Here is a 71,731-nt window from a genome sequence, read left to right on the forward strand (position 1 = left end):
TGGGGACGCCAGGGTGGCTGTCAGTTAAGCGTCTGCCTTCCGCTCAGGTCAGGATCCTGGGATCCTGGGATCGAGCCCTGCATGGGGCTCCCTGCTGGGTGGGGAGCCTGCTTCTCTCTCCCTCTGCCTGCCGTTCCCCCTGCTTGTGTGCGCTCTATCAGATAAATAAAATCTTTAAAAGAAAAAAAAAAGAAAAAAGAAAACCTTTGGATGGACTTGAGAATGTGTGGGCATCACCCACCAGGAAAATAATCCTTATTCTCCAGTGTGTCTCCAGCCAGGTAAGTACCTCCTGGCCTAGGCCTGGTCTTTTATCTCACAGGTCGTGACGTATGGCTCAACACACTTGCCTCTACCTCCTAAAAAGCAACTGCAGAATAGGTTTTCTAGGCTTGCTCCTTGACAGTGATCTGAAACGGTTGTATTTAACTCCTGCACGTTTTTTGAGGTGATTGGTGCAGTGCTTGTTTGTAACAATTCACCAAGCAGAGCAAGGGCTGAGTACCTCTCCTATAAGTGACACGTCTGTGGCCAAGAGACATTCAAGTTGTCATCCTGATGGGGCCTTGGTTAGAAAGGTCATCTCAGGGATGCCCGAGACATGCTCAAGGAAACACATTCCCAGCAGGTGCCCAGGTTGTTACCACGAGGCTTCTAGAAAGGGATCTGACAAGACCCTGGTCTTCAGGGAAGTCCCAGCTTTGCCTCTGTAGAGCTGTGTGACCTTGGACAAGTCCCTTCCTCCTACGGGAACGTTGCAGTGGATCTAAGTACCTCCTTCCGGGTCAGTCTATGCTATGGCGCTGATCAAGTGATCTGGAAAACATTCGCCTTTAAACGTTTATGGATCTTCGATGACACACGCGTGCGGTACCAGAGGCAAGGGACTCAAGGGTCCCCGCGCGCGGGCACCTACCGCCCGCTCCACGAATCTCGCGAGACCTCTCCCCTTCGCTTCGCGGCGTCATCCTCTCGGCGGCCGTGGCGGCGAAGGCGACGGCGCGTTAAGATACTCACAGGGGCGGCCCGTATCCCTCCGCCGCCGGCGCGGTCCGGCCCTCCCTCCCCTAGCCCGCCAATCCCCGCGCCTCCCGACCTGCCCGTCGGCCTGGGCCCACCCCGCGCTCCGGCGGTCCCACCCCGGCGGCGCCGCCCGCCCGTCCGCCCGCGCGTCCCTCCGTCCACCTGCAGCAGGCAGTCCCTCTGGCTGTCCGACGGAGCGGCGCCGGCAGAGCCCGAGGCCTGGGCTCTTGCTCCCCGGCGGAGGGATCCGCGGCGGCTGAGGAGGCGGCGCTGAGATTAGGTGGAAGAGGCAGCTACGGCGGCGGCGGCGGTAGCGGCGGCGGCGGCTCGGACGGCAGCGCATAAAGGGGCCGCCGCCGGGTGATGCGGTGACCGCTGCGGCAGGCTCAGGAGCCAAGTGGGCCCCGGCCCTCAGTCCGTCCTGCCGGACCCGCGCTCCCGAACTCCCCATCTTCTCCGGCCGACCCGCGATCACCGAGGCGGCCTCGCGCCCCCTCGCCCCTTCCCCGTCCCTCCCCTGTCCCCGTCCCCGCCCCGGGGGCCACCGCCACCCGCCTCCCACGATGGCTCTGAAGAGAATCCACAAGGTAAGCGGCCGGAGGTCGGCTGAGGGCTCCGGTTGCTGGGCGGGCCAGCTGAGCAGGCTGCGGCCTGCACTTCCCGCCGTCGCCTCAGCCTGGCTCGCGGCCTCTTCGGACCCGGCTGCCGGCGGCGATGGCCGTGCCGGGCGCCCTTCACACCCCACTCCCAGTGATGGCGCCCGTGGAGGCCCCGGCGCGCAGCCCGCGCTTAGGCCGGGGGTGCGCTAGCCCGCTCGGCGTTCCTCCCTGGCCTCCTTTCTAGGCCCCGCGTGGTATGGAGTCCCAGGGCCTCTGCCCGGCTTGGGACTGCTGCGCTAGAGGGCCATTGTCCGGCCATGCCGGGAGGGGGAGCCGGGGCTGGGGCGTCGAGCTGCCCCATTGACAGAGGTCGAAAGGGCTCCTCGCCCCATGTCTGCCCGTGTCCCCCTACCCCCTCCCGCCCACACCCGCCCACCTGCCCTGGTTCCCTCCACAGAACCGCCTGAGCTTGGAGCCCATGTCTTAGGCAGACGGAGGAAGCCTTTTTGTCCGATCCACAAGTATTTCTTGAGTTCACTTATCCCTTGGCGGCCGCACACTTCGGTCCACTCTACTCGTCCAGAAACTCAAGAGTAGGAAGTTCAGAAGGAAAACAAAACCAAACAGGACTCAAGTCTTGAGGAAGGAGGGAAGTGGAAAGAGAAGCGTTTTGTTCTTTGAGGTTGCCAAATGTAGTCAGAAACTACACTTTTACAAATGGATCTAATAGAAAAGCTGTTAAATTTTCAAGGGTAGAGGTAGAAACCTGAACGTTGAAAACCACTGAAGGAATTACACAGAGTTTCCTTTTACAGTTTCTCCATACAGTGGATTTTAACGCTTAAATTACGTGATATGTTCAGGGAGATCCTTTTAATTTAGAAGGAATTTTGCTCGATTTTTCCATTCGAAAGGATGTCTTTGCCCTTTAAGATGAAGGGTTATTTCGTTATTTGTATGAAGGTTTTCCTTATACTGCTTCTGTATTATGCTTGACTTAAAATTTAGGGTCCCCCCCAATATTGTAACACTCCTGGTGCCTCTTACTATCATGTCTTTTTCTTAAAAGTGGGGAAGTAGTACTGGTGATTTTTGTTTGGTGTCTTACTTGACTACTTGGAGAAGCTCTGTTAAATCTCTAGCCACTTACAAGTAGATCCTGGGATTATCCATAGGGAGGAATGGGATGGAGATGCAAGGGGAAGAGAACTAATATTCACCTTGCCCTAAACTCAGGGAAAATGGGGACTGTGGGACAATTAAAACACCTCAGTTTGCAGTCGATCTTCATTTCACTCCTGATCAGAGACCTTTAATGTGGAATTAATCGCAGTGGTTACTGTAAATTAGGTTAGATCCTTACCAACTTGTTTGGACTTACTTGATGTCTAACAAATGAAGAAGGGCAGACTTCAGACAGAGTAAATCTTGTATTAAAATGAAGCAGGTTATTTGTTAAAAGGAGCTTGAAACTTCACCGAAGATTTCTTAAAGAACTATTTAAGGGGCGGGAGCGCAGTGAGGAATCATCATCCAAATAAAAATATATATGTATTTTTAAGACTTTTAGTAGTTTACTCGGTTCTTATACAGGCTAATTGGGAAGTTACCAATTTGAGATTATAACTGTAGAAGACTGTGCTTTTTTTTTTTTTACTCCGCCTCTCCCCATGTTATTTTATTTTTTTTTTAAAAGATTATTTATTTATTTGAGAGAACGAGAATGAGAGAGAGAGAGAGAGAGAGAGTACATGAGAGGGGGGAGGGTCAGAGGGAGAAGCAGACTCCCCGCTGAGCAGGGAGCCCGATGCGGGACTCGATCCTGGGACTCCAGGATCATGACCTGAGCCGAAGGCAGTCGCTTAACCAACTGAGCCACCCAGGCACCCCCACATGTTCTTATTTTAAAACCTGAAGAAGAGTAAGTACAGATCAAGAAGTATACCCTTTAATCTCTACATTAATTGATATGTGTTACATTTTTTAGGAGAAGAAGGTAACTCAAAACACGTATTTTAATCTTCTAATATACTTGCTCCAGTAATGTGGTTTCTTTTGAGTTACTACATATTCTGTAGACCTTCTCTAAAATATCTTCTTATAAAGCTTTTAATAGGGAAAATCAAGTTTAGGCAATGATACTTTGAACTTTTAAAACTCAGTGTTAGCCTTTTTCCTCCTGGTTTATAACCTAGAGCCCTCCGCAAAGTATGGCTCAACTTCTGAGACTGCCAGGGATTAGAAAAATAAAATATATTTTTAGTATACTTGTCAGTAAGATTGTGAAAACAAAATGGATATTTTTCCCCCAATTTTTTGTGTAATACCAATTTTAAGTTGAATGCAGACTTAATTAGGTATGGATAAGACTAGTTCTTCCTAATCCCCCAAAAAACTTAGTTGGCTTATATAATTGATCTTGGTCTTGAACCTTCCCAGTTATTCTCTGAAAAAATAGTTCTACTTAAATACTCTGTTAACTTTAGATTCATGAACTGCTGCATCTTGGTTCTAATAAAATTTTGCTGAGACCAAATAAATTTGACATGTGGCATTTTTAGGAATTCAATATCTTGTTTCTTTGACAGGGAAATAGTGTTCTGTGAATTTGACAGTCCTTTAAATGCATTGTCTTTTTGGCAAAAGCTTTTGATGGACTTTATTTTGATACACACTTTAAAGCCTCCTGACCTATGCTTTAACAGAGTGTACCAGAGAAGGTCATTATGAATATCCAGTATAGTTCTGTTCAGGGATTGGGACCTCTGGGCTTGTTTGTATCTACACCAAATGGTCCTAGCCTGCTGTGTTTTGAGGTTTTCTGCTGACTTTATAGGTTCAGCTTTGATTTTGATGCTTTGAGTGTCTGCCTCTTGCAGCACCACCCCCAGCCCTTTTCCAGTTGGCTGCATCTCATCTGTTGTGGGCTGGGAAACCAGATCACGGAGCTTATTAAAATTATGTCTAAAATAAGATCCAGTAGGCTCTGAGTGACGAGAGCTTCATGTGTTCTGTGAACTGTGTGGTCTCTTTGACTGATCAGAGACCTTTTTTACTTCTTGTTTTTCTTCTTTTGTTATACAGATGCAGGAGGCTTTGGGGTACTCTTAGAGTGCCATAATATTGAAACGGTTAATTTCTTTATTCTGTGGAAGGGTAAAAGACTGAATGTCTTGCTTCATTGAGGAGTTGAAGACAGACCAAAGTTAGGATACTAAAAGCTATTTTCTTAACAGTAATAGTGCCTTGTATATTTTAGTGGTATCCTGTTATTTATAATTAACATTTGATATATATGGCTTTAATGCTGGGATAGTCACTTGATTTATTCTGTTTCTGTGATAAAGATTTTTATAGCTAGCTTCTTCTAAGACCCCTCAAAAGATACCCCCCCTAAGGGGGGGGGGAACCCAACACCTCAGTAGAATAAAGATTTCAAACTCTAATAGCTCTAAAGACCAAGCAGGTAACCAAAGTGAGCAAAGAGAATTGGGCAGAACTAGAAATTACATACGCTATCAGAAGAGGGCAGCTGCTACCCTACTCTCTCCAAATGTTGCTATTACCAGGATCTGTGGGCCCAGTGTTCCCAGATCTTTCCTTTTTCCCCCTTTAAAAGGAAACCCACAAATCCAGATTTTTGGCAACCAATTCAAATTAAAAACAATAACAATTCTGGTAGGTTGGTAAGCACCAGTTTAATTTGTGAATTAAAAGATTGAGGTTCAGTAAGTAATCAGGAGTGTAAGGATTAAAAAAAAAAGGAGTGTAAGGATTAAATCATTTAAACCATACTTGGTATCTTTTTTAAAGTTTCAAAAGTTTATTGCTTTATGTAGATGGGCAAGATTAAGTATTTTTCTTGTAAACTTAACTTCCTTGCTGAGGTTTTACTTGGTTATGTGTGAGGTCAGAGGGGAAGCCAATTTAGTAGATGCATTGATCTCAAAGTAAAAGTTTGTATCTTACTCTTCATTATGCTTTGTTTCATGTTGTGACTCATCTTTCTGTATACTACATAACTTTGATAATGTTTTAAGATTTGGAGATTACAAAAGGATGATTCTTACCATTGTAACACTGTAATAGTACTAAATATAAAAAATAATTATTTTAGGGGTGCATGATGGCTCAGCTGGTTAAGTGTCTTTTAGCTCAGGTCATGATCCCTGGGTCCTGGGATTGAACCCAGGGGGGAGTCTCCTTGTCCCTCTCCCTCTTCCCTTCCCCCTGCTCATGCTCTCTCTCTCAAATAAATAAAATCTTTTTAAAAAGTATTATTTTAAAATACTGTACTGTAAGTGTTATGGTAAAGTGAATTCCTGTAAAAATGGCAAAACAAATTATCAAATTGTTCTGTGGAGTACTGTGAACTTTAATAAATGGTTGACTGAAAATGGCTGTTTGAACTAGATCTATCTTAGAAGGCAGAGATATCTTCTTACTCCAAAAGATAAGGTTCTTAGACTCTCTGGAAAGATTTTTTTTTTTTTCCATTAAGAAATGATTCTTTGCTTTACCTAAGTTCATTGGATTGAGAAACTTTCTTTGGCTCTTCCAGGTTGCTATTTAAATGTTAATTTAAACAGCCATCCATTGAAGGATAACTGTTAATCTAGGTTTGCTTTAAACTCTGTGTGTATACTGTACTGCTGACTGACAAGGAGGAAGTTTTGACAAAGTCCAATTCTGGATATTTTAGTCCAGAGAGAGGGCTGCTAAAATATCCTAGGCAGTTCCCAGGATAGGAATACCTGACTCATGCCTGATGCTGCCAGGAACCTCTGCAGCCTCATCCCAGAAATGCAGTAGCATACTTGTTTTTCTGTAGAAATAAAGTTTTGGTGGTTAGATTCCCAGGCTAACCTTCAAAATCATATTTAACTGTGACATAGGAAAATAAAGTACCATTTGTTCTTCTGTCTCAGAGTCAAGTGAGAGTTCAATTAATAGAATCATAAAATATTAGAACTGCAACACATCTCAGAGCTACTGTCTGAAAAGGCCATGTGACTTTCTAGGGCTGGATCAAGAACCTGGGTTTCTTTTTTTTTTTTTTTTTAAGATTTTATTTATTTATTTGAGAGAGAGAGAGTGAGAGATAGCACGAGAGGGAAGAGGGTCAGCGGGAGAAGCAGACTCCCTGCTGAGCAGGGAGCCCGATGCGGAACTCGATCCCGGGACTCCAGGATCATGACCTGAGCCGAAGGCAGTCGCTTAACCAACTGAGCCACCCAGGTGCCCAAGAACCTGGGTTTCTTGACTATGTCCATTGTCTTTTCTGTCAGACAGTGTACCTTTATGTAGCTGTTAGATACGTAAATCCAAGGATGCAGTCTTTTTCTTTTGTTCAAACAATTGGGTATTCAGACTGTGCCTTGGAACCAGAAGATCTTTTCCTCAACATCTCTTTTTATTATTGAAGAGGTGTGTATGAACTCCCTTAAAACTATACAAAGTTTGGATGTTCTGTCCTCCATATATCTTCCATCAGAGTTAAATGGGTTTTTTAATCTCTGCAAGATTAAGAATCACTTTTTTTTTTAAAGATTTTCTTTATTTGACAGAGACACAGAGAGAGAGGCAACACAAGCAAGGGGAGTGGGAGAGGGAGAAGCAGACCTCTTGAGGAGCAGGGAGCCCAATGGGGGGCTCAATACCAGGACCCTGGGATCATGACCTGAGCCGAAGGCAGACGCTTAATGACTGAGCCACCCAGGTGCCCTGAGAATCACTGTCTTATGTCCTTAAACACTCTGTTTTAATGTGAGTTGATGGCCCAGTTACCTATTCTACAGAGAAAATAGAAATCTTCTATGTGAATTCTTCCACATTTCCTTTGAGGCCTTTAAGAACAAAAACTAAACTCTATAGCTACCATCTTTATAGTAATCACTCAGTTTCAGAATTACTGAATCTTCTGAACAACCCTGTGAGAATTCTGTTCTCCCCAGGTTAGATGGGAAAACAGACACTTGGAGAAGTAAATGAATTTGCCTATGATTATATGATATGGTAAGAAGAGCCAAGATTCAGATTCATGCAGTCTTGACTGTAGCCAGCCATTACTCCGGATGTACCTTAGTCATGACTGTTTTTCCTTGCCTCTGCAGAAGCTATACTTTTCCCTTTGTCAAGCTAACTTATGCTTTTCTATTCTTCCTGCCAGGTCCTTGCTCTTGAGTATTTTTCTCCGCTCTCCTAGTTCCAGTCTCTTTTAAGTCCCCTCAGTATCCAAGCTTATTCAAGATTACCGCATCCTAAAAAAAAAAAAAAACCAACAACAAAAAACTTTTAACTTCCCTAGTCCACTATAGCTGATTCCTTCCTCTTCTTTATCCCTCCCATCTCTGGCATTTCAGTGCCAAAATTCTTAAAAGAATAGTCTATTCACTGTTCTGGGACTGCTTAGTAAGACATTTACTTAATTGCCAGATTCAGTGGACACTTCCTCAGTTTTTATTTGATTTTTATAACAGTCACGTTGTTATCACTCATTTCCCTGAGCTTCTGAAGATAAACTGCTGTCTCCTTCATATGCAGTGTTTCCCAACTTTATTAAAATGCTTTTCAAACTAATACTATTGATGGATACAAATAAGAGTTTGTGAAACAGTGTACACTTGGATTAAGATTGACAGGTCCTGGGTAAATTAATTAAAATATGTGATCAAAATATAATATCAGAAGCACAAAATTTGGTAAATTAAGAAAATATATTAAAATGAAACATTGTCATTTTGTTGTGAAGGAGCAAACTAAAAATTGTATTTTTTTTTAAGGGTTTTATTTATTTATTTGACAGAGACAAAGCGAGAGAGGGAACACAAGCAGGGCAGGGGGGAGTGGGAGAGGGAGAAGCAGGCTCCCCGCTGAGCAGGGAGCCCGATGCGGGGCTCGATCCCAGGACCCTGGGATCATGACCTGAGCTGAAGGCAGACGCTTAACGACTGAGCCACCCAGGTGCCCCATAAAAATGGTGATTTTCTTAAATGATAAAAGAGATCTTCATCAAGGACTGCATTAAATGTGTTACTGTATATTGTTTTCATTACGGTATAATATGAAAATTTGTTTCAAACAGGTGCACCGAAGCAAAAGAATACAAATATATATTTGGCAGTATTTGTGCAGTTAGGCTATTATCAACATTAATTGTCTCCTGGGTAGATGTAGACGGGTCACCTAATTAAAAAAGATATGCTTTGCTCATGTTTATTTCAAAATAATTTTATTTGGGAGACTTAAGAATCAAAAGACTTTTTCTTTTTTTAATAAAGAACTTTTTTTTTTTAAGATTTTATTTGACAGAGAGATAGAGCCAGAGAGCACAAGTTGGGGTTGGTTTGGGGGGGATGGCAGAGGGAGAGGGAGAAGCAGGCTCCCTGCTTGGCAGGGAGCCTGACTCAGGGCTCGATCCCTGGTTCCCCAGGATCATGACCTGAGCTGAAGGCAGACACTTAACCGACTGAGCCACCCAGGCACCCTCAAAGGACTTTGTCATTTTAAACTTCCATATTTTAGGGACGCCTGGGTGGCTCAGTCGGTTAAGCACCTGTGTTCGGTTCAGGTCATGAACCCAGGGTCCTAGAATCGAGTCCCATATTGGGCTCCTTGCTCAGGGGGAGTGAACTGCTTCTCCCTCTGCCTGTTGCTCCCCCTGCTTGTTTTCTTCTCTCTGACAAATAAATAAAATAAAATAAAACAATTTTCTTTTTTTTTTTAGGGGCACCTGGGTGGTGCAGTCGGTTAAGCATCTGACTCTTGGCTCAGGTCATGATCTCAGTGGTGGTGGGATCAAGCCCTTCATCAGGCTCTGTGCTCAGAGTAGAGTCTGCCTGAGTGTCTCTCTACTTCCCCCTCTGTCGTCCCCCCTCCCCTTTGTGTTCTCTCTCTCTCTCTCTGGAATAAATAAAATCTTTAAAAAAGAACTTTCATATTCTAGTTATAAACCTATGAGGAATGGGTTAGTATAGTAGGAATACTTAGTATATAGTAAGCTTTGATTAAATCTCAAATGTATATTAAATTAGGACAAGAAAATAGATCAGTGGAGTCAAATAGACGATAATACCCGTGATTAAATGCTGTTTATGCATCACAACACAGATGGACATCTTTTGCTTTGTGTTCTAATGTCTTGAGGCAAATTATTGCCTTAAATCTGTAGAAATATGTAGTATTTCTTAAAAGCATGTATTAAAAGTGGATAAAATTTAGGACAAAAAATATTGCCACCTTTATTCCTGTAATACATATTAGTGTTTCATGAGAAATACTGCTGTAATTCAAACAGTTCTAATTGATCCTTTTCAGAATCATTTTCCTTTAGTGTTTGTGCTTTTCCTTATACAGAGAATGTCTTCTCACCCCACCCCCTCCTCTGAATTCTTTATTCATCCTTGCAGACCTAAGAGAAATGGCTTTTCTGTGTAGCATGCCCCAGGCATGCAGGCAGTAGAGTTCCACTGTAGAACTATTTCTTAGTATGTAGACATGATTGATTATTCTCCTTCTCTGGACTGAGCTCTCCTGGGCAAAGTCCTTGTCTTACTCATTATATTCCCAGTATCTGATGCATAGTAGGCATTCAGTTTTTGTCAGCAACATTCAGTGAATGCTGACAGCAAGTGATACGGTAGAAAAAAAAGTAGGATTTTGGAGTAACATGCCTATTGAGTCATGTGCTAGCGTCCTTGTCTATAGAATGAAGGTAGTGTCACCCTGAAAACCTGTGGGGGATGAGTAGAAAGGAAATATGGACTATATAAAAGGTAGTTTTTAGTATTAGTTGTTAACATGATGTCTCATCGACCCTAAATACTTTAATGTATATTTCTTAGAAACAAGGACATTCTGCCACATTATCACAATATAGCGTTCAAAATTAGGACATTTCCATTTAGATCTTACTGCCATATAAGTCCTCAGACCCCATTCAGGTTTGCCACTTGTTTTATAGGAAAGGATCCAATCCAGAGTTACTTGTTCCACTTTGTTATCTCTCTGTGGTCTCTTTTAATTCCTTAGTCTTTTCTTGGCTTCATAACTGACACTTTTCAAACATTAGAGTCCAGTTGTTTGCAGTGTCCCTCAGTTTGGGTTTTTTTCGTTATGATCAGATTTAGGTCATGGGTCTTTGGCAGGAATGTGACAGAAGCGATGTTGTGTCGCTCTCTTTCCATCCTATCAAGTGGTGTGTGATTTTGGTTGGATTCTTTTTGTTGCATCCTGTCAAGTGGTATGCAATTTCAATTTGACCCATTACTGAGAATTTTCACTTCCATCACTTGGTTAAGGTAATGTCTACCAGTGTTCTCTACTATAGAGTTAATTCTTTTTCTCTTTGTAATGAATAAGTAATTTGTTGGGAGGTACTTTGAGAATATGTACTTATCCTACTTGTATTATTTATATATTGCTATAGAAGAAAGTACCCCCAAACTTAAACATTTACTATCACACAGCTTCTGAAGATCAGAAATCTGAGAATGGCTTATATCTAGATGATTCTGGCCCAGAGTCATTTTTGAGGTTGCAGCCAAGCTGTTGCCTAAGGCTGCAGTTCTCTGAAGGCTGGAGGATCCCCTCTAAGCTCACTTCCATGGTTGTTGGCAGATCTCAGTCCCTTGTGGGTTATTGGACTAAGGGATTCATTTCCTTCCCACATGGGTCTTTCCATAGAGCTGCCTGAGTATGCTTAAGACATGGCTTCCTTTAGAGAGAGTGCAAGAATGAGCATCCACAGTATCTTTTATAACCTAATCTCAGAAGTGACGTACTATCACTTTTGCCATATTCTGTTGGTTTCAGAGACCACTCCTGGTACAAAGTGGGAGAGATGACTAAAGGGTATGAGTACGAGGAGTCAAGGATCATGGGGAGCTATTTTGGAGTCTGGGTACCACACCGTTATGCAAAAGTTTTAACTTACTCATTTTTAAATGTCTGTTTGTATGGACTCATGATTTCCTATGTTATTCAGGTAGATTATAATAATTTATTATTTATTTTAATGCTCAAGTTTTCATTTCTTTTTTTTTTTTTTCCCCCTCATCATTCTTTGAGTACTTTGTTTTGGTACCACAAGATATCTCTGGCTTTTTCTTTTTTACCCTGCTCTAGCCTTGTAATTATCTATTTTTCCAAGGATTCCTAGTTCTGTTTACTGGAAAATGGTATTTAGAAATCAAGATCTGGATGCTAGGTGTGCTCATTGCTCTTGGAATCTCACTGCTTTCAGGGTTTCTCAGTGTAATCAGTAGATGTAGTTAGGGAATATGTGTATGTATATACAGATACATACATACAGTACACACATTTCCATGTATACTTACTTTTCTCTTTATATATAAAAAAACCCATGAGATCACACTGGTACTTCTAATTCCCGTCTATTATCATAGAGTTCGCTCTATATTTCTTCCTTTCAGTATTCCTTTTTTTTTTTTTTAAGATTTATTTGGGGTGGGGAGGGGCAGAGGGAGAGAGAGGATGTCAAGCAGAATCCCCACTGTGGAGCCTGATGTGGGCTCGATCCCACAACCCTAAGATCATGATGTGAGCTGAAATCAAGAATCAGACACTAAACAGACTGAGCCATCCAGGCACCCCCCCCCTTTTGATATTCCTAATTCTTTTCTGACAGTGAGAAACCTGGCTTCTGTTATTCTTTATATATTTACTCATTTGATCAATTTCCCAGTGTATAATCAACCTCCCACCGCTATAGTGCACCTGCATAGATACCATTCTTGTTCTCCCTTCCCTGGGGATGCCCTTAATTGTCCTGACTTGGACATCCTGCACTGGGTCATGCCCATCCTCTTGTAGATGCTCTCAGAATTAAAAAAATAATAATAATAAAATAAAGGGCTTCTTATTTGGCATAAATATTTAGATAAAAACTATTTAAAGTAACAGTGCTAATAATGTAGAACATTACTTAAAATAGATACAGGAAGTTCAACCCAGTAATTGTAACCACATAGCATTTTTTCCAGTTAGGGAATATGGCCCTTCCTTCCTTCCTTCCCTCCCTCCTTCTCTTCTTTTTGCTTCAGTTTTATACCTTTATTTGATAATTAGCCATTAGTTCTCATCTACATTAACTGTTTGTAGATTTTTGAAAGTGGTGGGGTGCCTGGGTGGCTCAGTTGGTTAGGCAGCTGCCTTCGGCTCAGGTCATGATCCTGGAGTCCCGGGATCGAGCCCCTCATCGGGCTCCCTGCTCAGCAGGGAGTCTGCTTCTCCCTCTGACCCTCCCCCCTCTCATGTGTGCTTGCTCTCTCTCTCTCTCTCTCTCATTCTCTCTGTCTCAAATAAATAAAATCTTAAAAAAAAAAAGCGGTGACAGGTACATAGGGAAGCAATGTATAGAGCTTGTTTGGCGAATCTTCATCCTCGTTATGTTTTCTGGACAACTGCAGACAGATATGGTATTGAACATTCCTTATTCCTTTGGCCCAGATAGCTTTGTTGAGCCTGGTATCAATGTGCACATCTGGAGTTCCCATCTCCATCATGGCAAGTTTCCAGATCTCTCTACATTCCCAAGGGGCTTGCTTTTTGAAACCCACTCCATTGATGCGCTTGTGAATGTTGATGGTATATTATCAGGTCACTACCTTATTGGTGGCAGAATGGGCCTTCTTGCCACCCTTCTTTACGGGAGCCATTCTGCCAGGCCCTGGTTGGAAAGGGAAAGCACAAGGTATTGTGGGGTGGCCTTTTCTACAGCTATTCTTGGAGTAAACCAAGACCATAATTTTAATTTAGTGTTATTCTGAGCTAATTTTGATAACTCTGGTATCCTATATAAATACACTAATCTCTATTCTTAGAAATATTTGGAAACAACTGTAATTAAAGTCCTGAAACTTATCTTTTATTATGAAATACTTTATGCAAAAATATAAAAGATTTTAGGGCACCTGGGTGGCTCAGATGGTTACGCGTCTGCCTTTGGCTCAGGTCGTGATCCCAGGGTCCTGGGATCAAGTCCCGCATCAGACTCCCTACTCCTTGGGAGCCTGCTTCTCCCTCTGCCTCTCTCTCTCTCTCTCTGTCTCTCGTGAATAAATAAATAAATAAATCTTTAAAAAAATATATAAAAGATTTTAGACACTGATATGATCGACACCTATGTACTTGCTATCCAGTTTAACATTCAGAAGAACTATCTAATTTAGCTCTGGTGTTAAAGTTTATTTAACACTAGAATCTAGTGTTAAAACAATAACTTCACTCTTTTTAAAATATTTTTTTTATTGGGCACCTGGGTGGCTCAGTCAGTTAAGCATCTGCCTTCGGCTCAGGTCATGATCTCAGTGTCCTGGGATGAGCCCCACATCAGGCTCCCTGTTCATCAAGGGGTCTGCTTCTTCCTCTCCCTTTACCCCTCTGCCTGCTTGTGCTCATTCTCTCTCTCAAATAAATAAAATCTTTTAAAAAAAAAATATATATATATGTTTTAAGTAAACTCTGCCCATCTTGGGGCTTACACTCACAACCCTGAGATCAAGAGTTGCACACTCCATGGACTGAGACAGCCAGGTGCCCCGATAGCTTCTCTTTTTAATTTATGAGCTTAGCATCTTTGCATCTTTAGAACTATTATTTATGTTTTGATAAGGGTGGTTATTGTAGGTGACGGGGAATTGCTTGTGGAACCACCCCTACTTCACTTACTGCATTAAGGCAATAATATATCATCACTGAGTTTAGTAGTAGGCCAGTTTGGTAGTAGACCAGATTATTTGTGTCTTTTTTTTAAGATTTATTTATTTGAGAGAGAGAGAGAACACGCACAGAGGGAGAGTGAGACGGAGAAGCAGATTCCCCGCTGAGCAGAGAGCCCGATGTAGGGCTTGATCCCAGGACCCTGAGATCATGACCTGAGCCAAAGACAGACGCTTAACCGACTGAGCCACCCTTGCACCCCAGATTATTTGTATCTTTAAGCATTGTGCTTCAGTTTTGTTGACTATAAATAGTAAAATCCACTTCGAAATTATTGAGCTTACCAGCAGTATGTCATACATATTTGTGAGCTCTTTTTAAAAGAGTGAATTCTCATGATATTTAGTATATCTATTTCAAGGGTGATTTGAAACCATTTTCCAAATGTTTAAAATACTGATTAAATTGGTTTAAAACAAAAATTAGAATTCTTTCTCAAAACAGAAATAGTTATACTCTTTATTTTCATCACTAGGACAAATCTTGAATAAATAAAATCTGTTTAACTTGTAGGGGCAATCCCAAAACATGCTTATGCAGTAATTTATTTTTCAGTATACATGTCTTATTTTAGTTCCTTTTTTGTTGAATCTACAACTTGATGTGGAAATTAAATTGAATGAGGTCACATGCAGCATTAATATAATTAATTATATTAATTAATTATATTAAGAAAAATTGTTCAGACTTTGAGGAACAACTTGAAACCAGCAGTGTTTATTGGCGTTTGGAAAGGAGCTATTAGTTTCTTAGGCTGGATTGTAGACATGACCTGACCTGTAATCTTAGTCTGGGGAAGGCCACTACTGTGGCACTGTTTTTACTTTTACAGTCAGTATTTTCATTGTCTCTTAGCTTCCAGTATCGCTGTTAAGTCCAAAACTATTCTGATTCCTGATCCTATATATGTGGTCAGTTTCCTTTCTGGAAGCTTATAGGTTTTCTTTGTCCCACATGTGGGAAATTTTATAGGTGGTGGTGTAGGTCAATTTTCATTTGTTTTGCTCAAAATTCAGTTGGTCTTTTTGAGATTTATCTTATAAGATTTATGTATTTGGGGTGGGGCAGAGGGAGAAGGAGAGACCATCTTCTTTTTTTTTTTTAAGATTTTTATTTATTTGACAGAGAGAGAGAGCACAAACAGGGGGAGTGGCGGGCAGAGGCAGAGGGAGAAGCAGGCTCCCTGCAGAGCAGGGGGAGCCTGACGTGGGATTCGATCCCGGGACTCTGGGATCATGACCTGAGCCGAAGGCAGTCGCTTAACCAACTGAGCCACCCAGGAGCCCAGGAGAGACCATCTTAAGCAGACTCCACACTGAGTGGGGAGCCCTACATGGGGCTAGATCTCATGACCCTGAGATCGTGACCTGAGCCAAAACCAAGAGTCGGAGGCTTAACCCACTATACCACCTAGGCGCCCCTCTTCCTTTTTTTTTTTAAGATTTTATTTATTTATTTATTTGACAGAGAGATAGAGCCAGAGAGCACAAGTAGGGGCTGGGGGTGGGGGAAGGCAGAGGGAGAAGGAGAAGCAGGCTCCCCGATGAGCAGGGAGCCCGATGTGGGGCTTTGTCCCAGGACCTGGGATCATGACTTAAGCTGAAGGCAGATGCTTAACCAACTGAGCCACCCAGGCGCCCCTCCTCTTCCTTTTTTAAAACTGTTACTGGATGTTAGACTTCCTGGACTCCTCTCCCCCTGCTCCCCCCACACCCTTTCTACTCACATGGATTTCCCTATTCTGGACAGTTTATATAAATGGAATCATACAGTATGTGACCTTTTGTGTCCGGCTGTATCCAAGTTACAGTTGATAGAAACTATGTCCAAGTTACAGTATGTATCAGTACTTAATTCTTTTTTTAAGAGAGAGAGAGAATGTGGGTGTGTGAGGGTAGGGGGGAAGGGAGGGGCAGAGGCAGAGGGAGAGGGAGAGAGAATCTTAAGCAGGTTCCACAGGAGAGCTGGAGGTGGATGCTGGGCTCAATCTCAAAACCGTGAGATCCTGACCTGAGCTGAAATCAAGAGTCAGACACTTAACCAACTGAGCCACCCAGGCGTCCCCTTAATTCCTTTTTATGACCGAATAATGTTCTTTTGTATAGGTATACCACATTTTCTTTTTTCCATTTATCAAATCATGGGCATTTGGGTTGTTTCCTTTTTTTTTTTTTTTAACTGTTAAGAATGATGCTTCTACGAACAGTATTTTTCAGATACTTTCAATTTTTGTCTGAACATATACTTCCATTCTTCTTGGATATATACTTAGGAGTGGAATTGCTGGATCATGTGGTAATTCTGTGTTTAACATTTTGGGTTTTTTTGGGGGGGATTTATTTATTTGAGAGAGAGAGTGTGTGCACTTGGGCACATGTGAGTAGTGTGAGGGCCAGAAGGAGAGGGAGAGAGAGAATCCTTAAGCAGACTCCCTGCTGAGTGTGGAAACCTTCACGGGGCTCCATCTCACAAGCCTGAGATCATGACCTGAGCTGAAACCAGGAGTCAGAAGCTTAACCCACTGTGCCACCCAGGCGCCTCCCCCTCCCGCTGTGTTTAACTTTTTGAGGAATAAACAGGCTGTGCTACTATTTTACATTCCCACCAACAGTGTATGAGGTTTCCAGTTTCTCTACGTCATCAACACTTGTTGCTTTATTATTTTGATTATAGCTTTCCTAGTAGGTGTCAGGTGACATATAATAGTGGTTATGATTTGCATTTCTCTTAATTACTGAATGATACTGAGCATTTCTTCATGTGTTCATTGGCCATATTTATATCCTCTTTGGAGAAAAGTATATCCTTTGCCCATTTCAAAATTGGATTGTCTTTATTGTTGAGCTATAAGAATTCTTTGTATATTCTGTATATTAAACCATTATCAGATAATTGATTTGCAGAATTTTTCTCCCATTTGGGGGTTGCCTTTTCACTTTCTTCATGGATATACAGAAGTTTTAAATTTTAATGGAAGTCCAGTTTATCTAATTTTTCTTTTGTTGCTTGTGCTCTTGGTGTCATAGCTAAGGAGTTGTATCCAAGGATACAAAGATTTACATTTACGTTTCCTTTTAAGAGTTTTATAGTTTTAGCTCTTACATTTAAATCTTTGATCTATTTTTTCAGTTTTTTTTTTTAAAGATTTTATTTATTTGACAGAGAAACAGCGAGAGAGGGAACACAAGCAGGAAGTGGGAGAGGGAGAAGCAGGCCTCCCGCTGAGGGGAGAGCCCAATGTGGGGCTCGATCCCAGGACCCTGGGACCGTGACCTGAGCCGAAGGCAGACTCTTAACGACTGAGCCACCCAGGCGCCACTGATTTCAGTGGTATTAAGTACACTCATACTGTCGTACAGCTGTTACCATCATCCATCTCTAGAACTCTTTTCACCTTTCAAAACTGAAACTATACCCATTAAACAATAACTCCCTATGCTCTTTCTCTCCATCCCCTGGCAACCTTCCTTCTACTTTTTGTCTCTAGGGTTTTTGACTAGGTTCTTCATATAATTGGAATCATACAGTATTTACCTTTGTGTGACTTTCTTCTTTCACTTTAGCACAGTATTCTTAAAGTTCATCCATGTTGTCAATATCCTTCCTTAAGGTTAAATAATACTCCATGCCACATTTTACCTATCCATTCATCTGGTGATGGACACTTGGGTTGTTTACGTGTTTTAGCTATTCTGAGTAATGCTTTTAGGAACATGGGTGTACAAATATCTCTTCAAGACTCTGCTTTCAGTTATGTAGGTTTATACCTAGAACTGGAATTGCTAGATCATATGGTAATTCTATTTTTAATTTTCGGAGAAACTGCCATACTGTCTTCCACAGTGACTTGTATCATCTTACACTCCCACCAATACAAGGGTTCTAATTTCTGTACATCCAGCCAATACTTGTTACTTTGTTTTTTTTTTGTTGTTGTTTGGGTTTTGTTTTTTTTAATAATAGCCTTCCTGATGGGTGTGAGATTGTGGTGTCTGGTCCATTTTTAGTTAATTTTTGTATATGTTGTGAAGTAGGGGTCTAGGTTCATCTTTTGCATGTGAATATCCAGTTGTCATAGAACCATTTGTGGAAAAGAATAGTCTTTTCCCCAAGTGAGTTTGACAACTGTGTAAAAAACCAGTTGGCCATAGATGTATGGGTTTATTTCTCAACTTTCTGTTCCATTGATAAATATGTCTATTCTTATGTCAGACTGTTCTTATGTCATACTGTCTTGAATACTATGGCTTTGTATTGTTTTAAAATCCTTGGGGCACCTGGATGGCTCAGTCATTAAGCGTCTGCCTTCGGCTGAGGTCATGATCCCAGGGTCTTGGGATCGAGCCCTGCATCAGGCTTCCTGCTCCGTGAGAAGCCTGCTTCTCCCTCTCCCACGCCCCCTGCTTGTGTTCCCTCTCTCGCTGTGTCTCTGTCAAATAAATAAATAAAATCTTAAAAAAATAAAGTAAAATCCTTAAGTGTGAGTCTTCTAAATTTATTATTTTCCAAGATTGTTTTGGTCTTTGGGTCTCCTGCATTACTATATGAATTTAAGGATCACCTTGTCATTTCTGTAAAAAAAAAGGGGGGGGAGCATTTGGAATGTTGATAGAAATTACATGGAATCTGTAGATCAAGTTGGGGGAGTATTTGGATTAGTCCTCCTATATTTTCTATTTTCCATCTTTGTCTTTTATCTATTTCGTAGAAGACTTTCTCATTCTTAGTATGTTTTAAGGATTTTGCTCTTCTTTCATAGAAGCAATAACTTCTCTTACCTTTTAGGATATTCATGATAGTTTTTCTTTTGTTTTGACTTTTTCTCCTTGCATGGTCTTTGTTTTCCTTTGCTTTTTTCTATACATTGTTTTGGTGTTTATCTTTCATGTTGAAGATGAATGATCAGATGGCTGATTTCTTGTCATTTATACTTATTAGGATTGGAGTGCTAAAAAATTAATGAAAAAGTCTGAGCATATAGGGGTGAGGTTTGGCAACTGTGGAGTTCAGTTTATGGTTTGCTGGCTGGGCTGTTTCTCTGGATGAACTATTAACATCAATGAATTGTAAAGCTCTTTATCTTGTGCTGGTCACATTTTCCTGAGGATCTTGTCTAGACAGTACAGGCCCAGCTTCCAGTTTTCTCAGAACCACTGGAAACAAAGTTTGTATGTCAGTGTTCACTCAACCTTCCTATTTTTTGTACATCATCCATCCCCTTGATTGTGCTTATAGTCTCCCATTCCTGAGACTTTCTGTTTTGTTCTTTCCAGAGGACAAACCTCTAGCCTGTGGCTTGAGAGGAGAGGCATTCACTGGAGGAGTCCAGAGTCAAGGAAATGATCTAGACATCACTCTTACTAGTTTTAAGTTTTAAAATTTTATCTTTATTATTATTAAGATTTTTATCCATAAATGGGCGCCTGGGTGGCTCAGTTGGTTAAGCAACTGCCTTCGGCTCAGGTCATGATCCTGGAGTCCCGGGATCGAGTCCCGCATCGGGCTCCCTGCTCGGCAGGGAGTCTGCTTCTCCTTCTGACCCTCCCCCCTCTCATGTGCTCTCTCTCTCTCTCTCTCTCATTCTCTCTGTCTCAAATAAATAAATAAAATCTTTAAAAAAAAAAAAAGATTTTTATCCATAAATAACATTACTTGTCAAAATTTATATAGATGTTATGGAAATGTATACATTTTAAATAACATGCTTTTTCAGTGAATACAAATATACCAACAATATATTTTTTAAAATTTATTCCGCTGTGATAGGCATTGTTTCCAAGTTTTTGCTGCTACAGACACTGAAACATCAACATTGGTGCACATAGATGAAGGTTTCTTTTTATAGTCAGTAGAGTTGTTTGGTTATAGAGTGTGAGCCTTTTCATTTTGGTAAGATACTGAGGAATTGTTTTGCAACGTTTTTAGACACCCAGCTAACAAGGTACAAGAGTTTCTAATTAACTTTCTTTTAAAATTTACCTTATTATGAATATAACACACTATAGAAAAATGCACAAAGTAGATGTCTAATAAATTTCCAAGCACCCCATCACCCATCATTTTGTGTTATTTCTCATTTAACTCTTCCACCCTCACTGGATTATTTTTGAAGTCAATCCCAAATATCACATCATTATATCTGTAAATAATTCAGATGTATTACTAAAAGATAAGTCAGTGGTTTTCAACTCTGGGTGATTTTGCCCACTAAGTGACATTTGGCATTGTTTGTAGACATTTTTGGTTGTCACAACTGGGAGGCTACTGGTGCTACTGGCATTGAGTAGGTAGAGGCTAGGGAGCTGTTAAACATTCTACAATGCATAGGATAGCTTCCAACAACAAAGAATTACCCAGCCTAAAATGTCAGTATTGCCCAGATTGAAAAACCCTGAGATAAGAACTCTTTAAAAATCATGTACATGATATAGTTACAACATCTTTTTTTTTAAGATTTTATTTTAAGTAATCTCTGCCCCCAACATTCATCACTCTTGCCTTTTACTTTCCCAAAATTTTGTTGCTATTGACTCTTCTCCCATTCTTTGTCCTCTAGTGGGTTTAAGCCTTTAAAAAAAAGGTGTTGACTCCTTAAATATAGAAAACAAATAGATGGTGACCAGAGGGGAGGTGGGTCAGGGAACGGTTGAAATAGGAGTTGGGGATTAAGAGTACACTTATCTTGATGAACACTGAGTAATATATAGAATTGTTGGATCTCTGTATTATACACCTAAAAGGAATATAACACTGTATGATTACTATGCTGAAATTAAAAATTTTTTAAAACTCTGTTGACTCCTTTAATAGAATTTTGGAGAGAGTAAAAGTTACATGTTCAATCTGTCATTTTGCCTGAAAGTTTGAGGTACTTCCAGTGGTTTTACTATATATCTTTCTAAACACATGGTATATTGTTAGACCAAAATCTGTATTTCTAGGAATTGTAACTTAAATAGGTACTTCAAAAGTCATAAAGTATAGAAACTCTGTAGATCTAATTATTTTTATGTAGCAGATGAAAGTATTGGACATTTACAGTATTCTTCATGATTTTCTTCTAGATCAATATATAACATTTAAAAATGGCTGTCTTCTATATTTAGCTAAGATGGCGAGCCTATTATTTACTTCATTTGAGGTTTTAGATGAATATTTATATCTACCAAGAATATTGTTTGGTGTTGTAAAGGACCCTGGATAATTTATTAGGATGTCAAATCTGGAGGGAAGTAGAAGTGGATCACTGGAATAAACTACTTTTATCATAACTTCCTACCCTTAACACAATTTTAAAATACTAACAATTTTTCTTTTCAGCAAGTAGCTTTTGGTAACAAGGCAGTTGTGGGTTGGGTTTTTTTATTATTATTGTTTTAGTATTTAGCGGAATTAGAAATTTGTGACTGTTTTGGGGCACATGGGTGGCTCAGTTGTTAAGCGGCTGCCTTCGGCTCAGATCATGATCCCAGGGTCCTAGGATGGAGCCCCGCATCGGGCTCCCTGCTCAGCGGAGAGCCTGCTTCTTCCTCTGCCTGCTGCTCCCCCTGCTTGTGCATGCTCTCTCTCTTTCTCTCTGACAAATAAATAAAATCTTTTAAAAAAAAACTGATTGTTTTGCTGAGAGACTGCTGTGGTAATAATTGGCAAGATCTATTATTCAGAGTCCTATTTTTTTTAAGATTTGTTTATTTTAGAGAGAGGATAGGGGAGGGGCAAAGGGGGAGAGAGAGAGAGAAAGAGATTCCCAAGCAGACTCCCTGCTGAGCATGGAGCCCAACGTGGGGCTTCATCTCATGACCCCAAAATCAAGAGTCGGATGCTTAATCTTAACCGACTGAGCCACCCGGGTGCCCCAGTGAGGGAGTTTTTTTAAAAGTTAGATTGTGTCCTTCTCTGTATCCCTTCCCTTATCCCCCTCACCCCCATCATCTTCCTGGCTTCCTAATCTCAGGTTCTGACACTACCACCCGACCTCTGTCAAAGCCAGATAGCAACAAGGAATCAATCTACTCTTTCTCCTTTATCCTCATGCCTTTTGCTCTTTATGCTCAGATCTGTTTTCTTACCTTCCTCTACTTTGCTCTTCCTGCAGAAGGCAAGCTACCTTTCTCAAGCTCCCTTGCCAACCAGCTCCTAGTCAGGCTTGGCCAGTGGGGATAAGAAGACCAGGGGAGGGCATTTCTTCCCTCTCTCTGCTTGAGATGACTGCATCTCTTTCATGGTCCAGCTCCCTCTAGGCAGTCACAGCCCCTGGGTTCTGATGATATGACCTGCTTCTTTGGTTCCTCCAGTCTCAGGGATAGTAGCCCTGCTCTTCTTAATCTCGGGGTTTCCAACTGTTTCCTATTAGCCCTTTCATTTTTCTAACACCTTCAAAAATAGTTCCCCCGGGGTGCCTGGGTGGCTCAGATGGTTGGGCGTCTGCCTTCGGCTCGGGTCAGATCCCAGGGTCCTGGGATCGAGTCCCGCATCAGGCTCCCTGCTCCTTGGGAGCCTGCTTCTCCATCTGCCTCTCTCTCTCTCTCTCTCTCTCTCTCTCTGTCTCTCATGAATAAATAAATAAAATTTAAAAAAAAATAGTTCCCCATGTTAAATTTCTTCTGTGAAACTCACTGGCATAGGTTCTGCTTTCCTGATTAGATGCTGACCAATGGAGTCCTCTGTATCCAATTAGTGACTGTGCCTTGCCAATTTTTGTCTCTGTTTCTCTTCATCCCTTTCTCAGTGCCCTAATTCAGGCCATCATCTCTCACCTGGACTAATCTATTGTCCCCATTTCTAGTCTCTTGATTTTCAGTCTAGTTCCCTGTAAGTACTTTTCCACATGCTGCCAAAGCTAGCTTTCTAAAACACAATCACCTTACTGTGACCTTGTTACTGACCTTCTTAAAAACCCCAGAGTGGCTCTTTATCTCATACAAGAGCTATGAGCTCCTTTGCATGATGAGCAAAGCTCTTCATAACTTCTTTACCCCTGCCAACTGCATCTCTGGCTTCTCAGTCTTCTGATAACACCAAATTGCTTATAACATTGGGTCACATACGCATTCACACATATGTATGCACCCAACTCCTCACACACAAACATCCTGCTTTTCCCCCTTTCTGGTGTTTCTCATATTGTTTCCTTCCTGCCTGTCTGGCTGACTAACTTTTCTTTAAAACTCAGCGCAAACATGTCTCTTCCAGAAAATTTCTGTGATGATCCAGCCTGGGCTTCCTCTGAGCTTGAGTAGCATCTTGTGAATACTTTTATGAGTACAGTTACCATATTTTATTAACATACCCTGCTTATGCATCTCCTTTACCCACATGGAGTGCCTCAAGGGCCTTGACCATGCCTTCCTCATTCATCAGAGTCCTACTCTCTTTAGAGACTATATAGGGGTATTTATCAGTTAGCTTTGCTGTGTAATAAATGATTCCAAAGTTTAGTGCCTTAAAACAACAACTTACTATTTCTCAGCATTCTTCGGATTGATCAGGCAGTTTTGGCTCATGTATTGTCAGCTAGGTCTGACTGTGGTTGTATTCAGCTGTCACCAGAGTTAGAAGGTTCAAGAAGACCTCCCCCACGTGTCTGGAAACTTGATGCTCACTGTTAGCTGAAATGTACATTCCCAGCCCTCAAAGGGTCTTTCCAGCAAGATGGCCTGGACTTCTTATGTTATGGCTCAGAGCAAGAGAAGAAAAGTTGTCAGGCCTCTTAAACACTAGACTTAAAACTGACACAGTGTCATAATTTGCTCTACTTTTTTGGTCAACCAGGATGCTCGGCCAGCCTGGATTCTAGGGGAAGGGAAATGGATGATTTTTTTTTTTTTTTAAGAGAACGGGAGAGGGGAGGGGGGCAGAGGGAGAAGGAGAGAGAGAGAATCTCCAGCAGACTTTCCACTGAGCACAGCACTCAACGCAGGGCTTTATCTCACAATCCTGAGATCGTGACCTGAGCTGAAATCAAGAGTCAGTTGCATAACTGACTGAGCCATCCAGGCGCCCCTAGATGTTTTGTTGATTAGAGGAGAGATTGTCGATAGCCATCTCTGGAGATTATATACTGCAGGGGAAATTGTAGTAAATGTTGTCTTAATATATTTACTTCTTAGATAAGGTCATGTGTTATAAATTTTTTTTTTTTTAAGATTTTATTTATTTGACAGAGACACAGCGAGAGAGGGAACACAAGCAGGGGGAGTGGGAGAGGGAGAAGCAGGCTTCCCGCTGAGCAGGGAGCCCGATGCGGGGCTCAATCCCAGGACCCTGGGATCATGACCTGAGCCGAAGGTAGACGCTTAACGACTGAGCCACCCAGGCGCCCCTCATGTGTTATAAATTTAATTTAGTAGAATTTTTTTTGATTCATTAAAAAGAATTCTAATGGTTGAGTAATATTAAATTAACATTTTCCCAAATGTTAATTCAAAAAAGTTTTTCTGAAGGTTTGTTTAGCCAATCAGTAGTAGGAGGAAGGAAGGAGGAATAGATGAGAAGGGAAAGGCTTGTTGGAATAAAACCTAAAAATGTGATTGTTTTGAGGAAAAAGATAGTCATTTATTTATAGGGGCCTGTTTTTTTCCTGTCAGAATAACTTCCTAAATTGCTTTAGTTATTTTTTTTCTCACCTTTACTGAAATAGACAAATAGATAAACTTAGACATTAACATTGTCTAGGTTTAAGGTATACAGTGTTGATTTGATACACTTACATATTGCAAAATAATTACCACCATAGTGTTGGGTAACCATCCCCACATGTCACATAATTACCATTTCTTTCTTGTGGTAAGAACATTTAAGGTATACTCTTTTAGGAAGTTTTAAGTATATAATACGTTATTACTAACTGTAATCGCCTTGCTGTACATCAGATCCCCAGATCTTGTTCATCCTATAACTGGAAGTACTCTAATCAGCATCTCCCCATTTCCTCCATCCTCTCCCTCCCCCAAGTTGCTTTGTGTAACCTAGTGCTGGGAGACTAAGAAAAGGAATTAAAAAGATAAAAGATAACTAGCATTTAAGTTCTAAAAAGCTATATAGGTATTGGAATTAAACTGTTTCTTGTAGCATTAAAATGTAATTACTGGGCTCTTTTGTGTTTTTTCACCTTATATTCTTTTAAGTTTTTTCTGTAAGACTTTAAAAGCCTAAAGATCAAGGAGGTGGCTCTCTTCATGGTTGCCTGTCTGGAAATTGTTGGACAAAATTTGAATTACAGGGAGAAGGAATTTCATACTACCAGACTTGTTCCTACCAAAACTGTCACTTAACTCATGGTCTTGATAGCACATGTGTATTAAGAAACTTGAGGCTGCACCTGAAACTAATATTACACTGTATGTTAACTAGGGTTTTTTTTTATTTTAAAGATTTTATTTATTTATATGACAGAGAGAGACACAGCGAGAGAGGGAACACAAGCGGGGGAGTGGGAGAGGGTGAAGCAGGCTTCCTGCCGAGCAGGGAGCCCAATGCAGGGCTCAACCCCAGGACCCTGGGATCATGACCTGAGCCGAAGGCAGACGCTTAACGACTGAGCCACCCAGGTGCCCCTAAATAGGGTTTTTTTTTTTTTTTTAAGATTTATTTTAGAGAGAGAGAGTGAGTGCAGGAGGAGGGAGAGAGGGAAAGAACCTCCAGCAGACTCCACACTGAGCAAAGAGCCTGTCGCAGGGCTTGATTTAACAACTCTGAGATTATGACCTGGGCTGGAGTCAAGAGTCTGAGGCCCAACCGACTGAGCCATCCAGGTGCCCCCAACTAACTAGAATTTAAGTAAAAACTTAAAAAACAAAAAGAAAGAAACTTGAGGCTGACTAGCTGTCTTTTTTTTTTTACTTGATTCATAATGTTTTCATACTTTTCCTATTGTCATACCAAAGAACTGCTGCTCTGCTTGCTACCCCTCTTTGTTAATCTCAAAAATGCTCTCACAATCCTCAAGTACACCTCTGTAATGATTAGATGGGTTAAACATTCCCTGCAGGTTGCTTGGTCAGATCTGCCATGTTAAAAACTGCCTATGAGAGTTATGCTTTGTTCTTAATATCAGGAAGTATAAAATGTTCTTAAAACAGGTAATATGGGTGCCCGGGTGGCTCAGTCGGTTAAACGATTGCCTTTGTCTCAGGTTATGATCCCAGAGTCCTGGGATCGAGTTCCGGGTCAGGCTCCCTGCTCAATGGGGAGTCTGCTTCTCCCTCTCCCTCTGCCCTTCCCCCTTTCTCATGTGCTCACACTCTCTCTCTCAAATAAATAAAATCTTTTAAAAAAATAAAACAGGTAATACTTATTGGTCCCAAACCTTTCCCCAGCCTAACTATAGACTTGAATTTTGTCTGGCCTTTTCCCAACTCTTGCTGCTGATGAAGTGGAAATTCTTTTAGAGTGTGAGTTTCATCATTGGAAAACAGAAACTGTTCATTTTTCTTATGATGGTTCTGTAATATCTTCCCCCAAGACACTAATAAATGCTTCTATTACTGTGTAGAAGATACTTGATTAGATGGCATCTCAAGTGATTTCAATGTGGACAAAGAGCTCCTATCTCTAAGCTTACATAAAATGTAATTTTGAAAAGACATTTCAGATGTACCTATTCACACTTTTGTTAATACTGTCTAGTGTCTAGTTTTGAAGGTTGGACTATTCCATAGAGACGTAAAAATCTTTTTCTGTCAGTTGGTATTTTGAATAACTTGGTTTGGGCCTTTTTTTTTTTTAAGTGAATTGTATTTTCTGTGCCTTGATCATTACATGAGGCAGCTTTGCAAATATGTAGCCAGTCTTCTAGCATAGTAAAATTTAACAGTTTAGTTGACTTTGATCATCCATGTTATATCAGGGATTGTCAGTCTGTAGGAAGGCTGATTTAACTGGACAAATTCACCATTTTGAACTCCCTGGGTTAGTGTTAGAGAACTTGTGAAATGGAAACTGACTATGCTTTGGGATAGAAGAGTAAAGTCTGTGAGAAGTATTACTTTTAAATTTCAAGGATTTGGGGGCACCTGGGTGGCTCAGTTGGTTCGGCAACTGCCTTCGGCTCAGGTCATGATCCTGGAGTCCTGGGATCGAGTCCCGCATCAGGCTCCCTGCTCAGCGGGGAGTCTGCTTCTCCCTCTGACCCTCCCCCCTCTCGTGCTCTCTTTCTCTCATTCTCACTTTCTCAAATAAATAAATAAATAAAAATCTAAAAAAAAAAAATTTCAAGGATTTGGGGTGTCTGGATGCCTCAGTTGGTTAGGCCTCTGCTTTTGGCTCACGTCATGATCCCAGAGCCCTGGGATTGAGCCCCGCATCTGACTCCCTGCTCACTAGGGAGTCTGCTTCTCCTTCTCTCACTGCCTCTCGCCCCTTCTCGTGCTCTCTCACTCTCTCTCAAATAAATAAATGAAATCTTTAAAAATAAATAAATTTCGGGGCGTCTTGGTGGCTCAGTCATTAAGCGTCTGCCTTCAGCTCAGGTCATGAGGTCCTGGGATCAAGCCCCACATCTGGCTCCCTGTTCCACGGGAGGCCTGCTTCTCCCTCTCCCACTCCCCTCTCGCTGTGTTTCTCCCTGTCAAATAAATAAATAAATAAATTTCAAGGACTTACCAGTTCTAGGTTAACAGTTTTTATATATTTCAAAACATCAGAGAACCAAAACTTAATCATATGCTACTTACTAAAAATAGTACATGTATTTTTTTAGGGTGTGGAGCATAGTTCTACAGAATATAATGGGACAGGGCACCTGGGTGGCTCAGATGGTTAAGCATCTGCCTTCGGCTCAGGTCATGATCCCAGGGTCCTGGGATTGACTCCCGCATCGGGCTCCCTGATCCTTGGGAGCCTGCTTCTTCCTCTGCTTCTCTCTCTCTCTCATGAATAAATAAAATCTTAAAAACAGTATAATGGGACATAAGATGTCATTTTTAACCTCTTTTTGAGGTCCCCATTGTTCTGCCACTGGAAGTAGCACAGAAATACACCAAGATAATTATATTAGTATCAGTTCATTTCCCTGTTTTCTGTAGCGTGGGACTGTGGTACAAGGTTATTGTTATGGAAAAGCGTGGTGGTGACCTTTGACAAAATAAGTTCTTTGGGTTTCTAGTTTGCTACATAGTTGTCAGTTGAGGTGGAATCAGCTGGTGGGGTGTACAAGATTCTGGTTACCTGAATGCTAGGAAGGGAGCTTTTCCTGACCTTCCAGCATTTTCTTTGGAGCGGCTTAGTGAGTGGTGGAATCTTTTGGCATAGGTGCTCCACTAATTGTCTATTAGCTCATAGACCCTTCCCATCTACCTGGCTATCTGCCACCCTCATTTTGGACATAGAGTACTGAAGAGCATTGACCACTGCTTTAGTAACTGAAAGGAGAGTAAATTTCAAACTCTGATAGGTACCCTGTATATAGTTTAACCTGCCCCGACAACCTAACTACCACTGCTCCTCAGCTCCAGGAGTTAACTGTTTTGCTTTTGGTACCATGTGTGCCTCCTTAATATTTTTGTCCCCCTACCTATTACCTAAGTAGTCTTCTAGAAGAGTTGTGCTTTCCCTGTCCTAACTCTGTCATTTACTAAGTCATTTTCTCCTTTGGCCCTGATTGCCAAAATCCTAAACTTGTACTTTGTTAGATATAGGATCCCATGGCTGCAGTATCAGAGAATATTATTGCTTTTCCAAGTACTTCCTGATGCCATCAATTGAAAGATGTATCATTATTGTATATACAACTAAGAAAGAAAACATACTGCCAATTAAGCTGACATGCCATTGATTGTAATATGCAGTTGGATTTCAGATATATATATTTTTAAGTATCTTACAAAGAAAGATCGTGTTGTCTTTCTCCAGCTACTTACAATTACTTTGTGTAATTGTAACTATTCTTCAACAGACAGACCCTCAGTGGGCGCTTCCAATGGACCAGGCATTGTGCAGAAAGCTGGAGGTCAAGTCCTTATTTTTCATTTAATGTCGAGAGACATTAAATAATCACACAGATAAAAATGAAGTAGGATGAGTTACTAAAGCAGCTTGCACTTCTCCATGATAGTATTTCACAAGAAATTGAATGGAAATGGGGAATTTCCTAGAAGCACTTCTCCAAAGGCAACATTTGAGTGAAGCCTAAAGATGCATGAGGTGGGGGATACAGAGTGTGTAGTATTCCAGACAGACTGTTCCTAGGATCTTGGACTGGTTGAAATTTTTTTTTTCCAAGCTTTTTTTTTTTTTTTTAAAGATTTTATTTATTCATGAGAGACAGAGAGAGAGGCAGAGGGAGAAGCATGCTCCCAAGGAGCAGGGAGCCCGATGTGGGACTTGATCCCAGGACCCTGGGATCATGACCTGAGCTGAAGGCAGACGCTTAACCATCTGAGCCACCCAGGCGCCCTTTTTTTTTCCAAGTTTTGAAATGAGTAAATGGTAGTTCATAAAGATAAAATATGAAGTCTAGGGGCATCTGGGTGGTTCAGTTGGTTAAGCGACTGCCTTCAGCTCAGGTCATGATCCTGGAGTCCTGGGATCAAGTCCCACATCGGGCTCCTGGGTCCGTGGGGAGCGTGCTTCTCCCTCTGACCCTCTCCCCTCTCATGCTGTGTCTCTCTCTCAAATAAATAAATAAATAAAATCTTTAAAAAAAAGTGTAGGAAAAATTCTTGATCTTCAATAATGAACAAAGAATATTGTCTTTACTTAGAACATTTCCATCTAAATGGTTGCTGCCAAAGTGCTCAAAGAAACTTCTTGTTCTTTGGTGTCATCCAGTCTCACCCAAAAATACCTGTTCCAGGGATGCCTGGGTGGCTCAGTTGGTTAAGTGTCAGCTCAGGTCATGATCTCAAGGTCCTGAAATCGAGCCCCACGTCAGGCTCCCTGCTCAGTGGGGAGTTTGCTTTTCCCTCTCCCTCTGTCTCTCCCACCCTACCCCCCGCACTCTCTCTCTCAAATAAATAAGTAAAATTTTTTTAAAAACCTGTTCCATTAAACTTCAGTAATTAATATATTTTGTATATCACTGTGGACTGTTTGGTGACATTATCATTGACTAAGCCAAATAAGACTAGACTTTCTCTGGAAGTTTATGCGCTTTTGTTTATCTTCCCAATTGCAAGTGATTCTGTTTGGTACTGTGCTAGGCATTCATCCATTCATTCAAGCATTTGAGTGCCTCTTATATTCTCGTCTCTGGAAAATGGAGTAAAGAATATATGTTGTCTCTCACTCAAGGAACTTATAATTAAGGATTCAAGGGGTAGATGTGGGGGTATATGGAAGTTAACTTTTGAAAGTTACAGATGAAAAATTGAACATGAAATATTACTGTATGGTACTATATGAGATACTAGATTTGTATAGTACAGTTAATGAATAATATAGCTGCTTGGAGAAAAAAGGTTGTCCCTGGGAAATAAAAAATATTTTTTCATCCTGGGGTGCCTGGATGGTGCAGTCGGTTAAATGTCCTACTCTTGATTTCGGCTCAGGTTGTGATCTCAGGGCTTTGAGATCTAGCCCTCCATCAGGCTCCACGCTCAGCTCAGCATGGAGTCTCCTTAAGACTCTCTCTCCCGTGGGGCACCTGGGTGGCTCAGTCGTTAAGTGTCTGCCTTCGGCTCAGGTCATGGTCCCAGGGTCCTGGGATCGAGCCCTGCATCGGGCTCCCTGCTCAGTGGGAAGCCTGCTTCTCCCTCTCCCACTCCCCCTGCTTGTGTTCCCTCTCTCGCTGTCTCTCTCTCTCTCTCTGTCAAATAAATAAAATCTTCAAAAAAAAAAACAAAGACTCTCCCTCTTCCCCCTCCCCCTCAAATAAATAAATAAATCTTTAAAATATATGTAATGGGGCGCCTCGGTGGCTCAGTCGGTTAAGTGTCTGTCTTCAGCTTGGGTCATGATTCTGGAGTCCCAGGATCGAGCCCCACATCAGGCTCCTGCTCAGCGGGGAGTCTGCTTCTCCCTTTCTCTTTTTCTCAAATAAATAAATAAGATATTAAAAAAAAATAAGCAACAAAATAAGAAATACATTTTTTCATCCTAAAAAAAACGGTATGTGAACATTAATTTTCTTAATTGGAAGTGTTTAGTGTTGTTGTGTTTTAAAAAACCGTAACTGTGCTATTGTGAAGTAAAAGGTTAAAGTAAACTGAGTTCTTGAAGCTTGGCCGCCATCATGAACGACATGAACGACACAGTAACTATCCAGACCAGGAAGTTTGTGACTAACTGACTACTTCAGCGGAAACAGATGGTCATTGATGTTCTTCACCCCGGAAAGGCAACAGTACCTAAGACAGAAATTCGGGAAAAACTAGCCAAAATGTACAAGACCACACCAGATGTCATATTTGTGTTTGGATTCAGAACCCATTTTGGTGGTGGCAAGACAACCGGCTTTGGCATGATTTATGATTCTTTGGATTTATGCAAAGAAAAATGAACCCAAACACAGACTTGCAAGACATGGCCTGTATGAGAAGAAAAAGACATCAAGAAAACAGTGAAAGGAATGCAAGACCAGAATGAAGAAAGTCAGGGGGACTGCAAAAGCTAATGTTGGTGCTGGCAAAAAGTGAGCTGGAGATTGGACGACAGAAGGAGTAAAGATGCTGCAGTGGCTTTATCTGTGATGGTTGTGCAGATTTTTCATGAGAGGATCAATAAACTAAGAATGTTAAAAAAAAAGTTAACTGAGTTCTTGCCTTTTTAAAAATAATTTTTAGGGGCACCTGACTGGCTCGGTTGTTGGAGCATGTGACTCTTGATCTTGGGGTTGTGAGTTCAAGCCTCACTTTGGGGGTAGAGATTACATTTAAAAAATAAATATTTTTATTTTTTAATTTTTAATTTTTTTTTTTTTAGATTTTATTTATTTGACAAAGAGAGACAGCGAGAGAGGGAACACAAGCAGGGGGAAGCCGGAGAGGGGGAAGCAGGCTCCCCAGTGAGCAGGGAGCCTGACCCAGGGCTTGATCCCAGGACCCTGGGATCATGACCTGAGCCTGAGGCAGACGCTTAACCAACTGAGCCACTCAGGAGCCCCATAAATAATAATTTTTAATCATAGATTTATAATTGGGTTAATTATATACATTATCAGAATTTCATATAGGTTTCTCCTTTGTGAAACTTCTTTTAAGTTTATATAAATAATCTCTACACCTAACATGGGGCTTGAATTTGCAACGCCGAGATCATGATCTGAGCTGAAATCAAGAGTAGGTTGCTCAAGGGTGCCTGGGTGGCTCAGATGGTTGAGCGTCTGCCTTCGGCTCAGGTCATGATCCCAGGGTCCTGGGATCGAGTCCCGCATCGGGCTCCCTGCTCAGCAGGGAGCCTGCTTCTCCCTCTGCTTCTCTCTCTCTCTCTCTCTCTCATGAATAAATAAATAAAATCTTTAAAAAAAAAAGTAGGTTGCTCAAAATGAGCTATTAGGACTTCATCAAGATAAAAAGCTTTTGCACAGCAAAGGAAACAGTCAACAAAACCAAAAGACAACTGACAGAATGGGAGAAGATATTTGCAAATGACATAACAGATAAGGGGCTAGTATCCAAAATCTATAAAGAACTTATCAAACTCAACACCCAAAGAATAAAGAATCCATTCAAGAAATGAGCAGAAGACATAAACAGACATTTCTGCAAAGAAGATATCCAAATGGCCAACAGACGCATGAAAAAGTGTTCAACATCACTCGGCATCAGGGAAATACAAATCACAACCACAATGAGATACCACCTCACACCAGTCAGAATGGCTAAAATTAAGTCAGGAAACGACAGATGTTGGCGAGGATGCGGAGAAAGAGGAACCCTCCCACACTGTTGGTGGGAATACAAACTGGTGCAGCCACTCTGGAAAACAGTATGGAGGTTCCTCAAAAACTTGAAAATAGAGCTGCCCTATGACCCAGCAATTGCACTACTGGGTATTTATCCCAAAGATACCAATGTAGTGATCCAGAGGGGCACATGCACCCCAATGTTTATAGCAGCAATGTCCACAATAGCCAAACTATGGAAAAAGCCTAGATGTCCATCAACAGATGAATGGGTAAAGAAGATGTGGTGTATATATACAATGGAATATTATGCAGCCATCAAAAAAATGAAATCTTGCCATTTACAACTATGTGGATGGAACTAGAGGGTATTATGCTAAGTGAAATAAGTCAATCAGAGAAAGACAATTATATGGTTTCACTGATAAGTGGAATTTGAGAAACAAGGCAGAGGATCATAGGGGAAGAGAGGAAAAAATGAAACATGACAAAACCATAGAGGGAGACAAACCATAAGAGACTCTTAATCTCAGGAAACAAACAGGGTTGCTGGAGTGGAGGGGAGTGGGAGGGATGGGGTGGCTGGGTGATGGACAGTGGGGAGGGTATGTGTTGTGGTGAGCGCTGTGTATTGTGTAAGACTGATGAATCACAGACTTGTACCCCTGAAACAAATAATATACGTTAATAATAAAAAAAAAGAGTAGGTTACTCAACTGACTGAGTCAGCAGGCACCCCTAGACTCTTGAATTTTCTTATAAGGATGTGGATTATAAAATTTCCCAAACTTTTTTGACTCCTGCACTTATAATTAAACCATCCTGTGTAAATTTCTGTTACACTTTAACTTCCTTGTTTTACAGTTGTGAAACTCTGGTCTGGAGAAGTTGAATGACTTGCTTAAAGTTATCTAAGTTCAGAATAATGAAAAAAGCATCAAAGAATGTTAATTAAGACTTAGAAAACCTGAATTCTGCCTTTTGTCCCTACTGATATTGGCAAGAACATAAACAGGTTATAGAATAACTGTTATTCTTACAGAAATTTATTTTCATTAATATGCTTACACATAAGATGGTTGGTTTTCAATATTTGTAGTATAAAAATATCCATGTGGTTTTTTGGTAGACCTATTATTGAAGGGAAGGACATGTAGAATTTTTTACAAACTTAGAAAATAGCCATCCATGTAGACATTTAGAAGAAAATTCCATTTTAGTCATTGAAACGTTAACTATAGCGTTGATAAGACATTTATAATTAAAAAGAAATTTCCCTCAAGCACCACCAGCACATTTTCTGATGATACCTAAGAAACATATATCCCAGATATCTGTAGTAGAAGGTGATGATTAAAGTGTCCTTACACATTTAATGATTGTGGGCGAGAAATGTGCTGCTAATCTGGACCTGAAGAAGGGTTATCAAATGGTGGTGAATGAAGGTTCAAATGGGGGACAGTGTCTGTCATGTTTATCTCCATGTTTTTGGAGGTCAGCAGATGAATTGGTCTCCTAATTAAGCATGTTTTAGGGGTAATTTTCCCTTCTCTAGACATTGATCAACTTTGCAAGTTCTAATTTGCAGCACACTTATTTTTGCATATGTGTATAGATTGAGGAAATAATTTTAAACAACCATACATTATAAAAAGCATTATTGCATGGTTTAAAGTGGGATGTGGTACTTTTTCTAGTTAAATTGAAGCAGTATTTAGAAAAATTTGTATATGCAAGAATAAGAATATTTACCAAAGCATTGTGATAGTGAAAAATAGGAAATAAATGCCAGTCATCTAAAGAAAGAAACTATTGGGGTGCCTAGGTGGCTCAGTCATTTAAGTATCCAACTATTCATTTCTGCTCAGGTCATGATCAGGGTCATGGGATGGTTCTGCACTCATTGGAGACTCTGAGATTTTCTCCTTTCCCCTCTGCTCCTCCCTGCTCACTCTTTCTCAAATAAATAAATAAAATCTTTTTTTAAAAATAAATTAAAAAATTGGGCGCCTGGGTGGTGACTCAGTTGGTTAGGCTCAGGATCGAGCCCCACATCGGGCTCCTTGCTCAGCGGGAAGCCTGCTTCTTCCTCTCCCATTCCCCCTGCTTGTGTTCCCTCTCTCACTCTCTCTGTCAAATAAATAGACTCTTTTAAAAAAATAATGAAATAAACTAAAAAATAAATGAACTATTGTGGTTTAGACATCAGGTAGCAAAATAAACAGTAAAAAGGAATAAATTTGATCTATTTGTGTATCTTCAGGAAAAAATGTCTCTTTGTTGAGGAAAAAGCAAAGTATATAAAAATACATGTGACACTTTTTTTTTTAAGATTTTATTTATTTTAGAGAGAGAGAAAGATCACAAGCAGGGGGAGGGGCAGAGAGAGAGGGAGAAGCAGACTCCCTGCTCAACAGGGAGCCTGACACAGGCGCCCCTAAAAAATTTCATGTCAACTAAAAGTATAGAGAATACCTACCACAGGCAGGGGCAGAGGGGTTGCTGGCTGGCTCAGTTGGTAGAGCATGCGACACTTGATCTCTGAGTTGTAAATTCTGGACCCATGTTGGGTACAGAGATTACTTTAAAAAGGGGGGCATGCCTGGGTGGCTCAGTTGGTTAAGCAACTGCCTTCAGCTCAGGTCATGATCCCAGGGTCCTGGGATCGAGCCCCGCATTGGGTTCCCTGCTCGGTGGGAAGGCTGCTTCTCCCTCTCCCACTCCCCCTGCTTGTGTTCCCTCTCTCGCTGTCTCTCTCTCTGTCAATTAAATAAATAAAAAAACTTTAAAAAAATAAATAAAAATAAAGAGAGAAAAGAAAAATACCCACCACGAACCTACCACCCAGTTTTGCCCAATATTAATATTGCCATTTTAACTTTTTTTTAAGATTTTATTTATTTATTTGAGAGAGAATGAGAGAGAGCATGAGAAGGGGGAGGGTCAGAGGGAGAAGCAGACTCCCGCTGAGCAGGGAGCCCAATGTGGGACTCGATCCTGGGACTCCAGGATCATGACCTGAGCCGAAAGCAGTCGCTTAACCAACCGAGCCACCCAGGCACCCTGCCATATTAACTCTGATCTTTAAGAAGCTCCCTGTGTATCCGTGTAGTAATGATCACCTTGAATTTAGTATTTATCATTTCCTTACATTCTTTTTATTCTTCCATGTGTCCATAAACAATGTAGTGTTGTTATGTTTTTAAACATTTATTTTATTTTTTTAAAGTTATTATTTACTCATTCTAGACACAGAGAGAGAGAGAGAGAGCACAAGCAGGGGTAGAGGCAGAGGGAGAAGCAGGCTCCCTGCTGAGCCAGGAGCCAGATGTGGGTCTCGATCCCAGTACCCTGGGATCATGACCCAAGCCGAAGGCAGATGCCATCTGAGCCACCCAGGCGCCCCTAAACGTTTATTTTAAAAGTGTCACATTGGGGCATTAGAAAAGAGAAATAGAAAATATTTGACAGTGCCAAGGGAATTAAGTCTATCATACCAGATGATTTGAGATGTTATAATTTGATATTGTCAGAAACTACATATTTTTCTTTTAAACTCATCTAGGATAACTATGAATTAATACCTCCCAATTTTTTTAAGATTTATTTATTAGCACAAGCAAGGTGAAGGGCAAAGAGAGAGAGAGAGACTCTCAAGCCGACTCCATGCTGAGTGTGGAACCCACTCAGGGCTCGATCCCATGACCCTGAACCAAAATCAAGAGTCAGGTGCTTAATGGACTGAGCCACCCAGGTGCCCCAATAATATCTCCCAAGTTTTAAAAATGTGTAATTTTAGGGGCACCTGGCTAGCTCAGTCAGTGCCGCATGTGACCTTTTTTTTTTTTTTAAGATTTATTTATTTGAGGGATGCCTCAGTGGCTCAGCTGGTTAAGCGGCTGCCTTCGGCTCAGGTCATAATTCCGGGGTCCTGGGATCGAGTCCCGCATTAGGCTCCTTGCTCCTGCTTGTGCGCGCGCTCTCTCTCTCTCTGACAAATAAATAAAATCTTTTAAAAAGAGAGAGAAAGTGAAAGGAAAATGTACATACCCCTTGCAGGACCCCATCCCCTCAAAGAGTTAAGAAGGTTCCTTTCTTTCTGCTATAGTTCTATAATACAGAAATATCTGAGGCTTTCAGAGGTTTTAGTGTTCTGTTTTATTTAGTATTGATTCATTTTAAATCCTCTGGAAAATAGGTAGTCTTCAGGAATAATGTAAGTCACTGTTATCCCTGTATATCTCTTCATTGGAAATCATATTCTGGAGCCAAAAAAGATAGTAGTAGGAAATGTATTAAAAAGTCCATAGAAGAGCTCCTGGGTGGCTCACTTGGTTAAGCGTCTGACTTTGGCTCAGGTCATGTTTTCAGAGTCCTGGGATTGAGCCCAGGGTCTGGCTTCCCCACTCAGTGGGGAGTCTACATCTCTCTCTCCCTCTACCCCTCCCCCTTCTCCTACACGCATGAGTGTTCTGTTTCTCTCCTCTCTCTCAGATAAATACATAAAAATCTCTTTAAAAATCCACAGAGAATTAAACTTTAAAATAATTGGTATAAGGTTATAGGGCTGTTTGAACTAAGATGAAAAACACTTAGGAAAGTTGCAGAGAATCAAAATTGTTTATAACCTTTGATCTTTAAAAATATTAGTTCTGGGGCGCCTGGGTGGCTCAGTCAGTTAAGCGTCTGCCTTCGGCTCAGATCATGATCCCAGGGTCCTGGGATCGAGCCCCACATCGGGCTCCCTGCTCAGCGGGGAGCCTGCTTCTCCCTCTGCCTCTGCCTGCCTGCCTGCCTACTTGTGCTCTCTCTCTCTCTCTCTCTCTCTGTCAAATAAATAAATAAAATCTTAAAAAAATAAAAATAAAAATAAAAATATTAGTTCTGCTATATACCTAGAAGTAAGGGGAGTATATAGCATCAAATAATTTTTTTAAATTGAGAACTGTACAGTAAAATCTATAGTTTGCTCCCATAATAAGACCTTTCTTTTAATATTTTTTAGATTTCAAGGGGTGCCTGGGTGACACAGTCAAGCATCCAACTCTTGGTTTTGGCTCAGGTCATGGTTTCAGGGTTGTGAGATTGAGCCCCACCTTGGGCTCCATGCTCTATGTGGAGTCTGCTTAGGACTCTCTTTTCCTCTCCCCCGCCTTTCCCCACCTCTCAGAAATAAATAAATCAATCTTTACTATTTTTTAGATTTCAAGGAAAGTGCGAATATAAAATCTTTTTGGAAATGAAGTATTCTTGTGGCGCCTGGCTGGCTCAGTCAGTGGAGAATGCGACTCTTAATCTCAGGATCATGAGTTCAGGCCCCACGCTGGGCATGGAGCCTACTTTAAAAAAAAAAAAAAAAAAGAGGGTCACCTGGGTGGCTCAGAAGTTAAGCGTCTGCCTTCGGCCCAGGTCATGATCCCATGGTCCTGGGATCGAGCCCCACGTCGGGCTCCCTGCTCCGCGGGAAGCCTGCTTCTCCCTCTCCCACTCCCCCTGCTTGTGTTCCCTCTCTCGCTGTGTCTCTGTCAAATAAATAAATAAAATCTTTAAAAAAAAGGGAAGAAAGAAAAAAAAATTGAGTATTCTCTACCTTAACTGTCAGAGTTTCCTCTGCCCTTTTTCCTAAATTTTTAAATATATGCCTTATTCCTCTCTCGTTCTTTCTACAGAAAGTTTTTCAGTAAACAGATTCCTTGATTTTTGGTTTTGTCTTAGCCCCACTCTCATTCCCAGTAATGTATAATTTGCTGTTTGATATACAAGATGAATCTAAATACTGTTTTTTTTTTAAAGATTTTATTTATTTATTTGACAGAGAGAAACACAGCGAGAGAGGGAACACAAGCAGGGGGAGTGGGAGAGGGAGAAGCAGGCTTCCCGCGGAGCAGGGAGCCCAATGCGGGGCTCGATCCCAGGACCCTGGGATCATGACCTGAGCCGAAGGCAGATGCTTAACGACTGAGCCACCCAGGCGCCCCAATACTGTTTCTTTTAGAATAAGAAGTCAAATTAATACATAGATATAAAGCCAAATGTTAAAAAAATCTCTGATACATTAGGGTATTTTTTCTGCCAAAGGTATCTGTTTAGATCAGTGCCTTTATTAAATTTTAAGATTCAGTTTCAGTTTCATCTTGATGGAAAGACATCAAATTGTGTAGCTTCTGTATTTATTCAGTCTAACTGGGTTTTCACTATTTGATTACCCTCTAAATGATTATTACAACTTTTAATAGCTGTTTTATTTTAATCCAGATTTACAGTCAAAACTGGTAATTTCTGTTTCAAATAGGCAATAAATATACTTGTTATACAATTTAAAAGGTATAAAGGAAATACATAGAGTTCCCATTCTCACCCCTAAAGCAGGCTTTCCTTCCTGAAGGCAAGTACATAATTAGGTTTTGGGGGAGATAAAATTTATATGCAAATTTTCAGCTGTGCAGGGGTCGGTACTCCTAACCCCCAAGCTGTTCAAGGGCAGCTGTACTGTTAACTAATTTCTTGTGTATTCTTAGGAGATATTTTATGCATATAGAAAGATGGATGGAGGAGTGCCTGGCTGGTTCAGTCGGTAGAGCATGGGATTCTTGATATTGGGGCTGTGAGTTCAAGCCCCATGTTGGATGTAGAGATTACTTTAAAAAAAATAAAGTCTTTAAAAAAACAGAAAAAGGAAGATGGATGCTTTAAAAAAAAGAAAATCTTTGATTTATATATATAACATACAATAAAATTCAACAATTTTAAGTAGACAGTATGTTTGGGTTTTGATAAATATATACACAGTTATGCAGTCTCTGCCAAAATTATCATATAGAACATTTCTATCACCTCCCAAATTTTTCTCATGGCCTTTTGTAGTTAGTCCTCTCCAACTCCCTCCAACTCCTGGAACTATTGATCTGTTTTCTGTCTCTGTAAGTTTGCCTTTTCTAAAATGTCATTATCAGTAGAATAATATAAAATGTAGTCTTTTTATATCTGATTTCTTTCACTTAGCATTATGCTTTTGAGATTCATCCATATCAGTGCCTTGAACCAAGGAAATGTTTAATGAGTGTTAAATGTCTATTAGCATAAGTTTGGATGAGGTTTTTAAAATTAATTATATCATACTGGCTCATGAAATGGACTGATGGATCTTATATTCAACTTAGAGAAGTCTTAGCTCTTGATGTTAAACCTTGCTGTCCTTCAAGATGGAAAAAGATGACTTAATGTGAGAGCAAAATATTAAAGCACAAATAAAATTCCATTTAATGTACATGGTAGAAATTCAGAATAACTTGTTTGGTTCAAGTTTTATTTTAAATTTTTTTTTTTAAGGTTTTATTTATCCGACAGTGAGAGACACAGTGAGAGAGGGAACACAAGCAGGGGGAGTGGGAGAGGGAGAAGCAGGCTTCCCGCGGAGTGGGGAGCCCGATGTGGGGCTCAATCCCAGGACCCTGGGATCATGACCTGAGCCGAAGGCAGACGCTTAACAACTGAGCCACCCAGGTGCCCCCAAGTTTTATTTTAATAGCAACTTATTACTTTATTAAAAAAGGGCACCTGGGTGGCTCAGTTGGTTAAGCATCTGCCTTCGGCTCAGGTCACGATCCCAGGGTCCTGGGATCAAGCCCCACATCGGGCTCCCTCCTCAGTTGGGAATCTGTTCTCCCTCTCCCTCTGCCACTCCCCCTGCTTGTGTGCGCTCTCTGTATGTTAAATGAATAAATAAAATCTTTTAAAAAAAAGTTTAAGCATCTACCTTTGGCTCAGGTCATGATCCCAGGGTGCTGGGATACAGTATTATATTAGTTTCAGGGGTAGAGCATAGTGATTGGACATTTAAATGCATTATGAAATGCTCACCATGATAAATGTAGTTACCTTTTGTCACCAAAGTTATTACAATATTATTGACTATATTCCCTATGCTGTGCTTCACATCCTTGTGATTTATCTGTTTTATAACTGGAAGTTTGTACCTTCTAATCACCTTCACCTATTTTGTCCATCTCCCCCACACCCCTCCCCTTACAGCTTCAGGTTTATTCCCAGTATTTATGAGTCTTTTTCTGTGTTGTTTTGTTTCTTTATCTGTTTTGTTTTTTAGGTTCCACGTATAAGTGAAATCATACGGTATTTGTCTTCCTCTGTCTGACTTATTTATTTCACTTGCCATAATACCCTCTAGGTCTGTCCATGTTGTTGCAAATGACAAGATTCCATTACTTTTTTGGCTGAATAATACTCCATTGTATATATATATTCCACATCATCGTTAGCCATTCATCTATTGATGGATACTTTGAGCATATATCATTTACAATTAGTGTTTTCATTTTCTTTGAGTAAATACCCAGAAGTGAAATTGCTGGATCGTATGATATTTCTATTTTTAATTTTTTGAGGAACCTCCATAATGTTTTTCTTAATGGCTGCATCTGTTTACAGTCCTAGCAGCAGTGCACAACAATTCCCTTTTCTCTGCATCCTCACCATGTTATGTCTTGTCTTTTTTTGTTTGTTTTAGATTTATTTGAGAGAGAGAGTGTATGCGCTCAAGCACACAGAGGGAGAGGGAGAAGCAGACTCCCCGCTGAACAGGGAGCTCTGTGTGGGGCTGGACCCCAGGATGCTGGGATCATGACCTGAGCTGAAAGCAGATACTTAACCCACTGAGCCACCCAGGCGCCCCTGTTTTGTCTTTTTGATATTAGCCATTCTGATCAGTGTGAGGTGTTAGGTCATTGTGGTTTTGATTTGCATTTCCATCATGATTAGTGATATTGAGCATCTTTTCATGTGCCTGTTGACCATTTATATATCTTCTTTGGAAAAATGCCTATTCAGGTCCTCTGCCCATTTTTTAATCACACTGGGGGTTTTTTGGTGTTGAGTTGTATGAATTCTTTATATATTTTGGATATTAACACTTATCAGATCAGTCATTTGCAAATATCTTCTCCCATTCAGTAGGTTGCCTTTTTTGTTGTTGTTGATGGTTTCCTTTGCTATGCAAAAACTTTTAAGTTTGATATAGTCCCAATTGTTTATTTTTGTTTTTGTTGCCCTTGCCTGAAGATACAGATCCAAAAATTATTGCTAAGACAGATGTCCAGGAGTATACTGCCTATGTTTTCTTTTAGGAGTTTTGTGGTTTCTGGTCTTAATCTTTTAAGTCTTTAAGCCATTTTGAGGTTATTTTTATGTATGGTGTAAGAAAGAGGTCCAGTTTCATTCTTTTGCATGTAGCTGCCCAGTTTTCCATTTATTGAAGAGACTGTCTTTTCTTCATTGTGTATCCTTGCCTCCTTTGTCGTAGATTAATTGACCATATAAGCATGAGTTTATTTCTGAGCTCTGAATAGTGCTTTGTTGTTGTTGCTGTTGTTTTAGAGGGAGAGGGGGACTGGAAGGGGCAGATGGAGAGAGTCTTAAGCAAGCTCCACGCCCAGCATGGAGCTTGATATGGGGCTCAATCTCACAACCCTGAGATCATGAGCTGAGATCAAGAGTTGGAAGTTTATGGGGCACTGGGTGGCTCAGTTGTTAAGCATCTGCCCTCAGCTCAGGTCATGGTCCCAGGGTCCTGGGATCAAGCCCCGCATCCGGCTCTCCCCTCAGCGGGAGGCCTGCTTCTCCCTCTCCCACTCCCCCTGCTTGTGTTCCCTCTCTCGCTGTGTCTCTCTCTGTCAAATAAATAAATAAAATATTAAAAAAAAAAAAAAGAATCAGATGTCTGACTGAGCCACCCAGGAGCCCCACGGGCTCTGAATACTTTCTATTGTACCTTTAAAATACTAGATTTTACTGTTTTTACTTTTGTCATTTAAAAATATAATCTGGGGTACCTGTCTGGCTCAGTTGGTTGAACATGCAACTCTTGATCTTGAGGTCATGAGTTTGAGCCCCATGTTGAGTATAGAGATTACTTTAAAAAAAATTTTTTTTAATTAACATAATCCAGGGCACCTGGGTGGCTCAGTTGGTTAAGTGTCTGCCTTTGGCTCCGGTCATGATCCCAGAGTCCTGGGATCGAGTTCCGCATCGGGCTCCCTGCTTGACAGGGTGTCTCCTTCTCCTTCTGCCCTTCTCTCCTCCTGCTCGTGCTTTCTCTCTGTCAAATAAATAAATAAAATCTTTAAAAAAAACCATAATCTAAAACTAGCCCTTGGTTTTAATCTCCAATACCAAGCCAAGAGGGAAAGGAATAGAATATGATTTCCTGCCTTGTGGTTTTTTCAGGAACTCCCACCCAATAACATATCTCAAGTTTGTGGGCTCTTAATGTTAAAATGGCTAAGAAGCTGGTATCTGGTTGTAGAGCATTACTATAGGTAGATCTGTCTCTGACTACAAAATTTTGTGATGGGCTTTATTACTTCAGCCTTTTTAATATATCCAGCCTTTTCAGTATATCCCTTTTTAAATTTTTTCAACTACCTTTGGAACCCTGGTAGTCCATATCAGCTGAAAAGATACCCAGCATCTTGTCAGATTGTCTCATATCATTTGAAACATTGATGACTTCAAGAACTCGTCCTAAGGGTAACCTAATAGTTTTCTGGTTCAAAAACTAGCCTTGAAATTCAACTTCTTTTTTGAAAACTAGTAATTTTTTTTACTCTAAAACCATTGTTATAGCTCTTTAGTATTTAATACATGTTTACTTTCCTTATAGTTACTTATTAAACTCTGAACAAAGCAAAAATGACCCACTTTTTAAACATACATTTGCATTCAAGAATCCAAAATACTGGGGCACCTGGGTAGCTCAGTCATTTAAGCATCTGACTCTTGATTTCGGCTCAGGTCATGATCTCAGGGTTGTGAGATCAAGCTCCGCATTGGGCTCTGTGCTGGGTGGAGCCTGCTTAAGATTCTCTCTCTCCCTCACCCCACCCCCAAAAAAGAAGAATCCAAAATACTCTGGTTTCTCTTCAGATCATATAAATCTTTCGCCTTTTCCCAAAATACTGTAACTTGAAGATTCACAAATCCATCCCTCTCTGACTTTGGAGGAGTATTCCCTAAAAAAATTTTAGTAGTGGGATAGACAATATTGGTATGAGTGAAAATTTTATTAATTGGTTAAAGTTACATTTATGTTGAATATATTTCTTTTCTTTCTGTTTTCTTGAGGAATTGAATGACCTGGCACGGGACCCCCCAGCACAGTGTTCAGCAGGTCCTGTTGGAGATGATAGTAAGTATTTAAAAGGAATGATGGAGTAAAACTGCATAACCATCTGCCTCTGGGGAACTCTGGGACTGATGAATATATCTCTTAAGATTCTTTTTTATGTGAAAAAACAATTATGCTGCAGGAAGAGACAGTGTTTACCCTTACTTATCCACGAAAGATGCAGTTCTATATGTATCCCATCTTCTTCTGTAGTATTAATTTTGAACCCTTTTTGCCAGATATTGTCTGTGTAGTTGTTCTAACCATTTCCTACGTATCCTTCAACTCTTCTGGGTATTTTCCTGGGGTCAAATATTTGAGGTTTTACTTACAACTAGCTATTGTTCTTTAAGTAAAATAATAACTTAGGATGATGGGGGGGGTAGTGGAGTGTGTGTTTGTGTATGGTGTTTGTCCTTCCACTGGTTCATGCTTGTGAAGACAGGTAGTTTATTTCTAATGTCCGGTTTATCTGCTTAATCCTATATAAAATAATTTATCACACATGTTGGATAATAATTTTCCTTTTGTTTAACTTTGTCTCAACAGTTTTTCCCCTTATACCATATTCTAGCCTCTTTTAAAAGGAGGATATTTGAACCAGACTGTGCTTTGTGACACAAAACTGATTCACAAAAAAAGTAATATTTAGCAAATAGGAAAAAAGAAGATACTTGGAAACAATTTTGTAAGAGAAGTATATACATTAAGACAATAAATAAGAGGTTATATTAGCTTGTGTTTAACATTTTTTCCTGATTTTGCTTAAGAATGTTGGTTTTGGTTTGCCAAACTTAAGAATCAAAGGGGACAGGAAGGAAAAATAAGATTAAAAGCAAAGGGAGGCAAACTTATAAGAGACTCTTAACTATAGGAAACAAACTGAGGGTTGCTGGAGGAGAGGGGGCATGGGGGAAGGGATAATTGGGTGATGGGCATTAAGGAGGGCACTTGATGTAATGAGCACTTGGTGTTATATGCAACTGATGAATCACTAAATTCTACCTCGGAAAATATTATAACACGCTATATGTTAACTAAATTGAATTTAAATAAAATTTTTATTTTTTTTAAATAAAAATTTTTTTTTTAAAAAGAAAGCAAGGCCCTTTTACAGGGATTGCTTTACATATAAACAGATAGATGGTATAAATTATAAAGCTAAGTACATATAAAAAAAATCCCATTTACATTATCCATATTTGTCCAGTATGAGTAACTATAGTGTTGATACCAAACAGGATAGGCCAAGTAATTTAACACGCATTATCTCATTTAAGCCTCACAATAGGTCTTTTAGGTGAGTGGAGTAGAAATTGTAAACTATTTTAGAGAAGAATCTAGTGAGAGAGGCTCGTGGTGGTTTCCAAAGTGGGCTCATTCTCAAGTTTTCTTTTCTTTTTTTTTTTTTTAAGATTTTATTTATTTATTTGACAGAGAGAGAGAGGAGCACAAGCAGAGGGAATGGCAGAGGGAGAGGGGGAAGCAGGCCCTGCACTGAGCAGGAAGCCTGATGCGGGACTCGATCCCAGGACCCTGGGACCACGACCTGAGCCGAAGGCAGACGCCTAACCATCTGAACCACCCAGGCGCCCTCTTTTCTTTTTTTTTTAAGATTTTATTTGGGGCACCTGGGTGGCTCAGTTGTCTGCCTTTGGCTTGCATCATGATCCCAGGGTGCTGGGATAGAGCCCCACGTCGGGCTCCCTGCTCAGCAGGAAGCCTGCTTCTCCCTCTCCTGCTCCCCCTGCTTGTGCTCTCTGTATCTTTCAAATAAATAAAATTTTAAAAAATTTAAAAAGAAAAAAAATTTTAAAAGTATTTTATTTATTCATTTGAAAAAGAGAGAACATGAACACACGAGCAGGAAGGGCAGAGGGAGAGGGAGAAACAGACTCCCCACTGGGCATAGAGCCTGATGTAGGGCTCCTTTCCAAGACCCTGAAATTACGACCTGAGCTGAAGGCAGATGCTTAACTGACTGAGCCACCCAGGTGCCCCTCATTCTCAAGTTTTCTGATTTTAGTTTTGTCATTTATGGTATCATACAGTCCACCTGCATCATTGTGGTCTTTCAGTTGAAAAAGTGGTTTTATTTCCGGTACATTCCTCAAAGTTGAGAGTGGCTGATCTTTCATTAGAAGTGTTTGAAGTCTGGGGCATAGAATTCATTTTTGAAGTTCTCTTCAGTGTGCTGAATAATTGGCCTTTGCTTCGCATAGTTGTTATTATCACATTCCTTTCTCAGATAGAAAAGTTACTATCCTTGAGAATTAAATAAAACTCCCCCAAAGCATAAGCAATGAAAAGAAAAAATAGGTAAATTTTACATTTTAATGAAATTTAATTTAGGTGCTGCAAATGATACCATCAAGAAAGTGAAGAGACAACAGGATGAGAGAAAATTTGTGCAAGTCATCTCTCTGATAAGGAAATTTATTCAAAACATTTTAAAACTCTTTGTAACTCAACAATATAGAGATAAATAATCCATTATTGTTTTTTTTTTTAAAGATTTTATTTATTTGAGAGAGAGAGAGAATGAGAGAGAGAGAGTACGAGAGGGAAGAGGGTCAGAGGGAGAAGCAGACTCCCTGCTGAGCAGGGAGCCCGATGCGGGACTCGATCCCGGGACTCCAGGATCATGACCTGAGCCGAAGGCAGTCGCTTAACCAACTGAGCCACCCAGGCGCCCTCCATTATTGTTTTTAATAAGCAAAGGATCTGCTAAAGAGGATGTGCAATTGGCCAATAAGCACATGGAAAAGATGCTCGGTATCATTAGTCATCAGGGAAATGCAAATCACATCTGTGATGAAATAGCACTTTATGCCTTCTAGGATGGCTAGAATCAAAAGGTCAGATAATAAATGTTGATGAGGTTGTGGAGAAATTGGAACCTTCCTACATTGCTAATAGTAATGTAAAATGGTACAACCAGTTCAAAAAAGCAAGTGGTCCTCAAAAAGTTAAACAGAGTTACCATATGACCCAGTGAGTTCACTCGTAGGTATATATCCAAGAAAAATGAAAACATGTCCACACAAAAACTTGTGCACTAATGTTCATAGAAGCAGCAGCTGTAATAGCCAAAATGTGGAAATAATCCAGATGTCCACCATCTGATGAAGGGATAAATAGACTGTATGTCCATACAGTGGTATATTATATGTCAATAAAAAGGGGAGTACTGATATATACTACAACATTGATGAGCCTTAAAAACATGCCCAGTGAGAGAAGCCAAATATAAAAGGCCACATATTGTATGGTTCCATTATATGAAATATCCAGAATAAATTCATAGAGACAGAAAATAGGTAATGGTTGCATAGAACTAGAGATTTGGGAATGTGGAGTAACTGCATATGGATATGGGGTTTCCTTTGGGGATGATGAAGATTTCTAAAATTAATTGTGATGGTTGCCCAACTCTGTGAATGTTCTGAACACCACTGAATTGTACACTTTTCAGTGGGTGAATTCTGTGGTATATGGATTATCTTTCTATGGCTATTTAAAAAATAATAGCTCTCCTTTAACTCCTAGCCTTTCTATTTAAGTGTCTTGATTCACCTACCTTCTAAGAGAATAAGAAAAATCTCCTCCTTAGGAACAGTATAACTTCCTTACACTTGGTCATCTAGATAGTCTTTGCTGATGTAATACTGAAAACTTTAGGGAGTGTTTGAGAACAGTTGAGATAAATTACTGTCAAAAAGTCTTGATAAGGTCTTCTGATGAATTGTTTAAGGATAAAACAGTGTAATTGGGTAGCTAAATATTATAAGGAGGCAGAATTTAATCTTCAGAAAAGAGAAACTGTTGGTTACAACGAAACTTTTTGAGCTCCTTTTGACTCTTCTACCTCTCAGATCCTTCAGCACATTATTGATATTTAGTGTGAGAAGGTAGTCCTTATTTTATATTTAAAATAATATAGGGGCACCTGGCTCGCTCACATGGTAGAGTATGCAACTCTTGATCTCAGGGTTGTGAATTTTAGCCCCACATTGGGCGTAGAGATTACTTTAAAAATAAAGAAGGAAGAATAATGAACTTCGTAATACAGTGCTTTATTTTTAAATATCCAGATTTTAATGTACCATTATATTTTTTCCCATTTTTCTGTGAAGATCTGGTAAGCAGGAGAAAGTATAGGCCCTGAAAGGAAAAGTAAGCCAAAGATTTATTGGTCATACAATCTGCTTCATTTTCTTTTGTTTTGAAATTTTGGTGAATCTCTCTGGAGATCTGTACTTGAATTCAAATGTAGTTCTCCTGAGATCCAGTCTCAAATTATAACAAATATTCTTGTTCCCTTTTAGGCTTAAAGCTTTGTCTTTGAGTATCCTAAAGAGTAATCATTGAGCTGTGAACTTCACATTTAAACTCTCATAAAAGAGGTCGTAGCTTTTAGTTTCTGTAATTTGGTTTTCATCGTCAAACCAGGGTGGAGTTTTCGTTTGTTTGTTTTTGCTGGTTTTGGAACTAACAAAACTTTGTAATCATTACCATTTTTTATTTCTAACAGCTGCTAAGATTGATCCTTAAATGAAAGGTTTTTGAGATATAGTCGTTCATATAAAATACAACAATATTTTATGCTTATGGCCACATATTTTGCCCAGTAACTATTTCTGGAGAGTTATTTCTACTTGGAACCTGTAGTGATTTTTTCTTTTAATCTGTAGTGATTTTTTTTTTAATTTAAAAGATTTTATTTATTTGAGAGAGAGCACGAGCAGGGGAGCACAAGCAGGAAATCACGAACAGGGAGATCATGAGCAGGGAGAGCAGCAGAGGGAGAGGAAGAAGCAGAGAGCATGATGTGGGGCTTGATCCCAGGACCCTGAGATCGTGACCTGAGCTGAAAGCAGACACTTAACCGACTGAGCCACCCAGACACCCCATAATCTGTAGTGATTTTTGGAACTATTTACCAAACCATTAGAATTTGAGTCAGGATTAGATATTCTCCCACTACCTTCTTTTTTATACTTCCACAAGGAGATCTAGGCGTGTAGGAGAGCTCCAGAGAGAGACCTAAGTCAGTGATTCCGGTAGGTATTCTTATATTTGACCTGTGTAGCAGAATATTTAATTAAGATTTTAATGGTAGGTCTTCAAGTGCTTTTGTTAATTAAATTCCATCTTAATGTGGTTTTAGTTTAGTATGTCTTTCTCTGCTTTGTTGATGTTGTAGATTCTAGATCATTTTAAAAAGAGATAATTATTGATCTTTCATCTATTAGTGAGGGACTAGTAATTCTAAAGACCAATACATGAGTGCTCTCAAGTTTTTTCTTGCTGTAAAAACGAGTCTTTCCTAATTTGAATATTATTTACTTTGACTTTACAGTCATCCTCTATACCAGTATTATAAAAGGAGTATATTATATATTAATGTGTTGGGGAAATGACATAACAAGTTAAAGAGTTGAATCTTTTGGTTCTTTTTTACCCTTAGAGGTAAGAAATGCCTGTTTAAAAGTGAAACCTTGAGGGACGCCTGGTGGCTCAGTCGTTAAGCGTCTGCCTTCAGCTCAGGTCATGATCCCAGGGTCCTGGGATCGAGCCCCACATCGGGGAGCCTGCTTCTCCCTCTCCCCTGCCTGCCGCTCCCCCTGCTTCTGCTCTCTCTCTCTCTCTCAAATAAATAAATAAAATCTTTAAAAAAAAAAAAGTGAAACCTTGGGCCTTGTCAAGAATTTTGTCTCCCTGATACAAATTTTCATGGTGTTCTAGCCCAAATACTTTCTCATTGAGTATCTTATCAGTGTTCTAGACTATACTAGTCATTTTCTTTTCTCTCTTCAGACTCAAACTTGATTTAGATTCCTCATCTTGCCCAGGACTTATCATATTGCTTATAAATGAACTGGGTTAGACAGGGAATGATATGTCATTATGGTGTAGGTACATTGGAGATACTGCTTCATGGTGATTTTTTGTTCTTTTTCAGTGTTCCATTGGCAAGCTACAATAATGGGGCCAGTAAGTATTCAGATTGATTTCAGAATAAATGTTTATGTAATTCACTCATTTTAATCCCACTTCTCTTGTTATCAACAGAATGACAGTCCCTATCAGGGTGGAGTATTTTTCTTGACAATTCATTTCCCAACAGATTACCCCTTCAAGCCACCTAAGGTAATTGGGATATGGCACTTGTTTTTTTGATGTACTTCCTATGATATTAATAAACCATTTCACAAGAAGTTTTTCTTTTTTCTATAGGTTGCATTTACAACAAGAATTTATCATCCAAATATTAACAGTAATGGCAGCATTTGTCTTGATATTCTCCGGTCACAGTGGTCTCCAGCACTAACTATTTCAAAAGGTAATGGAATGGGTATCTGATATTAAGATAAAGCAGCAGTGTTTTTTGTCTTTTATTTTTTACTTACTTGTTTTTAAAGATTTATTTATTTATTAGAGAATGTGTGCATGATCAGGGGGAGGGGTAGAGGGAGAGAGGCAGAGAGAGAGAGAGAGAGAGAGAGAATCTCAAGCAGATTCTGCGATGAGCGTGGAGTCCTATGCTGGGCTTGATCTTACGACCCTAAGATCATGACCTGAGCTGAAATCAGCAGTTGGACACTCAACCAACTGAGCCACCCAGGTGTCCCTGTTTTTTGTCTTTTAAAGGTTACTTATTTTTTGAAATGATTATTCATATTCCTTTTAAAAGGAGGTAGTGGTCCCTGTTATTTTTTTGAGTAGACCTCTAGACCACTGGAGGGAGTTGGATTTCCAGGCATAGGTGTTCTGGTGTCTTGACAGCTCTGTCCGTTATGCTGTTCAGGCATAGGTTGGAAAATGGCCACTTGGTATGAATTTCTTCTAGAGCAAAGTTAAAGTAGAAGAAATTAATGCCTCTTCCAACCTTGAGATCTGTAAGTGGTAAGCATAGATACTGTTCCATAAGAGGAAATAATAGCCCTTTTAGAGGAATGCTTGTGGTATAGATACAGACTTTAGGTTCTTGAAGAACAAGGTATAGGTAAATTCATATTCAAACTCTGTAAGGTTTTACCAGCTCTTGTCTTGAGGTTTCTATCAAACAGATTCATTCTCTAAGGTGACCAGTTTAATAAAAGAATTTTATTTGATCATCTTAATCTTTGTGGTATATAGTCCTGTGTGTTTGAAAATGTGTATTAAAAATTAGTTACTAATTTTGTGATGAAATATCCAATAGTTCTAAATAAAACCTAATTATATGAGTAGGTTGGGGATTTTTTTATGTCCATGAACTGAGTGGTTAGCAAACATTTTCTTATATGCTGATTTGAAATTATACAGCCCCTCAACATTATATCCAAATGAAATCACAAGTGAGGTAAAAATTGTCAAAATACAAATGCAAGAAGTAGGCTGCAAATGAGATAAAGGGGCTAATATGTTTAAAATAGGAAGAACAGGGCGCCTGGGTGGCTCAGTTGGTTAAGCGACTGCCTTCGGCTCAGGTCATGATCCTGGAGTCCCTGGATCGAGTCCCGCATCGGGCTCCCTGCTCAGTGGGGAGTCTGCTTCTCCCTCTGACCCTCCCCCCATCTCATGTGCTTTCTCTCTCATTCTCTCTGTCTCTCAAATAAATAAATAAAATCTTTAAAAAAATAAATAAATAAAATAGGAAGAACATATATAAAAATCAGTAAGAGAAAAAGATCCCAACAGATGAATAGACAGAAAGGAGCAAAATAATCAAAGAAATGAAAAATTTCTTTTTCGGAGTGCCTGGGTGGCTCAGTCGTTACGTGTCTGCCTTCAGCTCAGGTCATGATCCCAGGGTCCTGCTAGGTGGGGAGCCTGCTTCTCCCTCTCCCACTCCCCCTGCTTGTGTTCCCTCTCTTGCTGTGTCTCTCTCTGTCAAATAAATAAAATCTTTTAAAAAAAATTTCTTTTTCAAAAATTCCCATTTTTCACCTTTTTAAATAACAAAGATCTTTTTTTTTTAAAAGATTTTATTTATTTTTTTGACAGAGAGAGAGATAGCGAGAGCAGGAACACAAGCAGGGGAAGTGGGAGAGGGAGAGCAGGCTTCCCGCTGAGGAGGGAGGGAGCCCGATGTGGGACTCAATCCCAGAACTCTGGGATCATGACCTGAGCCGAAGGCAGACGCTTAACGACTGAGCCACCCAGGCGCCCCAATAACAAAGATCTTGTAAAAAGAAAAGCAAATGCTGGTGAAGTACATTGAAATGGGTGCTTACATACTACAGATAGAAGTATAGATTTGTATTGCCCAGTCAGTATGTATTTCAAGATAAAAGATTTAATTATTACTTCCCTTTGATTCAGTAATTCTCGTTTCATTCATTTGTACTAAGAAGACAGCCTCAAATGCTAAAAAAAAGTTTTGTGTCTTGCCCGCATCAGGCTCCCTGATCAGTGGGGAGTCTCCTTCTCCCTCTCCTCCTCCTACTGCTTGTGCTCTCTCTCTCTCAAATAAATAAAATCTTTAAAAAAAAAAAGTTTTGTGTGGAAATACATTTGTGACAGTATCATTTCTGAAAATTAGAAATTACAGGTCCAGCAGTAGAGGAAGAAATAAATCAATTCCAGGACACACATTTAAAAGAATAATGATCATTACAAGTATTGTAAAAAATACTGTGTTTGAAAAAAGCAGAAAAGAGCTAAATTTGTATACATTGTAGATTGAGTTATGTAGAAAAGTATGTTAAGTAGCTAGAAATAATTTGGGTAGCTAGAAAGAAAAATTTGCTGTATGAAAATTCTTTTTTATCCTAAGTTATATTTGATCTTTTCTTTATAACTTTAGACAAGAGGCAACATAGTTCCCTGGTAAAGAACATAGATTCTGGGGGTGCCTGGGTGGCTCAGTCAGTTAAGCGTCTGCCTTCAGCTCAGGTCATGATCTCAGGGTCCTGGGACTGAGCCCTGCATCGGGCTCTCTGCTTGGTGGGGAGTCTGCTTCTCCCTCTCACTCTCCCTCTGTTCTCTCTCTCTCTCAAATAAATAAATAAAATCTATATTAAAAAAAAAACATAGATTCTGGATCCAACTGCCTGTATTTGCATCTCAGCTCTATCTCTTATTGGATGAGACTTCAGACAAAATAGCTTCTGTGTTCCTCACTTTGCTCATCTGTAAAATAGGGACAATGATTCTAACTAATTCATCATTATTGTAAAGTTCTAAAAAAACAAAATGCACAGTTAATTCATTTCTTGTAAGCACTAAAATAACTAGGGTAAAGGCACTGTTGTAAAAAGTGTTGGATATTTATCATCTTAACTTTGATGTTATAAATGTGATAAGACTTGTATGCTTTGACAAATTTTTTAAAGGAAACAAAATATTCTGGGGGCATTAAATTAAAATTTATGGGATCCTAGCCAAAAATATAAACAAAAAACTAGAGGAACACATTTTTAAAAGTCGTGGCTGAGGGGCCCCTGACTGGCTCAGTCGGTAGAGCATGCAACTCAATCTTGAAGTTGTGAGTTGGAGCCCCATGTTGGGTGTAGAAATTGTTCAAAAATAAAACCTTTAGGGCACCTGGGTGGCTCAGCTGGTTAAGTGACTGCCTTCAACTCAGGTCATGATCCTGGAGACCCTGGATCGAGCCCCACGTTGAGCCCCACATCGGGCTCCCTGCTCAGCAGGGAGTCTGCTTTTCCCTCTGACCCTCCCCCCTCTCATGCGCTGTCTCTCTCAAATAAATAAAATCTTTAAAAAAAAACAACAAAAAAATCTTTTTTTAAAAAAAAATGTGGCTGGATTTTTGGTGGCTGGTTTTAGGTTGGGGCCGTCCCGCATCTAAGGCAGGAAGATGGTGGCCACAAAGAAGACAAAAAAGTCACTGGAGTTGATCAACTCCAGGCTCCAGCTTGTTATGAAAAGTGGAAAGTACCTGCTGGGGTACAAGCAGACTCTGAAAATGATCACACATGGCAAAGCGAAACTGGTCATCCTCGCCAACAACTGCCCAGCCTTGAGGAAATCTGAAATAGAATACTATGCCATATTGGCCAAAACTGGTGTCCATCACTACAGTGGCAGTAATATTGAATTGGGCACAGCATGTGGGAAATACTACAGAGTATGCACACTGGCTATCATTGATCCAGGTGATTCTGATATCATTCGAAGCATGCCAGAACAGACTGGTGAAAAATAAATCACGCAAAATTTTTCTTTAATAAAACTGGCCACAGCTTGTTTAAAAAAAACAAAAACAAAAACTGTGGCTGAAATAGTTTTCCAGATAAGTGGGTCCTTTTCTTAGGTAGGCCCCCTTACAATTCAGGCGCTGCTTGTGAAGGTCTTGTTCTTAGGATTTACTGGTGTGGTTGTTCTTCCTTCAGCAAGTAGCAGTAAAGATAGAAATCTAGTAAGGGACCAAGAGAGGTGGGGGGAGAGAGAGAGAGAGAGAGAGAGAGAGAGAGAGAGAGAGAGAGAGAGAGAGAGTGTGTGTGTGTGTGTGTGTGTGTGTGTGTGTGTGTGTGTGTGTGTAGGAGTGAGAAGTTCTAGTAACTGGAATTGTTACCGAACATTTTTTCCTTCCCTCTTGTGTGCCTAGTGTTGATTTTTCAGTTACTCTAAATCACAAGGGCTCTTAGTTTATTTGACTTATGTTCTGTCTGGATAGCTTCTTTAAAAATAATTGCTGTTCCATTTTGTTGGATTTGATTATATCAGTGTGCCTAAGTTTAATGTTTTAATGACTCCCTTTTGTAAATTGAATGTGTGGGCAAGCCGGTCTGTGAAAGGCCTGAATCCTGTATGTGATGATAATTACTCCTTTTTTGAGGGCAGTAGCTTTGACCTAAAATTCTTTCCACTTTGAGTATATATGCTAGGGATCTAAATATACAGAAAGCTTAAAAGAAGCAGTTAAATGTGCCATAAAGCCACTTGATTATATGTTTTTAGAATTGGAAGTGACAGTGGGTAATGACACTAATGAAAATGAGCGTATACTGATGAAAAATGTATATGTAGGTAAAAATTTAGTCACTTCAGTGGAGAGTCTCTGCAGGTTATAGAAATAGGAGTAATTCTCTTTATACAGAAAAAAGATACAGTACTTTATAAAACAAAATCAGTTTTTTATGAATTAAAGGTCCCTGAGTAGTACAATAAGAATCCTTTTACCATGTCCAGATAACCACCACCCCATCTTTCTTTCCTGGAGAGAAAGTTAGAAAAGTTATCTCTTTAAAAAAAATTTTTTAAAGATTGCCATCAAAAACTAATGATGTAATGTATGGTGATTAACATAACAATAAAAAATAAAAATAAAAATTTTTTTAAGATTGCCTTATTGGAATAATTAGAATAGTAAATAAGGGAATTTGTAACAAATACTAATTTATTAGTATGTCTGATTTTAGGTGAAGATTCAGTTGAACTCTTGCCAATTTGATGGGCTGGACAAGTTTCTTCTTCAATAATTTCATGAACATTCAAAAATCTGTAACTTCCTGTTGTCATTTCCAGGAAATACATGAAATCTTTCCTTATTGCTGTTAGAATGTTCTGTGCTTGAAGAGGGCATAGGTGATACACCTGACAATGGGAAGAGAAGATGTTTTGGGAATGCCATCTGCCAGAATTGTGGGCAACAGGAATGAAGAGTCAGAAAACATCTTTCCTGATGTTTTTTATTTTCCATATACTCTTAAGGCAAGGAAATAGCTTTTTTGTTAAACTGAATGATTAAGGGCATGTGAACTTTTTCTTCACCTCTCAGAAGCCCTTGACCTCTATAGAATAGGTTTGGTAGGAAAATGAATAAATTATTTTCCTGGTGAATTTGATGTTTTGGGAGTAAAGTGGGCTCAGAATCATTGCCTCCTGCTGCAGAATATTAGAGAGAAATAAGACAGCTAAGTTGTGTTGCATCAGAATAGAAGAATTGGAATTTATTTCAATATGTCAGAGGCCCCTGGATTTAATGTAATTAGTGGCCTTGGCCTCCTCTTTGCATTCAATAAGGAATATGTAAGCTTATAACAAATTTGAACAGAGGCAATTGTACTTTTGAGATTTGTCTGCTATGTTCCAGCTTGTCACTGAGGAAATGGCTTCGTTGAGATTCTAAAGTGTCACTGAAAAGAATTTGAGACCTTGGTATTTTGTATCCTGTGTAATAAGTGTGGCCAGCCCCATTTGGGGGCAAATACTGGCCTTCATGTTCTTAGACTAAATTGTTTTCAACTAAAAATGAAATAAATCTGTTGCATCTGAATGTAATACCTGTCATTGAGAAAACAGTGATTGTTGGATTTCATGGTTGTCAGTTCTAAGAGCATTCAGTACTGTGGTTGTCTTTGGAAATTTGAGAACCATTTATCTTTGAACATGGGTTTCTAAAAATTGAATTTTACTGCCTATGAAAAGTATTGTTGGTCTAGGATTTGAAAGACCTGAATTCTAATTCCACTCTAATTACTCACTAACCAGGAACATTGTGCAAATCAGTTCATCAGCCTGGGCCAGCATCCTTAGGGGTTCAAGAGAAATCTTACATGAAAAAAACAAAAACAAAAAACAGCTTACTTTATATATATAGATATAGATAGATATAGATAAATCTTACATGAATTTTTGTTGATTATTGTAACTGTCTAGTTAGGTAGAGCTCACAGATCTACTAGGCACTACAATATGAATAGGGTCTTAGAATTTTCTCATGTGTTGGCATCTCATGTTTCTTTCAACCCTTTGCTTTTGTCCTCTACTAATTTATACTTTTTTTTTTTTTCCCATTACAGTACTCTTGTCCATCTGTTCTCTGTTGTGTGATCCCAATCCAGATGATCCTTTAGTGCCTGAGATTGCTCGGATCTACAAAACAGATAGAGAAAAGTAAGTATGACTAGAAAAGTAACCTATGGTGGGATGCAGAGGTTTGTGTCTCAGATCTTAACTCAGGGCTGAGTATGGGTCAGATATTTAAAATGAAGTTCTAATATACTCACCTGGGGAAAGAAGAGTGTTTGCATCAGATATCGTTATAAGTTCAGGATGCTGATCTTATTTCTAATTGTTTCAAATGACTCCCACTGTTGAAAAAACTCTATAGTGTATTTTCTAAGAGCCTTATGTCTTTTGCTTGGCTTTTGACATTAAAGCATTTTGCATCAAGAGCCCATCTGTCTTTGGTGTAGGTATTTGTAAATTAATGGGAATTGATTTTCTGCCATTTGGCATAATCTAAAAAGAAAGGGAGTGAATGAACAAGACATGGAAGCCCCAAATTTCCTTTAAAAACAAAACTTAAGGTAGAATTTACATATTTTAGAATTGTACTATGAATTTTTGAAGAGTGGTCAGGATATCGAAAAAGATAGTAACTGAAAGTGTTCTAATTTTTTAATTTTGTGTATTATTTGTTAAGACTATAGGAGAAAATAGGTGGGAGAGAGTGGGTAGTTTTCTAAAGTTAAAATATAAAGGATTAAGAATTACTTGAATTATGTTGGATTAGAGAGGCTTATAGATAGTATGTTTTTATTTTTTATTATTTTTACTTAAGTTTTTATTTAAGTAATCGTTATACCCAGCATAGGGCTTGAACTCACAACCTCGAGATCAAGAGTTACATGCTCTTCTGATTGAGCCAGCCAGGCACCCCTAGATAGTATATTTTTAAATGGAGCTACACCAAGAATGGGGGATTGGAACAGCAATTGGTTCTTAGTTTAGTTTAGTGTTTAGCTCTGAATAGTATCTATAGTCCTGTATTTCTGGCTGCATTCAGAATAAAATTAGATCATACTTTTTTCTATTTGTATACACATTCACAAAAAAATTTTTTTAAGATTTAAAAATTTTTTTTATTTTATTTTTTTAAAGATTGTATTTATTTTAGAGAGAGAGAGCAGGAGTGGGGTGAGAGGCAGGGGGAGAAGCAGACTCCCCACTAAGCGGTAAGCATGATGCGGGGCTAGATCCTGGGACTCCAGGATCATGACCTGAACTGAAGGCAGACACTTAACCGACTGAGCCACCCAGGCGCTCTGTAAAAAAATTTTTTAAGGTAATCCCTCCACTCAACATGGGGCTTGAACTCACAACCCTGAGATTAAGAGTCGCATGCTCTGCCAACTGAGCCAGCCAGATGCCCCACACAAATTTTTTGATGAGAGAACCATTTTGTCCAGTATCTAGGTGAGCATGAATGCCTTCCAAAAGGCATTTCCCAAGTCATTTGCTTATTAGAAATTTAGAAAGAGGGGCACCTGGGTGGTTTAGTCAGTTAAGCGTCCCACTCTTGATTTCGGCTCAGGTCATGATCTCAGGGTCGTGGGATCAAGCCCCGCATCCAACTCTGCCCTCAGCACAGAGTCTATTTGTCCCTTTCCCTCTGCTTTCCCCCACACACTCTCGCACTCTTGGTCTCTCTTTTCTCTCACTCAAATAAATAAATAAATAAGAAGGCTTTGCTTGAATAGTACCAGTTATTCCCCTCAAGTTTCAGATGGGATAATGAATGAAATCTGTTGCTTTCTGACTGACTCCTCACCTGTGTTAAGCCAAGCTTCTCTTTGTGTGTACAGGTACAACAGAATAGCTCGGGAATGGACTCAGAAGTATGCGATGTAATTAAAGAAATTATTGGATAACCTCTACAAATAAAGATAGGGGAACTCTGAAAGAGAAAGTCCTTTTGATTTCCATTTGACTGCTTTCTATGAGCCCACGCCTCATCTTCCCCTGTGCACATGTTTACCTGATACAGCAGTGCTGCGTGTTGTACATACTTGGAACAACAAACTAGAAATACTGTACTTCTGTACCAACATTGCCTCCTAGCAGAGAAGTGTGTGTGTGACAAGCCAGTTCTCCAGGCGTAACCTAGGTGTGAGACTAAAAGTTTTCCTTATTGACTTAAATTTGGATAACGGCAAGGTGAGGGGTGGTGGGTATGATGTGTGCTTGGATGGGGAAGAAAAGCTCCACTGACCTGTAGGAGATTGTTTTTAAGTGGAATCCTTTTAAACTCAGAACAGTTATAAAAGCAAGGCGAAGAACACGAAGCTGTTTCTGTATTCATTTTTTTCCGAAGGACCTACGTCTTAGGTGAAAGTTATGACCAACCAGATTAAACTCTACCCACATCCTGTATTTTAAGGTCTAAGTTTAACTGGTCAACATTTAAATGGATTGGAGCTATTAGTACATAAAGTGTGATGGGCTTTGGTCCCACATCTTTTGCATCTCCCCACCCTTCAACCTTTGTCCTTTCAGCCCCTTTCTCTCTTCCACATTCTTTGGTTTGTATGTGGTTTCTCAGTTAATACATAGCTAATAGCTCTTATTTTTCTTATGTTTTTAACTGCTTAGGTCTATCTGGATGTAAGGGTGAAAATTCATTTGATGGAAATACTTGTGTATATTTAAAGACCCAATTGCTCCTCTGGAGCTTGTACGTTCAAGAATGATTAATCTGTGTAATAAACTGATTACTACAGTCATTACATATAATTTTGTGTGAATAGGCTTTTTGATTTTAAGAACTTTGTCTAGCAGACATTAGTGGTGGGTTTTCCCCCCATCCCTAAAATGTTTTCATTTATACTGGTTGCATTTCAAAATCATGAAACAATTCCAGTTTCAATAGTCAAAAGGATATCTTGAAAGTAATTTTACTGAAAAAGATAAGGGCATAAGCTTAAAAGCATTTCCATGAAACTTACATGTGCAGTATTCCAGGAACATGACTGTTAAACTAAATAAGAAATCTGCTTTATTAATGAAACTAAGCTACATTTCACCAAAACCTTGTGACATTCCCTTGGTACATAGGACATGAAACAAAGGCATTGCTATTTGGTAAGTTAAGCTTCTGTGATTGTGATTGTAAAAGAGCAACATTGACCAAACCTGGGAAACATGAGCACAATCTTGTATTGGAGAGTCTACATAATTACTTTGCACTGACATTGCAGGATATTCATCCAATTTTAAGTTGTACTGTATGTGGCTTTTGAAGTCTTCCCTTGACTCTAGTAAATTGTAGTTTGAAACTTGTAAACAAGTGTGTTTGCCAGAAACATCATTCATGTGAACTAGGCAAGTTACCTTTTTTTTCCCTCCTTCTCCTAATCTAATTGTAAACCAGGCCAGCCTGAAGGCCATGGCTGATACTCTCTAGCCATCAGGTTCTTTCAGATGCATCTTTACACTCTTGCACAAAAACTGAGGAATAAATGTCCACTGCTTTTGGTTTTAAACTTGTTTAACTTGTCTTATCTCTCAGTGTCAGTGTCCCTCCATCTCGGAACTAAGGTGTGCTATAACCTGAAACCTCTAACTGCTGCTTCGCTGATGGCTACTTACTAGCATTTCTCGCATTCTTGACCTTGCAGAGAAGGTTTGACTGTTAACAGGTGTGGGGAAAGGAGTTAGAATTGAGCTCCAACCTAAAATTACCCTGTATTCTGAGTATCATGGGCAGGTGGGATACCAGTTTTGGACTTGGTATTAACTAGACTGGTGACTGAGGTCAGTTGCACAGATCCTGAAAGCCCGCTCTTTGTCATCTTAGAGAGTGTAGCCAGCACATTACCAATGATTAGATCATAATGTAGATACTTTCACAGGAGTGCTCTTAAGTATTTTTAAGTGCTAAATAAAAGCCATCATAGTGGCGTATAGGTGCCAAATGAAAGGGTTTGAATGGTCACAAACAATATTAGGCCCTTGAATGCAGTTTGGTTTTGCATATTTGGATATAGAGCATATTTGTTCCAGTCTGCATGCATATGCCTTGGCCAGAACAAAGGCTCAGTGAGGGAGGCCATATTCCCCACTCATGAAGAAAAGTGTGTTAATCCGGGGTGGTTCTTATCTGGGATCACATTGCTTTTTTACAGGAATGTTTCTGGCTTTATCACATGTGAAAGCTTATTTGCAGTAACCTTGATAATCTTGGTGAGGCAGTGGTTACCAGGTGTATCAATATTGGAATATCAAGTGTATGGATTCCCTTTGCTTTGCTTCTTAATTCTTAACATGGAGTGTTGGGACAAGTTAGAGCTGGAGCAGTCCCTTTTGGTTACATGATTTCAGATACTTGGGTGCTCTATTGGCCAGTGGTTAAAGGTTAGCATTGTCCTGGTGGTTTCTACACTTGGATAATACATAGACTTGGAAGGAGGGTTTTGGGGTTAGGGAATGGCAGGGAGGTATGTAGAGAGAAGGATATGATAGTGGTCAGAGTGAATGGACCGTGTCCTCTGCCCTGACCTAGCAATAGAGACATTGCTTTCCCGCTTCCATTGTCTACAATATTCCACTTTTTGAGTCATTCCTCTTTGCCTCAACAGGTTATTTTGAGCCTTAGGTAGAGAAATGAGTTATTTCCAAATTACGGTTGGAATGCCTATAAACCGTCCCTTGTCTGCAATTAAGGTGAAACTGGCTTTTGTCTCAGTCTGCTGTATGATCCCCCGTAACACCCAATAGCTTTAATAGAAGAACTTTAGTTCCTGGGTCTTCTGAATCATGACCATATCTTTCCTTCCTTCCTACTCAGGAATAAGCATCTTTATTACCCTGCAGAAAATTGTCACTAGTGTTAAGGACCCATCTCCTTTTAATTCTCTTTGTGAAACACTTTATTTCAAGTGATGGGCTATTTTGATGGGTGTGAGGTTATACAAAAGAAAGTAGATTTCTAGTAGAAAATAACTGAAGGTAGCAAACTTCCCAAGTATATGTTCATATATGTCCAAGAAGGGAAAATAAATTTCCTTTGGGGTGCTTCTGGAGCCTTTTTCCTATTTAATTTTAACTTACGTTGTGTGTGCACTTAGATGAATGTGGCTGTGAGTTCTCTGTGCCCCACAAAAACCTGCCTTAAAAGCTTTAAAAGCCCCAGCTGCTAAATCGTTGGTATTTCAGGCTCCTCTGAATATTTCCAGGCCAGTTTCTGGGATGGGCCAGTTCCTGGGACTGGCTGTGGGATCACTTTGTCATGTTTAATATTCATTTTTGCCATATTTTCCCTTAGTTGATATGAGTGGGAAAGCTCAAAGGTTGGATTCTCTAAACCCTTAAAGCCTTGGGCCTTAGTGGCTCAGGATATAACATGATCACCAACCAGCTTTGGCCTTTCTCAGTGACTGTTCCTGGGCTGGTTGAGTCAGAGTTAGACATTTTTTGTGACAAATGGTCACTTCTCATCTTTGAATCATTTGTAGAGAGCAGCACCTGATTAGAGGCAGAGTATAATCCGCCTCTTAACACATGTGAAACTGTATGAGTATCTTAGCACCAAGAGAGCTGCTTAATAGTTTTTAATTGAGTGGGATTTGTTTGTTTTTAACCTCCTGTGTAAGTTGCTTTTGGTAGAATGGCCTTTTCCAGGGCTGGGGATCCTGAGTGCCCAGAGTAAGGTGCCAGTGACTGCTGTCCAAGAAGAGCAGCACCAGCCTTGAACATGCTATGCTCCTTTCCAGACTTCTAAGGATATTAGGGGAAGTAGCTACCATTTTCTCAGGCGCCTCTCTCCTTGTTTTAAGCTACTACTTCTCCCATTTGAATGTCTTCCTAAGTACTTAAAAATCTTGACTTTTAAAATGTACTCCCCTGGGGCGCCTGGGTGGCTCAGTTGGTTAAGCGACTGCCTTCGGCTCAGGTCATGATCCTGGAGTCCCAGGATCGAGTCCCACATTGGGCTCCCTGCTCAGCAGGGAGTCTGCTTCTCCCTCTGACCCTCTTCCCTCTCATGCTCTCTATCTCTCATTCTCTCTCTCTCAAATAATTAAATAAAATCTTAAAAAAAATAAAATAAAAGGTACTCCCCTGATCTAAATTGTAGAGCCTCTAGGGAATGAGAGTGAGTAGGGAAGGTTTAGTTTTCCTGACCGTAGGATCAACTACTCCCCCAGACTGTGCTTTCTCAGCTTTTAAATTTTCCATAGGAAGTGAAGTTAACTTTGGAAGCTCCAAAGCTCCTTGGGCCCCCTTACTTGGAGGTTTCTAGAAATAGCTCCCAAATACAATCTGACATTTGAGCTTCAGAATCAGCACCATCTCATGGGTGAGAGAGACAACGTGCCATGCTTGAGGTAGTTGGCAAAAGCTAGGCTGTCTACTGGACTGCAGGGGTGTCTGGAGCTTCCCCCAGCTAAATAAGGAGCAATACTGGTTAGGTCCTTCTGGGCAGTTTCCCCAGTCAGCACCTGCTACCATCTTTGAAAGGTGTGGCTGCTTGCAGGGTGTTGCACTGAGAGTTACGGGGACCTGGCCTGGTTAAAGAGGGCATCCAGGATTTCCAGTCACCTGTTCCCCTGTGATGGAACCAAGACTTTTCTCAGACCTGCCAGATAAATTGAGCTTTTCTAGAAGTATGACCCTAGGCCATTTCATCCTGGTCCTCTTTTGTAGGAAACAAGAAGAGGACATAAGAGAAGGGGTGAAGAGAGGTTCTGGTGCATTGTAACAGGTTATGGGGCAGGTACTCTTTCCATGAGGGTGGGTTCAACCTCTAAGTTGGATAGAAAGGGCACTTTTGAAGTTTAGGATATAAATTTTGTGGAGGTGGGGGGCAGGATTCCTTTGTGATTTCTCCTCTGACACACTGTCCCTGCTTATCCTGCCCGCCTGCCACCCTCTAACTTTAGGTGACAGTTGGATGGGTTTAAATTTCTGTGCCCACAGATGGAGGAGGTGACTAAAATGCATTTGCTTGGTTAAGGAGTGAGTTGGTATCTGAGTGGCTGCTAGTGCCTGAATGGCCAGCAGAGGGCAGCGGTGACCCACGGCTGTAACAACCGAGAGGCGGGTGGTCAGTAAATCTGCTTGGACAGAACCTGAGAGGGGCTTTTGTTGGGGTGGGGAGGCCTCTTTGGTCTTGGCTTTGTTCACAGTTTATGCAGAACTGGATGGGCCAGTGCCTAGCTCAGTCAGGCTCCATCATAGCCTTAATCACAGTGAGGGAACAGGGCCCAAGGCCTGCCAGAAGTGTCAAGCTACCAGCTCCCCTCTATCCTTCCCATTGGTATAGTAGCCATATCCCTGGGTTGTGGACAGATGAGTAGGGTCTGAGCCATGGCCTTTGCCCACCTGGCTACAGGTTGCATGGGGGCAAAGGCCTGTCCATCACTTCATATGAATAAGGAGATCTCATATTTTTTTGGCAGCTCTCTGCCTGGTGCCCACTGTTGCCTTTCCCCAGAGACAGGCAGTCCCTGTCACCCTGGCCAAGCAGCCCAGTCTCATTTACCTGCCCACCTACCCTGGGCAACTAGGACATAGTTTTTCATACCCTGAGGGATGGAGGCCTGGACACAGGAGGAACAGGGCTGTCTTGTCTTCCCTTGTGCTTTTTATCCTTTTTAATTTGTCTTGTGTTTTGGGGCTCCACGCTCCCCAGTCTTCCATCCCAACAGCTGTGAGCCTCCAGGGCCACTACCCGGAAGCCAGCTGCCTCTTCTTGGGGAATTCTTTGAAATTCCAGTCTTGCCCATCTGGATATGCAAATATCTCCAGAATTGCTGAACCTCCAAGTAGCTACACCCCAGGCAGAGTTGTGAGAATTAACCACCACTATCCCCAGATGGGGGAAACTGCCTAGGGGTTGTTGGTGCCTGGAACCCAGGTTTTCACCTACTGAGAAACCCACTGTAAGAGTGGTGGAGAGAGGAGTCTTGATGGCTCCCCAGGTCCTGCTCTAGTTCCTAACTATGTAAGGAATTTTGCATTCAAAGGAATTGGGAGACCCCTGGGGTCCCTTTCTGGAGAGTGAGGCTCTGGACCTAAGAAAGTCCCCAGAATAAGGACTGAAGCCTTGGGTCTATGCTGGCCAGAGGGGTTGGGGCTACCTGCAAGGAAAGCTCCTGATTTCCTACCAGGCCAGACCCAGGCAATAGAGCTAAACTTAGGCAACCCAGAGTAGGGCCAGCAGCCTGGCCCCCAGAATGCCTCGCTCTCCCCCAGGCCTCCCCCTGGGGCTGGTTATCTGGCTGCAGCAGGAGGAATGTGTGCTCTGAGTGGGGAAGGCGGGGGCTCAGGGTCAGGGCGGAAACCTGGGAATGTGGACTCCCTGCCTGCCCCTGTCCCTGTTGGAGGGAGGGAGCCATGGAGAATGTGGCTGACAGGCCCCAGGCGTGGGAGAGTGTAGGTCTGCTTGTGTATGTGAATATGTGCAGGAGGGGGCTGCCCATGTGTGTATGAACTTGTGAGAGAATTGTGAGCATGGACATTCCTTAGTGTTTATGCATATGGGTGTGAGCCTAAGCTGTGTAGCCTTGGAGAAACAGGAGTCAAATCTGTGTTTGAATCACAGGCCATGACTTTTCAGTTGTATATTCTTGGGCAACTAGTTTTGCTCTCCTTTGCTTGGTTTTCTCGTCTAGAAAATGGGCAGTTGGCCTCCAACCTGGCCCTTAGGCAATGCTTGGTAGAAAATGGCCTTACCAAGTTGAAGGCTATGGGTTTCGGGTGTTTGTGGGTTCTCAAGGAGGGGTATGCATGGACAATGGGACATCTTTCCTGGATTTTTGTATAAGCCAGAGGTTTTCCCCTCTTTGAGCAGGGCCTGCTCCTGGGACACCCAGGGACTTGGGGTGGGCTGTGTGGGCTTCTTTGGGGCCCGCAGCTCACACACCACTTAGCAAGACCTGCAAAAGTGTACCAGTAAACAGAATGGGTAGACTTTTGGATGGACATGCCTGGCCAGCCTGCGTGTCCCTGCCCAGGGTTTGTCTGTCCCTCTACTTCTCTTGAGGGTCAAAAAGGGAGTCCAGCTACCCCTTCTGGTGAATAAAAGCCTAGAGAGATGGTGGGAGGTGTTGCCCCCAGCCACCTGGGAGTGGGAGGTCCTGTGGAAGGAGGCCAGATCTCTGCCAGGTGTTTCGCAGCCCTACCTGAAGGATGAGGGTGAGGGGTGATTACAGATTTGCACACAGCCCAGGATCCCTAGTTTCCCCCATCCTAGGTCAGAGGCTACCTAGTAGTCCTACAGTTCTCGTCCTGAAGAGTATGTGCACACACGCACACACACAAGAGGGTATATGCATGTATATGTGCTTGTACACACACGGGATTTGGGGGTCACGGGGTTATTGGAGTCTGCAGACAGAACTTGGGATCCTAGCACAGAGAGGTTAGGGAATTAGCCAAGGTCACACAGCTGGGCAAAACTAGGGAGGGAATGTTGGGAGTCTTTCTGGGTAGAACCTTTAGGGGGAGCTCCCTGGCTGCAAGGGATTCTTGAAAGCCCCTGGGAGGGCCCAGGCTTTCACTGGAGGAAGTGAGGGCTACAGCCCAGCTGGCCCTATACTGGAACCACAGGAGTGGCCTATAAGGGTGTGTTGAAGGAATGACAGATCTTGGCCCTGCTCCCACACACATGCACTGCTGGGAATGGGGGTTGAAATTGCTGAGATCAGTGGCCAGCCCTGTTTCCTGCTTTGGATTTGGAGCAAAGAGGGCTTTTCCTAGGGCTCTGGAACTAATGTCTCAGTTTCTGTATGGGGAAATGGAGGAATGGAGAAAGGGATTGATTAGGGATGGTCCTCAAGGAGCTTATGTAAGAGGTCTGGGACCCTATGTAACTGAGTGGGTCACTGCTGGGTGGGGGGTTCTTTGTGTTCTACAACTTTGTGATTGTGACAGGAAATGGGGCCAGTAGCTATATACTAGTTGAGTTGCACCTGGTGAGAGATTGCGGGTGGTTTCCCTGCCAAAGCCCCAGAGTATGTGGCAGGCCTGGCTCTCTAGTAGGGGAAGTGATAATGTGTGGCCCCTGTTGTGACTGAGTGTAGCAGTGTTAGTTGTGTTTGTGACACTTGAGTGGTGTTTCCCAGGTGTGTGTAATGGCAGAACAAGTTGGGTTGCTGGGGTGAATCAGGTTCCTGTAGAGGAATGGACCTATCTGGAGAGAGTGAGATACTATTAAGTAGTTACAGTCATTATATTGATAAGACATACTAGTAACTATTAATGGTCCTAAGACCCTCTTTGTTTTGAGTGCTCATGCCGCTCCTGGCCCTGTGCTATGCGCTCACCTGGCAGAAGCTCAGTTCTGTCTGAACCCTGTGAGTTAACGCTGTTTTGCTTGTGCCACAGTGTTTGTTTATTGTGCCACATTATATTCACATGTGGGGATGTGTTGTAGCTGCATCTGTGTCTTATTTGCTGAGGTGCCACTTGTAGTACGTGTGGCCTCGTTATGTACTCGTGCTCTTGAGCCTGTTGTGTTGTCAGTTTGGGTTGTTGCATAGAATGACACCCAGTTTGACAGCGTTCTTTGAGGTGGTGGTGAAGACATATAATTTGGCTGTGTGACTTTTTTGCTTTGTTGTGTGACTTTGTTGTGCAGCCAGAATATGTAACTCCCTCCTGTTGCCTGGTTTGAGACCAGCAAGTGGAATGGATGACTCATTTTGTGTCCTAGTGATAGTGTGGGTGTCTAGTGTAGGGTCATAGGTTGTGGTGGTGGGAGGGCCTGTTGTGGCAGGGTGAACTGGTGGTACGATACTGTGACTGACTCTGTGATGGTTATGTATCTGTGACACTATTGTGTGTGTCCAAAGGAACCATTTGTTTGACCCCGTTGTGTTGAGACTTGTGGCACAAACTGTTGTGTGGTGTAACTCCCGTGTAGTGAGTGTGCCTCCTTTGTGGTGGCAGTGGCCCTTAGTGGTGGTTGCCTGTACGGATTGTGTGTCCGTGTGACCCCTCTGTGCCGCTGTCCCCTTGAGCAGGTCTGTGTGGTGTTTGACCTCGGTACGGATACCCCCACCTCCGCCGGCCCCGCCGCCCCTCCCCCAAGCCGTCCGCCAGCGCCGCTAGGCGATCGATCGCCATTGATTGTCCCTGACGAGCTGCTCCACTTTCCAGCCAATGTCAGGAGGGGGGATCTCCGCCGCCCTGGCGGTGTCATTTCCACACACTCCCTGGGCTGCCGCCAGCGCGGGCGCCGCCAAGAGCCGGCCTGGATCGCCTGGAGCGCGGACCGGACCGCCCACACCTTGCCAGGACACCCCCGACGGGGCGGTCCAACACCCCCAGCTGCCGAGCCTGTGGCCCTGCACCCAGACCCCCCACTCCCCGGGTGGGTGGATGGTGTCACTGCAGGAGTTTGAACTGAGCCCGAGGAAAAGGAGGAGGGGGGCCCGGGTGGGGGCACGGCCGTTTCCTGCGGGGCGGAGGCGCCGGCGGGCCAACTTTGCCGGGGCCCAAACAGATGCTAATGATTTTCCGGGAGGCGCCGGTTATCTCTGGCCCCAGGCAGCCGGCCAGCGCTGCCCAGGCACAGACACCTCCCCACCCTCCCTCTCACCCCCGAGAGACCCGCCAAATAACCGCCTGGACACTGGGGGTCGTAGACTCTTTGAGGAGCCCCCAGAACTCTGGCTGTGGGGTAATGCTTGCTCCCTGTCCACCCAGGATGTTACTGTATATTCTTATGAACCCTTTCCCAAACCGCTTTTCCAACCAGGGGAAAGTAAGGCTCAGAGAAACCCTGCCCAAGGTCACACGGACCTAGCAGCTGCTCAGCTGAGTGGGTTACCCTCTCTTAGAGCCACCCTGTTGGGGACTCAACAGTCCCTCATCACCCAGGGGCTGAGCCAGTTTCCAGGCTCCCCGGTGGAAGTGCTGACGTGGCTCTGGGCAGCTGTCTGGGGCCGGGAAGCAGGGCAGATGTCACAGAGCCCAGGGGAGGAGGCGGCTCCACGGGGAGGGCCAGGAGGGGGAGGGCAGGCAGGGCCTCTAGCCTGGCCAGACACGCCTCCTCCCCCTAGGCCTGGCTGTCTGTCTGGGGCTGGGGCACAGCCATGGGCCTGGCTGACCCGCCTCCAAGTCTAGCTCCAGGTCCTCTGTGTGGCTGTTGACAAGTGCTGCAACCTCTCTGGGCCTCTTCCTCTCCTGTCAGAGCATAACAGCACCTGCTTTGGATGGGTGTGAGCCTCATACGAAAGCAAAGGTGTGCAAAGCCTCCAATCCAGTGCTGGGCACACTGTTCCTGCTCAATAAAAGTCAGCTATTATTATTGTTGTTGTCTTTGCAAGTGGGAATTCAGTGTGTCCAAAGGCAAAACTGAGTCCTGAGGGTGCCAGCTGGCTTCAGAGGTCATTCCAGCCAGCCTCCTGCCTTGCTGCCCCTGGCCCTCTGCATTTCTCATGCCTGTCTAGCTTTGTTCCTTCTTACTGAAGTGTCAGCCCCCCTCAGCTCTGCCTGCTGCCAAGCTGCCCCCACTCCCTCTTGTTGGTGTGGTTCCCTCCTATCTGGCCGCCACATTGGGTCCCTCAAACAGCACAGCCCCCTGGGAACAGCAATCGATGGGGCGGAACAGCCTCCCTGACAGATGGACCCACGGAGGCTGGGCTGCTTCAGCAGAGCTCCCTAGGAAACCAGAGATAGGAGCTGAGCCACCATGGCTGCCTCCTAAATAGAAATGAGAGGGAGCGGGGAGATGAGGAGGAGGCCAGAGCTTCCAACCAGCTCCAGACTGGGCCAGGCCTCCGGGAACAGGCTCGGAGAGGCAGGGCAGCCCCTATGCTTTGTCATAGGCCCAGAATCCTCTTGGAGAGAGGGCCCTGGGGGGCTTACCTGGTAGGTGGGATGTGTCTGAGTCCCCCTTCATGGGCAAGGGAAGAGTTTTTCCAGGCCCCCTATCATGGGCAACAAACCCAGAGGATGGTAGGTATGTAGTTAGACAGGCAGGAGGCTAACCACCATTCATTCCTCAGGCCACAAGGGGCTTTTAAAGCCAGAATGGCAGAAATACCTTCTCTCCCTGTGGGGGTGGGAGGTGATAAGCCTTGAGAGAGAGAGAGAGAGGTGTGTGTGTGTGTGTGTGTGTGTGTGTGTGTGTGTGTGTAATGACTCTCCTAGTGTGTGTGTGTAATGACTCCTGCCTCCTACCAGCCTCCCACTTTAGTTGGGGAAGGTCTTTCCAGGGTTTCTCAACCTCAGCACTATTGACATTTTGGGCCATTTAATTCTTTGTCCCATACCTTGTAGGATATTTAGCAGCATCCCTGGTCTCTACCCATTAAATGCTATAGCAGTGGTTGTGACAAGCAAAAATGTCTCCAGACACTTGTCCAATGTCCCCTGAGAAGCAGAATCAGCCCCAGTTGAGAACCACTGGTCTAACCTCGGGACCAGCCCTCTAGGTTGGAAGGGGTGGCCAAGACCCACGGGGATGCCAGAGATCCTCTGCAGTAGTGGAAGGGGAGGTTTCCAAAACGGCTTTGTCCCCAGCTGTCTCAGGCCCAGGAGGGTGGGAGACACCCCCCCTCCATGGCCCTAACTGCCAGGTTGGAGGGAACCATGCTTGCCTGAGATGGCAGGGCTGTTGGCGTCACTGCTCAGCTGCGCCAGGCTTCATGCCAACACCTCACTGCTGAGACTACACAGCATGGGGGCGGGGGAGCGGGTGCGGTCATGGGGGGTACTCAGGCTGCCTGGGCAGCCTTCTGTCCAGCCAGTTTGAGATGGGGGGAGCCAGTTTGGATGATCAGCCTCCTCCCTTCCCTTCCCTTGGTGTCCTGGCAATGTCTCTGCTGCCTCCTTGTAGGCTGGTGTTGGGCTGGGGGTGGGGCTGGCAGGCCTCAGAGCCCGTGGGGGCTACTGCCTGGAGTAGGAGGATTGAGGACACAAGTCCAGCGGGCCCAGCCAGCTGACAGCTGGTCCACCTGAGTGCCGAGCAGGCCCCTCCAGGAAAGGGAGGGAGGAAGGCTCTGTGGGCTGGCTAAATGGTGCCTGAGTCTCCCAACCCACAGGCCCTAGAGCCAGACAACTGGGGAGGGGGCTCCCTCTGGAGTCATCTTCTTCCTGCACAAGCAGGCAGGCAGACAGGCAGACAGGCCTTGAGGTGAGGGAAAGTTCTCTGGTGCAGTCTCACTGCTGGGAAGTCCCTACCTATGTCTAACCTACTTCCTTTCCTCCTATAGCATGTGCCCTATCCTGGACTGTGTGCTCTGGGCCCGGCAGAATAAGAGCCCAACATTTTGGGTTCTCTGGCCAGCATGTGTCCTTATTCCAAGGAAGAGAACCCTTACCTGTGGGGAAAATTTCATTCAGAATACAAGTCAGTGGGTCCTTGTGTGGGTAGAAGAGGGTGCCTAAGTGGGCAGGGCAGAGGGGATGGAGAGAGGCATTGGTGCCAGTTGACATACCAAGGCCCACAGAGAGCAAGGTTTCCCCAAGGCACACTGAACCCAACACCAGCCTAGGGGGTCCCGGAGTGGGGAAGTGGAAGTGGCTGGGAGAGGGGCAGTGCCTTAGTAACCAGAGATGAGCCAGGCGGGCTGAGGTGGCAGCTTGGGGCTGGGGTTTAAAATAGCGCCTCGGCCTGGCCAGGATCGGGTTCGGGTCACCCACAAGGCAGCGTGGCCACCACCATCAAGCTCAGGTTTCTTGCCTTTCTTGATTTGATGGAGGACAGGACTACACAGGTAG

At 41.8% G+C, this 71,731-nt stretch overlaps 1 protein-coding gene and 1 pseudogene across 2 annotated transcripts; both read left to right on the plus strand.

The window, feature by feature from the left end:
• Positions 1–1,133: 1,133 nt before the first annotated feature.
• Positions 1,134–59,794, plus strand: UBE2D2 (ubiquitin conjugating enzyme E2 D2). Of its 2 annotated transcripts, none has more exons than XM_088023273.1 (7): positions 1,134–1,823; positions 44,281–44,344; positions 50,289–50,320; positions 50,399–50,476; positions 50,564–50,669; positions 57,079–57,172; positions 58,867–59,794. In XM_088023273.1, the coding sequence occupies exons 1-7, from the start codon at positions 1,587–1,589 to the stop codon at positions 58,910–58,912; spliced, it is 657 nt and encodes a 218-aa protein (XP_087879399.1). In that variant the 5' UTR covers positions 1,134–1,586; the 3' UTR covers positions 58,913–59,794. The 2 variants fall into 2 exon arrangements, with proteins under 2 accessions (XP_087879399.1, XP_027959355.1); XM_028103554.2 differs by having other exon boundaries at positions 1,139–1,610.
• LOC114209489 (large ribosomal subunit protein eL30 pseudogene) lies at positions 53,977–54,739 on the plus strand (annotated as a pseudogene).
• Positions 59,795–71,731: the final 11,937 nt, after the last annotated feature.

The sequence above is a fragment of the Eumetopias jubatus genome, unplaced genomic scaffold (assembly GCF_037043125.1).
Source record: "Eumetopias jubatus isolate StellerSeaLion01/CBP00866 unplaced genomic scaffold, mEumJub1_p1.0 scaffold_5, whole genome shotgun sequence".
Classification (NCBI taxonomy): Eukaryota; Metazoa; Chordata; class Mammalia; order Carnivora; family Otariidae; genus Eumetopias; species Eumetopias jubatus.

Excerpts from the sequence above, each read along its gene's own strand:
- UBE2D2 (XM_088023273.1), top strand. The coding sequence starts at position 1,587 with ATGGCTCTGAAGAGAATCCACAAGGTAAGCGGCCGGAGGTCGGCTGAG. Across the intron at positions 44,345-50,288 it reads AGGTCCTGTTGGAGATGATA|TGTTCCATTGGCAAGCTACA; the intron begins GTAAGTATTTAA and ends GTTCTTTTTCAG. Across the intron at positions 50,670-57,078 it reads AGCACTAACTATTTCAAAAG|TACTCTTGTCCATCTGTTCT; the intron begins GTAATGGAATGG and ends TTCCCATTACAG.